This window comes from Camellia sinensis, chromosome 2 (assembly GCF_055761805.1).
Source record: "Camellia sinensis isolate YWXY chromosome 2, ASM5576180v1, whole genome shotgun sequence".
NCBI lineage: Eukaryota > Viridiplantae > Streptophyta > Magnoliopsida > Ericales > Theaceae > Camellia > Camellia sinensis.
The window spans coordinates 149,474,267-149,546,355 of NC_138962.1; the positions used below are offsets into that span (position 1 = coordinate 149,474,267).

A 72,089-nucleotide genomic window follows, 5' to 3' on the forward strand; every position below is an offset into this window, starting at 1 on the left:
ACCGAGTACCTCACCGTGGGGCGCACCTGTTTTGTTTGTAAAGAAGAAAGACGGCTCACTGAGACTGTGCATTGACTATCGTGAACTGAATAAGGTAACTGTAAAGAATAAATACCCATTACCGCGTATTGATGACCTGTTTGATCAGTTACAGGGTGCTAAAGTATTTTCGAAGATTGATCTCAGATCCGGATACCATCAGTTGAAAGTTAAATCAGATGACATTGATAAAACTGCTTTTAGAACAAGGTATGGACATTATGAATTTTTAATTATGCCTTTCGGAGTCACGAATGCACCAGCTGCATTTATGGACCTCATGAACAGAATCTTTAAACCGTACCTTGACGACTTTATTGTTGTATTTATTGATGACATACTGATTTACTCCAGAAGTATAGAAGAACATGAACATCATCTGAAACTTGCCCTACAAACCTTAAGAGAACAGAAACTGTATGCTAAACTGTCTAAATGTGAATTTTGGCTTGACTATGTTATGTTTTTGGGGCATGTTGTTAGCAAAGATGGGATTTCTGTTGATCCGCAGAAAATCGAAGCTGTAGTGAACTGGCCTAGACCAACCAACGTGACTGAAGTCCAAAGCTTTTTGGGTTTGGCTGGATATTACAGAAGATTTGTCAGAGATTTCTCCAAAATTGCTTTACCGTTGACTCAACTGACTCAGAAGAGGATATCATTTGACTGGACTGACCAAAGGGAATCTGCCCTCCAGGAGTTGAAAACTCGATTAGTGACTGCACCGGTTCTTACCTTACCTTCAGGTACGGATGGTTATATTGTATTTAGTGATGCTTCTCATAAGGGTTTGGGATGTGTTTTAATGCAGAATGGGAGAGTAATTGCCTATGCTTCCCGACAACTGAGACCGCATGAAAAGAACTACCCGACCCATGATCTGGAACTTGCTGCAGTAGTATTTGCACTGAAAATTTGGCGTCACTACCTGTACGGGGTGACATGTGAAGTATACACCGACCACAAGAGTTTGAAGTATTTCTTCACACAGAAAGAACTGAACATGAGACAGCGGAGATAGCTAGAACTGATAAAGGACTATGACCTACAGATTTTGTACCATCCGGGAAAAGCCAACACCGTTGCCGATGCACTGAGCCGGAAATCGATTGGAAACTTGGCATGTTTGCTTACCGGACAGAAAGAGTTGCTTTGTGACCTTGAAAAATCTGAAATTGAAATTGTTTTACGAGAACAAGGTGGAACCTTAGCGGCTATTTCTGCTCAACCGGCACTGATAGAAGAAATTAAAGAGAAACAGCAACTGGATGACTTCTTGAAAAAGATCATCGAAGAAAGGGAATCTAAACCGAGATCGGGATTCAAATTTGAGAATAATGTACTGAAATTTCAAGAAAGACTGTGTGTACCGAATAACACTGAACTGAAAAGAAGAGTTCTGCAAGGGGGCCACAACTCAAGATTTTCTATCCATCCGGGGAATACGAAAATGTATCAAGATCTGAAACTAAATTTCTGGTGGTCGGGAATGAAGAAAGACATTGCTGATTTTGTATCGAAATGTCTTCATTGCCAACAAGTTAAAGCCGAACATCAACGACCCGCAGGCTTATTGCAGCCCTTACCGATACCGGAGTGGAAATGGGAGCATATCACCATGGATTTTATAGTGGGATTGCCTTGCTCCAGTAAAGGTATGGACTCGATTTGGGTTATTGTTGATAGACTGACTAAATCTGCTCACTTCTTACCTGTTAAGACAATTTATAATGCAGACAAATTGGCTATACTCTATATTGACGAAATTGTTAGACTGCATGGAGTACCTGTGTCCATTGTTTCTGACAGGGATTCGAAGTTTACATCAAGGTTTTGGCAAAGCCTACAGACTGCACTGGGTACCGAATTGAGACTGAGTAGTGCCTATCATCCTCAGACAGATGGCCAGTCATAAAGGACCATCCAGACTCTGGAGGACTTACTGAGAATGTGTGTCCTTGATTTTCAAGGAAACAGGGAAAGTCATTTGCCCTTGGCTGAATTTGCTTACAACAACAGCTATCACTCGAGTATTGGCATGGCGCCTTTCAAGGCATTGTATGGCAGGAAATGTAGATCTCCAATTTGCTGGGCAGAAGTTGGAAATGGGCCTTTGCTTGGGCCCGAGATTGTACATGAAACAACCGAGAAAGTGAAACTGATACAACAGAGACTGAAAACTGCACAGAGCAGACAGAAAAGCTATGCAGATGTTAGGAGACGAGACAGAGAGTATGAGGTAGGTGATCACGTGTTTGTAAAAGTGACACCGATGAAAGGCCAGACTCGCTTTGGAGTCAAAGGCAAGTTAGCGCCGAGATATGTCGGACCGTATGAGATTATTGAGAAAATCAATCCGGTGGCGTATCAAGTTGCGCTTCCTCCTGAAATGGAGCATATGCATAACGTCTTCCACATCTCTATGTTGAGAGACTACCTCCGGGATCCTTTCCATGTGATAGAGCCTACTCGTGTAGTGCTGAGTGATGACTACACTTACGAGGAACGGCCCATACAGATTGTGAACAGACGGATCAAGGAATTGAGAAACAAAGAGATCCCATTGGTGAAAGTTGACTGGCAGAACCATGGTGGTGTGTATGCCACTTGGGAAAGGGAAGAGGACATGGCTAAAAGATATCCTGAACTGTTTCCACTGAATCCTGTTTTCTTCCAGAATGAAGGTAACTCGAGTTTAGAGGACTAAACTCTTTATAAGGAGGGGAGACTGTAATAACCCTCACCACTGCTTACCGATAAACATTGATTACCATTGAACTGAACTGATTAAAGTACTGAACTGACTGATAATTGAACTGATTAAAGTACTGAACTGACTGACTGAAAACTGGAACTGAATTGACTGAGTATGTATGTTAATTTGTATTCTATCTGTTTGATTGTTTATTTGATCTGTTCATGTTTTATGTTTAAACTGCTAATTGAAGGCCTTATCGGCGGCCGAACCGGGAATTAATTGATGTTTTGTGATCCTCATAATTAATGTGATTTTATGGTATATTTATCTGAAAACTGATTAGGTATGATTAAATTAGATTAAATATTGTTGGATTGCAAGTTTTGGACTTAATTACCAAACTAGCCTTAGTGGCCACTACTTGGATCATCTTTGAGCCTCATTACACTCACACATACACATTTCATCAGCTCATTCCTTAGACCCTTAGCCGACCAAGAGAGAAGAGAGGGAGAGAGTGAGAGAAATTGGATTCCATCTTGAGTTTTGCTTGCTAATTGAAGGTTGATTGCTAAATTGAGCTCCTAGTCTTGCATTGGAGACCTAAGTGTAACAAGCCCTCGGGGGACCTCGCTACAGCTCGGACTCGATTTGTGTCACGGTTCTAAGTCTGAACCAAAGAGTCCAAATCCGGCAAATCGTTTTGAGAAAAACGGATTTTGAAAGAAGTGCCAAACATGGACTGCTTTGCCAGATACAGAGTCGCCACCTAAATATTTTATTTTGGGAAATTTAGGAAACCCTGACTCGTTGCCTAAGGCCACGTGTCCGTCATCACCAAAGTTGCCTCGGCTCGGGAACTTGGGTACGATTGGGGAAGGTCACTTCGTGAGCACCCCCGCTCGCCCGATCAAAGATCGGCCTCTACTAACCATGATATCAATTTTTGAAAACATTGTGTGTTCTTATTCCGGTTATTAGTCTAGGTTACTATGTGATGCGCACAACACACAAGTATAGACTGGATCGCCTGAATTGGAACAAAACATTGCATGTTTGTTTTGAAAATGGTTTGCTACTCGCAAGTAGGCTAAAGTGTGGATTTGCCACCCTCAGGTGGGCTTAGAAAACATGATGATTTGCCACTATCTAGTGGGCTTAAAATTCACAGTTGATGATTTGTCCCAATCCAAATAACCCAACCTTCACCCACAGGCATTCAGGCAGTTATATCACATAAGCACATAGCCTCATGGCAAGCATGCTATCATGGCAATCACTCACACGCATGCAAGGATGCTAAAGCATAAACTTACCGAGTACTCCAAGCCAAAACAGAAACTACATTAGAAATCATGCATGATCCTAAGTATACAGAAATGCTTAATGCAACACATGCAAAAATGCAAACTATAGCAGGCTCGGCTATTCTAAACATGGCATATGGAATGCTACAGCTAACATGTATTCGATTTAGAATTGAAAATACAATGCAGTTAGTATGATGCGCCGAGCCCGGTGCATGCAAAACAGATGAATGAATGCAAACATGCTATCATACTGTATGCTAATTGAAATATGCCCTAATCTAACCATCATAAGCAGGTAAATAAAAGGGAGAAAGACGTGGGGTTGGAAGACATACAACACACACACGCACACTTATTACAGTTGTGCCCTCGCGTAGAGGGTCCGAATAAATATACAGTCCCGAATAAAACAATATTACAGTCCAAATAATACAGATTCCTAATTAGTTAACAAATTAACTAAGAAAATAAATAAAACTGGCATGCGAGCCAGGGACTGCCTTGATTCGGATGAATGATGCATGCTTGTGCTGCTTTGCGCGAAAATCCACCGGGATGCCCCAATTAGCCTCTGTTTAGCAGTTATTCTTGGAAAGCGTGCCAAGCTCCGAAAAGTTGCTGATTCTTTATTTTGCTGCAACAGAGAGCAGGAAAGGGGCATAGCAATGTATTTTCACAGATATATGCATGCCTCGATCCTCGTGCCACCAATCACGCATATCGAGGCATGATGGCCGAGGAGTCGAATTGCACAGTTCGATATAGGATGAATGCACATGAAAACACAACAAGACCTAACTCCATCATGGGTAATCCGGAGTGTCGGTGACTGGGGAATTGAGACACATTCCGTCACTCGGAGTACGAAACGCGCCTCGTTTTCCGTGCCCGGACTAACTCCTATCCCGAGCACGATGCAATATGCATGATATGCGTGAATGCAGCTAATATACAACCTAGCATGCACAATGCTATGAAATGGCATACATGATGCACGAGGTAACATGGCATACACAATGCGCTAACATACAACCTAGTATACGCAATGCTATGGAATGAAATGGCATACACAATGGCATATGGACTTACACCAACACAAGTGGACCTCAGCCACACTCACATAGGAGGCCATAAGATGAAAATGAGACAACTCGAAGTACGTACACGCGTGCACGCAAACCGAAGAAATGGCATATGCAATGCAATATGGCTAAAAATGGCATATAGAATGCGACATGGACTTATACTAACATGAGAGAGCCTCAGCCACACTCACATAAGAGGCCAGTGGATGAAAATGAAGTGCCTCGAAATGCGTGCATACGGGCACGCAAACCGAGGCAATGGCATATGCAATGCAATATGGCTAAAAATGGCATATAGAATGCGACATGGACTTATACTAACATGAGAGAGCCTCAACCACACTCACATAAGAGGCCAATGGATGAAAATAAAGTGCCTCGAAATGCGTGCATACGGGCACGCAAACCGAGGTAATGGCATATGCAATGCAATATGGCTAAAAATGGCATATAGAATGCGACATGGACTTATACTAACATGAGAGAGCCTCAGCCACACTCACATAAGAGGCCAGTGGATGAAAATGAAGTGCCTCGAAATGCGTGCATACGGGCACGCAAACCGAGGCAATGGCATATGCAATGCAATATGGCTAAAAATGGCATATAGAATGCGACATGGACTTATACTAACATGAGAGAGCCTCAACCACACTCACATAAGAGGCCAATGGATGAAAATCAAGTGCCTCGAAATGCGTGCATACGGGCACGCAAATCGAGGCAATGGCATATGCAATGCAATAGCATGGAAAATGATATGCAAACATGCTAATTGGAATTTCAGCACTGAAATGTGGGGGAAAACAGCCTCGAAATGAGGCGAAAGTACACCCGATGCATGGAATAGTCCCGAAACATGAATTTTGGCACCCGAAATGGCCTATAGCTATACCAAACATGCATAATTGGTACATGGAATGTAAAGACAGAAGCAAGGCAGCCCCAAAATAAGAATTTTTACAGTTCAAAGCATGGCCAAACAGTAAACAAAAATAGGGCAGAACAAGCATACAAAAATGGCCCTAAATGTGAGGCAAAGAAGCAACTCACAGCTGCTGACCCCAAACAGGTTATGGGCCTTCTACAATATTGAAGAGGGGCCAAAAATATGATGTTTTACAGAACTGTAAAAACCCCAAAAACAAACACAGGTATGGCTGCACTCTTATGCAAGAAAAGGGCCAAAAGGATGGCCAAAGAAGGAAGTGGTAGATGCAAAGTCCAAACAGAAAAAGACTCTTCTACAATACTGAAGAGGGACCAAAAATAATGCATTTTACAGTTGATGGCCGGACCCAAAACAGTATGCATATAACCCAAAGATATCATGCAAAATATGGCCAAAAGGAGAGATATAACACAAAGTATGTAAAACATTCATCCAACAGCCAAAGACCCTTAATGAAACATGACAAGGGGGTCAAAATAAGACTGTATTCAGTTCTGAAAAACACCCAAAAACAGAAGCATCTGAGGCTAACAACTCATGCAAAAATGGGGATTAAAAGGGAGATATAACACAAAGTATATGAAGGGTGCCTCAAACAGTGAAATACCCTTAATTAAACATGAATAATGGGCCAAAATAAGACTGTTTCTAGTTCTGTAAAATGACCAAAAACAGAAGCACAAGGGGCTGCCAAGTCATGCAAAAATGGGGACCAAAGATGGATATAATGACAAGTGGCACATGGAGGTCCCAAACAGTGATGAGCCCTTCTTCAATGTTGAAGAGGGGCTCAAAATAAGCCTACTTACAGTTTATATCATACTCCAAAACAGATCACATATAGGCTAAAAATGTCATGCAAGAAAATGGCATTCAAGGAGGATATTGAAGCAAGTGCAATATGGGGGGCTCAAACAGTGTTGAGCCCTTAAGAAAAAGTGAAAAGGAGCTTAAAAGAAGGCCACTTTCAGTTAGGGCCGGAGCTCAAAACAGTAAGCATGTATGGCTAAGAAATGATACCAAAATAAGCTCAAAAAAGGAGAAATACTACTCACCCTTGAAGACTTGACTTTGGTTGCCTCTTGGCTTGAGTTTGTGGCTCCTTAGGCCTTGGAGAACACCTTCAAACTTCTGGAATGGAGGATGGAAGGGTGGGGGTTGGTGGTGTAGAAGAAATGGTGGTAGAACTTAGGAAGTTTTTCAAGGAAATGAGAGAGATGGAGGGGGAATTGTCTATCAAGGCTTGAAGACCAATTTTTCTAACCCTTATGTGCAATGTTGCCTGCTGGTTATATGGACCAAAAGGGGGAGCAAAGGAGGGGCAAAGGTGGGGGGAAAAGGAGGCAAGTTTTTCCCTTAAAAATATCCCCCGGATTGAGATATTTTCTGGGGGAAACAACTATACAGCTGTAAAGTGCAAATTGAGAGGATCATGGCCGGCCTATTTTTGGAGCTCCAGGTGGCCGGCCGGCTACCTCCCATGGCCGGCCGGCCAAGGGTCAAAAGAGTCAAGTTGATTTTCTGGCCGGCCACCAACTTTTGGTGTCCTCCCATGTGTCCTCAACACAACCTTGTGGTTCAAAATTGACAACTGTAAAACAAGAGAGACAACAAGCCATTTTTAAGAGGGGGTCAAAAGGGTCAGGTTGAATTACTGGCCGGCCACCAACTTTTGGTGTCCTCCCAAGTGTGTACATCACAAATATGTGGTTAAAAGTTCGAGAAAATGGCCCAAGGGTGTTCAACATTGGCCCGGAAGTTAGAAAAACGGGCGTCGGAGGGCGCCGGAGGAACATAACTGGTTTGCTGAAACAATTGTTGGCCTCCCACCCTTCCATGGCCTTCCTGGTGATGAAACAGAGGTATCTTCCAAAAATGAACGAAAACCGATGCAAAACGAATGCTCGGGGACCAAAACACACAGTTCAGGGTCCCGAAAATGGGCTGTTAAGCACCGAAAGTGGCATACGGCCGCGAAGTGGGTTTCTGAGACCCCAGTGTCCCTCAAAAGGGAGCAAACAAGATGTATGCCAAAAATCAGAGCAAACGGAGATGGTTAAGCGGTCCCGAACCGAGGCACACGGCCAACGGTCCCGAAAAATCGGGAACCGGGCTCCGAAATGGGCAAAATGGCCTACAGTCACAAAAAGTAGCCCACGGCCATTGAGAGATGGTCTACGGGACCTCTCCCTCCCCTCAGGAAAAGAAATAGAGAAAACCGAGTCTGGTTCGCAAACCGAGGCAAGGCACAAAAGATTGTTCGGAAGTCCGGAGGCAGGGCTCGCAGCCGCGACTCTGAGACTTCTGGACAAGCAAAACATGCAATATCACCGAGTGCTCAACTGGTGACGTCTGAGTCTCAAAGTTGGTCAAAAATGGGGTGTCTACACTAAGGTAGAGTAATTACCCTCTTGTTTATCTTGTTCTTGCATGATTCATGTCAAAATTGAGAATTGAGCCATGGATTAGTTCTACCATGTTGAAATAGAGCATAATTCATGCATGCATGTTAGTATTGTTGGATTTTGAGTTGAGTTCATGGCAATTTGTTACATGCATGTCCATGTTTTGAGTATAGGCCATGTTTTCATCTTGTTTGTGAATCAATTGGCTCACTAGAGCATGTTTTGAAGCTTTGAATTGATTTGAATTCATGCATGTTTGCATGTTCTCCATGTTCATGAAAATGGTTTGAAACTGGATTTGAATTAAACACCCTTGGGCTTTGATTTCATGAAAATGACTGGCCTCTACCCTGACTCTGGCTCTGAGATCGAGCCGAAGATGATGCTGCTCTCTGCAACTCCTCCCCTCTGAGGACAAACTGGAGACTTGTGGCCCAGCTGGCCACACTTGAAACAGGTAATGTCTCCCTGACTGCCTTTCCCCGAACTAGCACTCGGCACAGGAAAAGTCGATCTAGAAAAGCTACCCTGAGACTGCTGAGGATTAAAACCCTTCTGTCTCCTACCATCACTCTGACCATCCTGACTCCTCTTGGAGCCCTTCTGTCCTTCCTCCTCCTCCTGCATCATGATTTCCATGTGGGCTGCAGCATCAACCATACGCCCATAATCCCGAATCATAGTTCCCCCAACTCTCAGCTTGAGGCCACGCCTCAACTTCTTCTCAAACTCAATACAACGGCGTTCCTCAGACGCCACCAACTCAGGTGCAAACCTGGACAAACTAGTAAATGCAGCCTCAAACTCGGCCACTGAAGAACTCGACTGCTTAAGCTGGCAGAACTGGTCTCTCAGCTTCTCCCTAACCGCTGGAGACAAGAACTTCTCCTGGAAAGCATTCACAAAAGCCTCCCATGTACCTCCTATACGACCCTTAGTGAACTTCCACCACTGACCCGCATCCCCCTTCAACTGGAAAGATGCCAAGGTCACTTTCAACCCCTCGTCTTCGATGCCAAGCATCTCAAACGTCTTCGTTGTCTGTTCGAGCCATTCATCTGCCTTAAGCGGCTCTTTAGGATCACCCACAAATTCATCCGGATTAGACCGGAAGAACTCCCTCTTCAAAAAGGAAGGTCCTGCATCTGCAACAACATCCCGAGCTTGATTCTCAGCTCTGAGAATGCCTACTGACTCCCTGAATGCCCCTGCTATCTCTCGGGCTAGAGCGCCCATAGCCTGCTGGCCCACTGGTTCGGCCACATTGGCCTGGCCAATTCCCTCCTGAACTGCCGGAATCTCCTCTGGCACAGGCACCTCCTGCCTACCCGGCCTACCACGCCTACCGCGTCCTCGTCCTCGTCCTGACATCCTAATAAAGGAAACAAAGACATTAGCACATTAATAAATGTGCCAAAGCTAAACACTCGCATCCTAATGCATTGGACAACAATAATTCATTCCACGTAAGCACATAATCACATAAGCACCTACGAATTTCATTCCCGGATAATGATAGTCCCAATGCGTTACTATAGTTCCGGTTGGAAGCAGCAGTGATCAAGTGCCTTTCCAACAAGACTACTAGAAACTCAAGGGTCCAATCAACATCCTAGAAACTACATTCCATACCCAAATAATCACATAAACATGTTATCACATAAACATATAACATTACACTAAGTCTCTATCAAACGAGACGAACCCAATGTGATACTAATCACTTCCCACGTACCCAAAGTATTCAAACCCGGTACGCTCTGATACCAAGTTGTAACGCCCTCAAAATAAACCCATTATATGTATATCATCAACATGCATTACTTAAAGAAAACAGTTTATTAATTCATTCATCAGAGTATTACTAAATAAAGACATTACATGTAACATCAAATTAAATGCCCTATGGGCTTACATCTTTCCAAGCCAACACTTGGACACAAAACATGAGTTCTAACTCAAATACAAATAAAGCCCTAGGCTTGATTATTTATCAAATAAAAACAAACAACTAAAGATAGTCTTCAAAATCCAAATCCTTCCAAGCTAAGTCCTGGGAGGTAGCTTATCACCTGGACCTGAAAATAATGTTCCCATAAAGGGTGAGCCACAACCCAGTAGAAATATACTAAACCAAAAATAAGCATTGAATAAAGCATTAGTATTTAATAGATGGTTAACCAAGATAATCAATTACCTCATTATACAGTCTCATGACACTAATGTCTAAAACACGTTTTACTTTCCAACATTATCAATATGGCTCAGAACTTGGCCAAATTTACAACAGTGAACTATATATATATATATCATATTCACATTCTTCCGATGTCAACAAACAATTGAGACTCAGGCTCAAATCAAAACACTTCATACTTCCAGTTTGATACACATTTTAGTGCTGTATCAATAAAACACTTCAATATAAATAAGCACACATAAAAGTGATGCTAATGGAGTCCATCCCCTATCTCCTCCCAAACAAAATCCGGTTTAGAGGTCCATCCCCTATCTTCCCCTAAACCGTGGAGTACATCCCCTATCTCCTCCCACACAAAACAATGTATGCATACACATAACATAAACAACACACAATCAATACACATAATGTCTGTATTAATTCAGCAATCAAAATTGATGACTTAATCAATGATTAGTTTCAGTTATCCCTAATCCACATGCAGTGTCTACAACAAGCACGACTATCCTCCACCGATAGCCCAAAACAGTTATTTCTAGATTTGGAAATAAATATACCAACAATTCAATAGGCGAGTGATTTACATTATCCAACTACACCATTTAATCAATAAATTTCCCAATTTCATGAATTTAACCAAATTCCCAATTCCCTTAGATTAATTATACAAATTAATTAATTAATACAACCAGGGTTTTTCCCAAAATTATCAAAGTAACCCCAACATATTAATATACCAAAACTTAGAACAAAACTTATAAAATGGAGTAGGAAATCCCTACCTTGAAGCAAAGAACTCGAATGGAGAAGATGACGAAAACCAAAGTGCTCCAAACCCAAGATTGTTCAGATTAAATGGAAGCCCTCGACTCACTCTATCTTTTTAACAAAGGACTTAGGGTAGAAATACACTCTAAGTAGATCAAACCTAAGAGAGAAGGTGTGTAGGGAGAGAAAGAAGACGGTTCTAGGGTTTTAGAATCAAAAAGGAGATGAAAAAATGATCCAGAAAGTCGTTTTCTCGGATTTTTATACCAGTCGCCCCGCTCGAGCGTGGAAACCCCCGCTCGAGCGCCACTCACAGACTCCCGCTCGAGCGGCCAAACTCCCGCTCGAGCGGTGAATGCACACTCCCAGAAGTTTTTGCAGACAGGTCCCCGCTCGAGCTCCCAACTCCACGCTCGAGCGTCACTCACGACTTCCCGCTCGAGCGTCCAATCCTCTGCTCGAGCGGCCAACACTACACAGGATATACTGGATGGGTGCATTCCCCGCTCGAGCGTCCAAGCCCCCGCTCGAGCGGACAAGTCAAAATCTGGGTAACTAGACTTGGTTCCTAAGCTCAACCAACCTGCTCCAAATCTTCCCAACACAACCCAAGACTCAAAATACAAAGAGATTAAAGGACAACAACAACCAATAAATAATGACAGGATCCACGGAACCTAAGTCCGGATACAATAATCTAAAGAGAAAAGACCGGGGTCGCTATATTTTTTAACAAGTGTTTTTTTTTTTAATTAGACATAATATTAACATGGTGGTCAAAGATAATACTAGTTTAATAAATCTCACTGTTCAAGATAAACGAGCAGAGTTTCACTACAGGAAAATGCACCTTCTGCTACTAAAAAATTAGTTGCCAAAGCCTTCTTTTTAGTTGCCAAAAGTCAATGGTGACTGAAATTTTTAGTCGCCTAGTTAGTCGTCGAAGGCTTGTCGGCAATAATATTGGCGACTAAAATGTAGTCGCTAAAAGTAAAATAAATACCAATTAAATTATTTTTAGTAGCTAAAGATTGTACATTTAGAGACCAAATTTTTATTAGTCACCCAACATCCTATTTTCAACTACTAAAATTCAAGTAGTCGCCAAAAGTAAAATGAATACCGACAAAATTATTTTTTAGTAGCCAAAACTTTGTACATTTAGGGACCAATTTTTTTTTAGTCGCCCAAAACCCTATTTTCAACGACTAAAACTCAATTAGTCACCAAAGGTAAATTAAATACGCACTAAATTATTTTTAGTAGCTAAAGATTGTACCTTTGCCGACCAAATTTTTTTTGATAGCTAAAGTGTGTACCTTTGCTGATCAAATTTTTTTTAGTAGCTAAAGATTGTACCTTTATCGACCAAATTTTTTGTAGTAGGCATTTTTAGTCACCGAAGGTGTATTTTTCTGTAGTATTTATCTTGCGATGTCAACCAACATATTTGAATAATATGAGATCCAAGGATAAATTACTTATTCTTACATTTTCTAACACAAAGTTTATTTTTTAATAATTTTATAGGATAATGGAGTTAGGATGATTAAAGATTATATTGCGTCATGCCAAGATTGTGCATATGCATTTATCATACCTATACCAACAATGTTACGTCAAGTAGATTGTGCACCGTTGGTGACTTTTGTCTTAAATATATATTGGTCTAAAAAATGTCGATATATTTTAAAAGGTAATAAAAAAAATATATATGTATATAATATAATACGTAACTATAACTTTTTTACTTTATAACATTTTATAAATGCATAATATAAATATAGTACTAAAACTATCATGTTTCTATTGCAGGAATGTTGACAGAAGATCCACAACAATTGAGATTATAGTTATAATATATTTTATTTATTCAATGAATTTTGAACAAATTTGATTAATTTTCATTTTTATTATACTTCAATTATGAAATGTCAACATTTTCTTTTATAATTACATAGATTTTATAATAACAATTTAAAAATTTATTTGACATAGCCATAAGTAACTGGTTTACATCTTATCCCGTGATATGCTAGTTATCCTTTAAATTTGAATTTCAAAATTCAAATATGATAGACGTATCCCATATATTTGCCTCGGTCTCAACTTTTCCAAGTAATGCCAATAAAAAAACATGAAGGTACAAACCTTTACATTTAAATGAATGTTGGAATAATAATCTTTATCTATATTTATATCTATATTATACTCTATATTAAGTAAAATAGTAATGTTAGGGATTTCAAATGTTTTACCAAATATTTTATCAAATGTCTCACATGGGTATGAGACTCACATGGTGTGAGTCCCACACCCCCATACCAATGTGAGGCATTTGGTAGAATATTTGGTAAAATATTTGAAACCTCTAACATTACTCTAAGTAAAATGAACTTTTCATCCCAAAGATCGACACATTCCAAAGTATTAATTTAAATTTCTTAAAAATTGTATAGGTAAAGAAATGCACATAGCATAGACATATTGATCCCCAAATGGTATTTAATAATTATATTTACCCATTAATCTTTAAATAAATAAGTTGGCCAAGTAACTCATGGATTGAACATAAATCAATTTTTAAATAAATAAGCTGGCCAAGTAACCCATGGATTGAACATAAATCAAGACAATTTTCCAATGACTAGCCTTGAGCTAAGAATTGTTGGCATAAAAATTGATGAACTCGATCCCTACTCTAATTTTAGTTTTTAATCCAATTACTGAAACCTCCAAACTAATTCATGCCGGTCACAACTTGAGAAACTATGACAAAATCTAAATATTAGAGCAATGCCAGGGACCCCAAACTAGAATATTTGATAATTCATTTAGGGTCTCTAACATTTTTGTAAATATAAAGTTTAAATATATTATAATCAAATATTATCAATCAATTTTTAGATTAGGTGTAAAACTGGGTCTAACATATGGCCCATGATTTAGATAACTCGATCTTAGATAATTTTTCATACATAAATATATCTAATTATTTTAAACATAAATATATTAAAAAAAAATTACCCAAATTCAGTATTTTTAATAAATATGCATAAGCATATACATATTTTTTATTTTTATTATAAAAATACTTGTAGATATCTATTTACCAATTTAATAAATATTTATTAATAAATAGATCAAGTGAATCTAAGTTGGCATAGATCCAAAAAAAGAAATTAATGATTAAAGTTAGGGGACTTACGCATAGGTTCTAATAAATGGATTTATTATCTAATATGTCTTATGATAATTAATGACATTTTTCATTAAATATTATTAAAAACGTCACTAGTTATTAATCTTTAGCAACAGTTTGAAAGCTTTGTCACAAAAAATGTCACTAATTATAAGTTTTAGCGATAATTTAAAATAATTGTCACAAAAAAGTTTACTAATTTACAACTTGCAGCGATAGTTTAAAAAATTTGTCACGAAAAACGTCACTAATTGTAAGTTTTAGCAATAATTTATACAAATCATAACAAAAGTCACTAATTGTCAATTTTTAGCGATATACGTAAAAAATTATTATAATTTTTTTTTTTTAACAACGATTTTAACAATACTTATTTTCAATAAGACTTAATAGAAATTAAGTCTAACTATTAAGATATACTGATAGTTTACCTTAAAAAGTTAAATCACTTAACTTATAAGTCATTTTTAATGTTTAACCCAACACGAACTCCACAAGCAACCTCCATGCATTTTTACCCTAGAGTTATATGATATAAGGAAAATTTTTATGTATGAGTATACAAATTTTAAAGTTTTACAAAGTAGACAATGGATAAATAGTATATTTACAAATGTGATTTATTATATTGGGTGAACTCTATGATAGGATAAATTAAAATTATAAAACTCAAAGCATGAGGTGCATTTATATTTTATGATAAATGTAATTTTTGTAATTTATTCTTTAATTTCTACCCATTAAACTATGATATGTACTTCTTATCAAGAACTTAGAACACACATTTAATAACATAAAAATAAAATAAAAAATTCTCTTAAGTGTAACTTTAATAAAAATGGTTAATATTGTATTGTGTAAATTATTTTTTCAAATATGTTTTAAACAAATTTATGTTATTATTTAATTTTTGTGTATTTTTATATCCGTGCATAGCACGGATATTATGCTAATAAGTCATTAACGACAATAGTGGTTCTATTGGGGACATAAGGACATTTCTTGGTCAGTTAAAATTTTTATTTTAACCTACCTGTTCAAATCATTTTTTTATCTGTTCAATTTTTGAACCTATGTGTTTAAATTTGTATCTATCTGTCAAAATTATTTAAATTTTTTTAAAATATCTATTGAAATTCACAAAGCCTATTTTTTCTATCTGTTAAAATTCACCAACCATATTTCCTCTCTCTGTTGAAATTCAAAAATCATACACACAAACAAGTTTAAAAAAATTAAATAGATAAAAAAAAAAGATTTTAACATATAGGTTAAAATAAAGGGTAAAATTGAAAATAAAACATCCTTCAAAATAACAAAACATACTTTTCGGGAGTTTCTATTTACACACCACTAATTATTTCATCCCATACCATTTTTCAACTTTTTTTAATTACTATTTTTCCCCTCAACAAAATTACCAAAGAGATATACAACCATTCAAACCCTTCAGTCTCTGCAAACCCTAGCTGGCGACAGCAATGCCATTTCCAACCTCGCAACACCTCTCAACCACCAGCCACCTCTGGTGAACCCTCTTAACCCTCATTTCGTTTCGGTAAATCCTCCTCAACAAATCATCGCCTTCTTCTCTCACCACTACAACCCTCCTCCACGGCCACCATCATAGCCCAACCTCTATCATCGCTGTCGCGATCAACACCGTCGCCCAGATCCACCATCACAAAGATTGAAAGAGAGAGAGAGAGAGAGAGATCACGAAAAAAGAGAAAAGACACGAAAAGAGAAAAGAGACGATCTCTATGGGAGGTGGCACTGGGGCGACTGCTTAGGGAGGAGGCGGCTTCGTTGCCAGTGTCGGCATCGATGGTAGAAGTGGTGGCATTTAAGTGTTAGGGTTAGAGCATCTCCAAGGGAATAGTTAAACAAGGCTTGTTAAGCATTTTAGCCAATGTAAGTCTAATTTTGAATTCCAATGGGCTAGCTATTTTACCATCCTATTTTTTTTGTGGTTACAATTGAAGAGCCCCAGAGGCTCTCCAAACAATTATGTATGTATATATTTTAGATTTTTGTATATTTATGTCTTGGATTTGAGATTTTATATATATATATATGTGTGTGTGTGTGTGTGTAGTAATTTTATATGTTCTTTCAATTATGTTTGATGAATTACAGAATAATTTATTTTGTATTTTGTATTTTTTTTTCTCCTCATTCTACAAGTTTTGTATGTTTGTATGGGCAAATTTATTATTATTGCAAATTTATATTACTAACATATCAACAATTAGTATTTTTTTATTTTAAAAATTAATTAAGTTAGTTTAAATAATTAGCTAAAATAAAGAGTGTGGTTGGAGAATAGAATAGCTAAAGTAATTAGGTAAAATAAAGAGTACTTTTTTTATATTTTAGCTAGTGAAAAATAGAAAGTATGGTTGGAGTTGCTCTTAGGGTTAATGGAAAAGATAGGGGTATTTGAGAAATTTGATGGCGTGAATTGAGAAAAAGATAAAAAAGTAAAACTTATGTGTGGTGTGTATTACGTAATGGTGTGAGATGAGATAATTAGTGGTGTGTAAATAGAGGGTCTCATACCTCACACGGGAAAAAAAAATTACTTATAGAACCTAACGCCACAATCAATTCTCAGATTAGATTTGTAACCAATTTTTTTTTATTGTTTAATATACTTATGTACAATGATTTAGCTATTAATAAAAGAATCAGAATTTTATTGTGAATTTTGAATGCGACCCTCTAACATATAATTTCCACTATATTTCCATGTCCGTCATTGGAGAATTGTTTAATAATGTATGTATTAGTTTTTGCGATCATACGATGTAGCTAATTATATTATTCTCAGTGTTTTGAAACGAAACTTTTAATTAAAAACAAATTCAATAATTAATATTTTTTATGAACTTCAATTTTTTAGCTTAATTAAATAAAATATAGTGATAGTAAGTATTTTCCTAAAGAATGCTTTCAACTTGTATTTTGATTTAAGCTAAGGCCCCGTTTGGGAACTTACCTTTTTAGTCAAAAAGTCAAAAAGTTACTAAAATTAACCAAAAAGCCAACAACCTATACCAAAAAGTCAAAGATTCTATTTTCTCTCTACTTTTTGCACATCTTTTCGTAATTAGCCAAAAAGTCATCCCAAACATACAAGTTTTTTTTGAGTCCGGATCCTCTGCCGTGTTTCTCTGCGGCCGTCCCTGCGGCGCCCCAAAACGACGTCGTTTTGAGGCAAAAATTCAAAAAAAAAATGACGCAAAAACACAGAATCAGAAGAGGGAGAGGGGGAAGAAGAAAGTAGGGGGAGAGAGAGAGGGGAAAGCAGCCTCAACCTCAAGCAAGCACCTGGGCTACAACGGCACCACCATCGGATTCAATCCCTACGGCGATCTCTGGCGCAACCTCTGCCGCATCACCGCCATCCAGATCTTCTCCTCCGCCAGCCTCCACCACTTGTAATGTTGAACTAGATCTGAGAGATTCAGATCAAAAGAAGGCCTCAATCAATATATATATATATATATATGTATATTCTTCGATATATATATATATATATATATATATGTCTATTCTTCGCTTGTGTTCCCTCCTTAAAACAGAGGTTGGCAGATTGTCAATACATCCATGATCTAAGCTGAGTTGATTTGTTTGCTCCTAGTACAGGAAGACCCAAAAATTATCACATGAAAAGTTAGGATGGACTTGTATGAAATGCAATTTGAAAAATCTGACAACAGGCATAATGGAGCATGAAGTAGCAAAACAACCCAAACTACAACCCACTTTGTGTGTTTAGAAAAAAAACACAGATGATGAAGTGTAAGAGAGGCTGTGTTTCAAACCCACTTTGTGGTCTTCTCCTCTCTCTCCCTCTCCCCCTGCTTCCTTCTTCCCCCTCTCCCTCTTCTGATTCTGTGTTTTTTGTGTCATTTGTTTTTTTGAATTTTTGCCCCAAAACGACGTCGTTTTGGGGCGCCGCAGGGACGGCCGCAGAGAAACACGGCAGAAGATCCGGACTCGTTTTTTTTACCTACCTTTTTAGCCAAATAGCTAAAAAGTTACTAAATTAGCATGTTCCCAAACGAGGCCTTAATATAAGGGTTAGCATTTATGAAATACAGATTAAGTCATTAAATTTTTTTTATAATAATAATAAAAATACATGATGTGGCAATATTCAATAATCTATCATGCTAAAATTTAGGGGGTTGTTTGAGATGACCTAAATAAATGCATTTTTTGTCTTTTTACGAAAAAATGTGCAAAAAAATAGAGAGGTAATGTAATGAAAAAAAATGAAAAGATAAAAAGATAAATTATTTTTGTGTTGCCAAACTTGACCTTAGTAACATACTTATATTGTGTCACCATTGTTATTCAAAGAGCTACCAGTCCGCTTATATAAACAAGCCCCCTGCTGCATTTATTTGGAATCAAATTCGTCTCATGTTGTCTTCTTTCTTTCGGCACTTTGTCAGTCTTTTATGAAAAAGAGTTCTAAACACTAAGATTTGCTAAACTTGCAAGCGTTTCGACCTAAATCTTCAAAATTTGGTAAGTCAAGTATTTTGATAAATTATCAATAGGTCATAATAGTTAGATTTAATTCTCATTAAATCCTATTAAAAATAAGTTCTTGTAAAATCATCACTGAAAAAAATTGTGATAATTTTTTTATGTCATTAAAAATTGACAATTAATGACTTTTTTTTGTCATAATTTTTATAAATTCTCTCTAAAACGTACAATTAGTGACATTTTTCTACAACAAATTTTTCAAACTATCGCTGAAAGTTGAAGATTAGTGACTTTTTTTTGTGATGATTTTTTTAAATTATTACTAAAATTTATAATTAGTGACTTTTTGTGACAATTTTCAAACTATCAATGAAAATTAATAATTAGTGACATTTTTTAATAGTATTTGATGAAAAACGTCATTAATTATCATAAAACCTATTGAATAATAAGTTCACCTATTAGGACCTACTCTTAAGTCCCCTCAATTTTTTTTTAAGTCTTGGGTGGCAATAGAAGCTCTCCACCGGATATATCAAATTTATTATTATATTATTTTTTAAATCTAAACTCTTTTATTTTACTAATTAAAATAAATTTATTTTTAAAAGAGGTTTGATGCCATTTAAATAGCATTTTATATTTATAAAAATGCAATATTTATAAATAATGTATAGATAATAAAATAAATTGAATTTTCTTTTTTGTTTACAACAGTAATCAAGACATACATGTTGCTGATTTTGAATTAAAATAAAAAAATATTACCGTTTTCAAAGAATACTCCATTGGTAAAGAAAAAGAAAAAGAAAAGTCATGACATATCATGGACTGATTGACAACCACAATCTATCACAAATTGTGCTATTGGATGCTTTAATTGAAAAAAAAAAAAAAAAAAAAAAAGAGTATCAAGGGATCTTCGTGTCAAAATTGACTGAAAGGGATGATGCCAAAAGCCACATCAATTTTTAACATACTAGGTAGAGTTGATACTTGATGTCAAAATATGACTGTTGAAGTGCTACATTAGATTTGAAGTATCGGGTAGAGGTGCTTTAAAAGGCTGCTTTATACGGTTTGATCGTTGTATATTGTAGGTGAATGTCCAATAATCTCATGAGCATTGTACCGAGACAAAATTTGTTTTAAGGAAATTGCATCGAACACAATTCTAAATTAAAAGTATAGAATTTTTACTATATAGTCTATAAGTATTTCCTTTTTCTTTTTTCTTTTTTTGTTTCAATTTTCATTATTTTTCCAATACTGTTTCTAAATTCAGATTTTCACACGCAGTACACGTAAGATTGTCGAACAATTTATTTACAAAGTGATGCTTTAATGTTCACAATTATATTAGATGTTTCATGGAAGAAGTTTGTGCGATATTGCTCAAGAAATTAGTTTCAAGTTGAAGCCGTTTCATTCTTCCTATATTTCTCTAATTAATTTTTGCAACACAAAAATTGGGGATTCAGTTGTCCAGAAGCTTGATTTGGTTGAGGCTCTGTCCAAGAGTGTTGTTGCGGCTTCAAGACTAACACAATGGATGCAAGTACAAACATATCAAACATATCAAACATTATTTATTACATTATTTCCATTGATAATTTCAATTTTTACATGTTATCAGAACATATTTTCATTTGACAATTTAGTCTGACTTGTGCAAATTATGAAGGATGTACAAGGAAGCAGAAGATAAGAAAATACATACGGAGTAGCTTAATAAATCCAGACCAGTGGCTATAGTCACCATCTTGCTCCTCTCAAACATCTTCACAAGAAGAATCATGACAATGACATGTCCAACTTTCGTCTTTAATTCATCAAGCGAGCTGATTTTCATCCATTTAGGCCTCTCCTACAACCAGTAAGAAACATCAGCGAGTGTTTTTTAGCATTCCATTTTGCAACAAAAGAGACAAGAAAACAAAGAACCTTGTTGTCTAAATGAAGACTCGTGTACATATGTGCACAAAAGAGTTGTTAGGTCTAAACCAATGTTCACAAATGGTGAAGCAACATACCATGCGAATAGTTGGGACTGAAAGTATATCATGTATTAAGAACTTGAATGCTGAATGTTAAACTTTAGTTGCCAATCAAAAGATAAAATTAAATAAAAAAAACACTTCAGTAAACAAAAAATGAGTACTGCGGCATTGGTTTGGCCAATCCAGGGAGCTTGAATTTTATGAAGTCACAGAATTTAACAGAGGTAAGACCAGAAGCAGCACAACAAAGGCCATTACCCGCCACTGATCCAACCCAAGGAGCTGGGAGTGCATAAAGAAGTTCATGCAAATGGACGGAAGACCATCACCACAATGGAACCAAAAGGAATGGATAGTCAAATTGTTTAATCACTTTTCAGTGAGGCACTTTATAGGGTTTTTTCTTTTTTTTTTCTTTTTTTTTTTCCTGATAAATAATGAGGCACTTTATAGTTAACTACAAGACGAACTTGGTTGAATGTATAGAGAATTCATAGTTCCGGAGCTTTAAATGTTCATCGAGTCTAAATAACATGCAGTGCCCATTTATGAGGTCAATAGCTTGCTAAATGGAAGAATGAATTGAGGATTGTGGCTACTTGTATCCAGATATCCTACATAGCACAATACATCATCTCCATGAACTTGAAACCCATGTGTTGGCCTGGCAAGGCATCACAGGGACCAATCAGATATCTCAACATAATCCCCTTCGGGCTTGAGTCACACGGACCAAGTCTAAGTTACCCAGTGCCTTGGACTCGAGCCCAGGAGCTGAAAATCTCCAAGGCACCACCAAATTTGATCGAGGCAACCCTTGGCTCGGCCAAGCAAACCTCTGCTTGAGTGCATCACCTCTCCCACTGCCGACACGCTCGGTATGCCTAACTTGGCCAAGCAATTGTCCATCCAAGTGTGTCCCTCCTATGCTTGAGTTTCATCTCTCCGAAGTTGTCTTCAGAAGGCACCTTAATGCACTTATGCCAGCCTAAGTTGGAGTAGGGTCCCCCCTCCAGGTTGGAGCCATCGTCATGGGTGCATGAGAGACCACATGACTCTTGTGCGGGACCTCCAAGGTTATGTGGTTCATCGGATAGAAATGAGTTTAGTCAAGGCAGTCTTCCCTCTCGTTCAAAGGATTTAAACCTTGACCAATTTTAGAGAGAGAGACCTTCACTAGACAACGTTCTCCAATTTAAGACAAAGACGTGTGCATTGTTACACGGTCTTGTGTAGAACTCACCTCAAAAGCTAGCTATTAAAGTAAGGGTGCCCTCACGCTTATATGCTTAATATTACTTTAGTACTCAGGCGATGTGAGACTTCGCTTCACATCCTCCCTCACACCCAGCAGCAGCACTTGCGATGTGCAAGCCAAGGACACGAACCCTACCCATCCTTGAATACTCCGGCTCTGATACCATGTTACATGGTCTTCAATAGAACTCACCCCAAAAGTTAACTACTAAGGTGAGGGTACCCTCACGCTTATATGCTTAATATTACTTTGAAAATGATTGGTAGCTCGAATTTGAGTTTGCCTGAACGCCCGAATTTGTGCATGCCAGTCAACCGGCCGGATAACCGATAAAACACTTGTCTACCGCAGTTGTCAACCTTGTCTACCGCGGCCGTCACCTTGTTGCCAGATGACCGGCCAGACGACCGACAAGTCAAAATTCGGGCAATGTAGCATTGTCATATTACTTTAGTACTCAAGCAATGTGGGACTTCGCTCATCTCCACACACCTGAAAAGCACACCCACATTGCAGCCACTATGGCCTCTGAGGGTTTTGGTCCACTACCAGTAAGAGATCAAAACAAATTCTGGAGTGCTCAGCTAAAATCCCAACCTTAAACAGTTTGATTCAATTTTCCAATTCCTTTTTGACTTTCCTTGATAAATAGATTGCAAGTGTAAATGGAAGTTAATAAACAAGAGATGATGCATACAACCGATGGTGTCTAAATAAAAACAAATTTAACTGGATCAAACAGTTACTACCTTTAAGGAAAACATCCCAAACAAGGAAGAGCCCTTGAGAGCACGATCAACAGTTGGAGGTGAATCAGGAGGTACATTACTGATAAATAGTCCATACAAGCCCATGCCAAATATTAACATGACAGTCCCAGCAAGATATACATCTGCACTCAGAGAGAAATTCAACATCACATCAGAAAGAGCCTGATATACATGTTATCACAGCTTTGCTTCAAATAGGTTACAAGTTCAAAACTCCCATGAGATACTACTGTTGGCTGTTAAGTATGACAATGTGAACTCTTTCCACGTGTGTGTATTCACCAAGTTCAGTTCATTTTGCGTGCTACTGTGTCTCCCAACATCGAAAAAAAATTCACACTTGAGAAAGAGTGTAAGAGCTTGATATTTATTGTTGAGCCTACCCCCAATAGCTTAAGCTTTTGGTGCAATTTGTTGTCCAAAGAACTTTTTGTAGATTGACTGATGTAAACCATTCCAGCATAGCATATCCTTCATATCATATTCTTCTATTACATAATGCAGGTGATTATAAGACCAAAAGTAGTATAACATCGAATATTGCAAGTCAATCTAGCCCTCAAAGGCGAATCAGTTCACCACTCACATGGTGGGGGAAAAGCGGGGGGGAACTTGGCTATTTTAGTTAGCTTTTTGGCTATTTCAGCCTAGCTAAAAAAGTTGTGTTTGAGATGATAGTTGGCTTTTTTTTTCTTTTTTCTTTTTTTGTAGTTGATTTGATAGTTGTAAGAGAAAAAGTGAAATGATTATAGTCTGAATGTGACATTTTATCTTATTGGCTATTTTAACTTATTTTGTTTTTATTGGTTATTTTAGCCAAAACTCAACTTCCCAAAACACTGCCTGCCAGGCTATCATTCATACTGGACATAGATGAACCTCCAAATAGAGGTCTAAAGAAACCATCAAAATGTATCTACCAAAATTCTAAACTAGAAGAAGCCAGCTAATATTAATTTCATCTAAATAATTTGTTACCCTTTCCTTTTAATAAATTTTTATAATTGACCATTCCTATAAACCAATAAAGCATATTCTCAAATTAGTATAGACAAGGAAACAACAAAAACAAACTATTCCAAAATAAAGAAATAACATGGAGAAATTAGAGTAGGACTATAGGCCGTGAAAGAAAAATTAGAAGGCATTATTATCTATGATAAGAAAAAAGCTATGACGGGGCAACAAACGCTACAAAGAATCTCCACTGGTAAAAAGACAGGTATACTTGTGGTTCGATGAAAAATTTCATCCTGCATGGGCTAATTCTTCTCTTCTTAGAAATTACTAACAAGCAACTGATCAGAGGCATAGTAAGTCTGCACTAAAATTCAAGGTACCTCATTAAACATGTACTTAGTCAACAGGATTACGTATGCTATTGACTAGATAGAAGGTCCCTTAACAGCAATTCAGAATCTCACCAATAGCTTCAACTAATCGCAGTACCATCTGTCCAGTGTGTATTCCTTTGACACAGCTTGACCAGTAAACTTTGTACGCATCAACAATGTAAACACAACCCTACAACAAAAATAGCAGCAATGAGTTTGAAAAAATCCAACGCAGGTAAGAGATACGAGCACAAACACACAGGGAATGGGAATGTCCAATCCAGAACACACCACTGAAAATTTGCACCTTTTCTGCTGATAGTGTAATATACAACATGTCTTTACCAAATAATAGTATGCAGATAATGGCGAAGATATCTTAGCTTATTCTAGTGTTACAGCTTAATGAAAATTGTATACAACATTTAGCAACAGGAGCATTCTGATATTCAGAAATTCATTATATCCTTTGATAGTCAGTCCTAACTAACCAAGCCCAACATTTCTACTAAACAAAATTTTATATTTTCTTCTAGCTTGTTTGAAACAAATGTACATAACAAACAAAGAAGAAACAAATGTACATAACAAACAAATAATTATAGTGAAAGCAATTCCACTACAGGAACATCTCTAACACTGCATTCATCTCTGCATTTTGATAATGGTTTTCCAAGTACAAGGACCAATGATGAAGATCATGGAAAGAAGAAAAAGAGCAAATCTGGAATTTCACATGAAGCACATTTAGGACATCAAGAATTAAAGATTTGGAATAATTTTGAGTCATTATAGTAGATTTTAGTAATTAAGGGTATAATGGTAATTCCAATAATTGTTGGACATGGGTTGTAGGGTCACCCATGGGTTTTATTTTGGGTCAAGTTATTAAATAGGTTATTATACATGTGTTTTATTATGTCTAAAACAATCTTAGTGGTCAAAAGTCTAAATTTCCTATTTTGATATTGAAATAGAATTAGACGTCATTAAAGTTTCCTATTATGATTGAAGTAGAATTGGACGTCACAGTTGGTCTAAAATATTAGTAGTTGTTAAATATTTTTAGGTTTTAAATTTGAGTTATAATCCTTACAGAATTAGGAGAGTCTTTAGCCTGTAAATATATGTGTAATTCAATGATTGAGGGGAAGAGTTAATATTATGAAAAATTAAGATTGTATTTGTGTGATTGGCCTATCCCTTATGAGGGTGAAGCACCTCTCTCTCTCTCTCTCTCTCTCTCTCTCTCTCCAGCAAGATTACTGTTCACGTCACTGTTCACAATGCTTAGAGCAGCCACCCGACAGCCCCTAAACACTGGTGTTTTCATTCCCAAAACCCTACCCTTTTACAAACCCTTAAACTCCTATTTTTTAAATACTGTTAAAATTTTCACTTCACCTACCACCACTACCACCTCACCTACTCCACTAAACCTAACCCACTACACCACTACCACCTCCACTTCACCTACTCCACCTCTCCACCTACTCCCAAACACACTCCTATATAATAGGAATCCTTGTAATTGTAATACACACAATATATACAACATCAACATATCAATCAATAATACATCAGTTTTTCTTACATGGTATCAGAGCAAGGTTAAGCACTTAGTATTTTTCGCTTCACCGGCGGGCGGCAACCTCGCCTTGGCCGCCCGCCGAACCTCAACCTAGTCCGCTAGAATTTTCTACACATACCTTGAAATTTCTTCGAGTCCACCACCTTCACACCCAACTCCTTCTGAAACTGCATAGCAGACGAATTGGGCTCTGTCGAAGCACCCATTGGGAAGAAAGACTTGATGGTGTCGACAATGGCATCGGAGTCCATCGATGGCGGCAAGAAGCTCGAGTTGTTTTCGTTTTCATCGTTACCCATCTACTGATCCTGAATCTCACATCTCGCCACGACAGTGTCTTCAGTACCCATCAAAGCATTTATCTCTCTCCTAGAAGAAGAAGAAGAAGACCCACCAAGTTGTTGTTGTTGTTGCTGCCCCTGTGGCTCTTGATTTTGCCCAAAACTTGCATTTGTTGAAGCCACAGATCCACATGCCTACATAGGTACTCATTCACCTCACACCATTATAATATATTATAATATATTATACAACGCAATACCACCTCAAACAAATCACCGTGGGAACACCATAGTTTACTCTCACGTGGGAACTTTTCAAAAACAAAACCAGCACACAAGTTTTCATATACCACCAAGGATGTTTGCATTTAAAAAAAAAAAAAAAAAAAAAAAAAAACAGCTGGCTCTGATTTGCACCTCAATACTCTTACTTTTCCTTGTGGCTTGTTCCCACCACACTATTATACTATATTCTATTATTATTATTATTATTATTTATTATAAAAAAAAAAAAAAAAAAAAACCATTGCAGGTTTTCACAAAACCGTGGGTCACGAAACCTTGTTTTCATTATCTTTCTTTGCACACAAAAAAAAAAAAAAAAAAAAAAAAAAAAAAAAACAGAAGAAGAAGACGAACTGCACACCAAACCATATTTTATTCATCTCAGGGATCCACCCCGATCACCATTTTACACCACACACACAAAAAAAAAAAAAAAAAAACAACAACAACAACAACAACAACACAAATCGAAACAGTGGGATTTTTCTTCTCTACTCTGCCGCCGGTCTCTTCTTCTTGCCTCCGTCCTGGGTGGCCCTTGACGGTGTTGCCTCCGTGTTTCCTTGTCCACCGAGCACGTTCACTCCCCCATACTCCTCCACTGCAGCATATGGAGGACCTCCAAATCGGAACATCACGGTGGCCTTCCGCTTCAGCTCCTTATTTTCTGTCTTTAGCACACTTATCTCTGCTCGCGCATCCTTATACATGCATTGGAGCAGAGCCAGCTGGGAGTTTAACTGTTGCACCTCATTTGTCCTGCTCTGCAGCCGGTGCGACAAGTTTGTGACCGCCGTCATGATTTCCACACATGACTTCAGAGTATACTGATTGGCCTCAATATCAGTTTGCACCGCCATTTTTTGCTCCACCGACCGCATCGGAAAGTTCAATGGAGCAAAACCAGAGGTGTTTGGTTGAGGTTCACTGGCCATCGCACCAGTTATTTCTCTTGTGGACTCGTTCAGTTCTGGAAAGAGCGTGAGCAGACCACGGGAAGAGGAGGCCATGTTCTGGGTAGCTGGACGGGAAGAAGAGGCCATGTTGCTGAGTGTTTCAGAGACGGGTTGGTTACAGAGTATTACAGAGTTTCTCAGCAAAGGAAGAGTTTGTTTCAGAGGATTTTCAGAAGTTTTTTGTCTGCCTCAGCCTCAGCCTCCGTCTTGGTTAAATAGCCGAGGCAGCCACGCGCATCGCGCGCCTCTTGCCACCAGACGACAAAACGGGCGCGCAAGCCAAGGCGCCCACGTGCCTCGCCATCATGTCCGGCACACTTTTTGATGAATTGGGCACGCCTTTTGATGGCACGCCTTTTTTATGGATTGGGCACGCCTTTTGATAGATTGGGCACACCTTTTGAGGGTGCGACTTTTTATGGGTCCGACAAGACTCTGTAAACTGTCCCGACATAGATTTCGGTTAGTTTCTACAAGGGTCCGACAAGACTCTGTAAACTGTCCCGACATTGATTCCGGTTAGTTTCTACAAGGGTCCGACAAGACTCTGTAAACTGTCCCGACATTGATTCCGGTTAGCTCCTTCATGGGTCCGGCAAGACTCTGTAAACTGTCCCGACATTGATTCCGGTTAGTTTCTACAAGGGTCCGACAAGACTCTGTAAACTGTCCCGACATTGATTCCGGTTCGTTTCTACAAGGGTCCAGCAAGACTCCGTAAACTGTCACCACAACTGTCACAACATTGTCTGCTACAACGGTCCGACATGACCCCATAAACTGTCTTCTACATCGGTCTGACACCGCCATCCAGTGTCCTCTACACCGTTATGACACCCCCATACAGTGTCCTCTACAACGTTATGACACCCCCATACAGTGTCCTCTACAACGGTCTGACACCACCATCCAGTGTCTTCACCAACGGTCTGACACGACCATACAGTATCTCCTATCCTCTTTTATTTTTATGTATTTTCTTGTTTTGTTACTCTCTCCAAACTCAAGTTGGTTAGTTCCTATCCCCCTTGAGTTTGCGAGGGGCTGTTAAAATTTTCACTTCACCTACCACCACTACCACCTCACCTACTCCACTAAACCTAACCCACTACACCACTACCACCTCCACTTCACCTACTCCACCTCTCCACCTACTCCCAAACACACTCCTATATAATAGGAATCCTTGTAATTGTAATACACACAATATATACAACATCAACATATCAATCAATAATACATCAGTTTTTCTTACACTTTTGCAGCCACAAAATCCCACCAAATCCAGCCATATATGTCTATTGTTGCTGCTGCCAATATACTTGTAGGAAAGTAATCCCTACTCGTCCTACATTAGTTTAGTATCAGAACTTCAAGATCCTACCTTGTTCCTTACCAATCTTTTGATGAAATTTCTTTCTTTATTACAATGTTGACAAGCATTGAATTAAATTGGAAGTTTGAAACCTTATCAGCAAATTATAGAGTTATTAACAAAGATGTTGCGATGTTAAAGGAGGATTTTGCGATAATTAAGGAGGATGTTGCAACAACAAGAGTGATGTGCATACTATCAAAACAACTTTGAATGGATTGAAAACTTCCGTAGAAGGATTGTTGGCTGTTGTTTTACAGAAGACTAATATCCAGGAGTAAAAGGTTGATAGTGTAGAAGATTTTGAAGAAACTATGAAAGAGCAAGATGAACATGTTGCTAATATTGAGGATATTGAAGAAACAAAGGCAAAAATTAATTTGCTTACTAAAGAAAGCATGAAAGATTGTCGTGATCAAGATTCTAAAGCCAAGGAAGCCAAAGAAAATGATGTGAATGCAACTGACCTTTTTTTTACTATTCGCAAGAAAAATGAAGTTCACAGTAAGTTTATTATTCCTAATAAATTCGATGTGATCAATGGAGTGATGACAACATTGAACTTTTGATTTTCTTTTGAATGGTTGCAAGTGCAAGATTCCATAATTCTTATACTTCAACATTATAGAACTCGAGGTGGAGTTTTTTCAAATGCAGGGGAGAATGATGAAGATCGTGGAAAGAAGAAAAAGAGCAAATCTGGAATTTCACGTGAAGCACATTTAGGGCATCAAGATTAAAGATTTAGAATAAGTTTGAGTCTTCATGTCATTATAGTAGGTTTTAGTAATTAAGGGTATAATGATAATTCCAATAATTATTGGACATGGGTTGTAGGGGTCACCCATGGGTTTTATTTTGGGTCAAGTTATTAAATAGGTTATTATATATGGGTTTTATTGAGTCTAAAATAATCTTAGTGGTCAAAAGTTCAAGTTTCCTATTTTAATATTCAAGTAGAATTAGAAGTCATTAAAATTTTCTATTATGATTGAAGTAGAATTAGAAGTCACAAATGGTCTAAAATATTAATAGTTGCTAAATATTTTTAATTTCTAAATTTGAGTTATAGTCCTTATAGAATTAGGAGAGTCTTTAGCCTATAAATATGTGTAACTCAGTGATTGAGGGGAAGAGTTGATATTATGAAAATATGAGATTGTATTTGTGTGATTGTGAGGGTGAAGCACCTCTTTCTCTCTCGCTCGCTCTCTCTCTCTCTCTCTCCCCCCACTTCTTCTATCCAGCATGTGGCACCTGAGTTTCTCGCCCCGCTCGAGCATAGATCTTCAGCTCCCAGTATTTTGGCATTTTTGCAGGTGGGACGCTCAAGCGGGGAAGTTGCCGCTCAAGCATGATTTGCATGCTCCCAGTATTTTTCTCTGTACCTCTGTAAAAGTTCTGCGACGTGTTCTTTTCCACTTGAGCAGGGGAATCCACGCTCGAGCGGGACCACTTATTCGTGCCTTACGCTTGAGCATCAGAACTCACGCTCGAGCGGGCTATCAAGGACAGCAGATTTTAAAATAACGATTCAAGTCCTTTTTTTTTCTTGCCATTTTTTCCCCATCCTCTCTCTCTCTCTCTCTCTCTCTAACTCTACCTTTCCTCAAACCCCAACTCTCAAGGCCATAGATTTCCCTTGATTTCTCTAGTTTTAGCTCAATATCTACCTAAGATCTTGCAAGGTTGGTTGTAAGAGGAGATAGATCAACACTCTCATCGGTTGTTTCGCTAAATCTAGAAAGTGTGAGTGCGTGTAGCCACTCTAACATCCCAACTCGACGTAGGGGTGTCTGTTAACTCTTTATATCTTCAATTTGAGTAGCTTTTGTGGTATTTTCTCAACCTATTCATGTAGATAGATGTGTGTATGTATGTGTGTATATATATATTGGTTGAGCTTGATGACTACAAATTGAGAAGGACGGTGGTGAAACGTTATGATTATTGATAGATTTGCACTTGTTATGAATTAAAATCATTGTTCATGATGGATAATTATCCCAATTTCATAAAAAGAGTGAAAAGCCCCAATTTTACTCAAACCCTAGTTTTCAAATCTAATTGACACAAAGGGGTTTTACTCAATTGATTTTTAAAACATGAAATTGAGTGCAAATACTTGATTTTGAGATTGAAATATAAGATTGGAGATTCCTCCTTAACGTAAACCTTGAAAAGTGGATGAGGATTGTTTGATGGTTGATCCTTGGAATATGAACTGTGAGGTGGAATTATTGTGAATTAACATCACATTTGGAAAGTAATGCATCATATATCAATCCATGCATCATATTGTGTTATTTATTTCTTCTTGGCTCCACCTTGTATGATTGGTTGAAAGTTAGAAGTGGGTAGATAGTCTACGAGTCTGGTTAGCGAGTTGGGTCGGAGTTGAGTTCAGTATTGTATTTGGTACCCGTGCGGGGAGTCAAGGTGCCCAATTGCCCTATCTACGCTTATCGCCGGATGAATGTGGAAAAGCATTTTTGGGTGTCCACAAGCCCGCCGTTTCTGGAGTCGGCAAATGTGGAAACACGGATTATTTTGGGTGTCCACGTCCCTGCCGTTTATGAAGCCGGCAAATGTGGAAGGTTGTGATGTTTTGGGTGCCCATCGCCCCGCCGTTCCTGGAGCCGGCAAATGTGGGGTTAATATCCATATTTATGTTTACAATTACTTATGTACGTAGGATTATGACATGACATGAGTTATGTTCAACGCATTTACATCTGATAATTGGCATACTCTAATGTTATTTTATAACTTTGTTATGTACGCTCATGCATTGCATTGCATAAGCATAAGCTTTTCAAATGATTATATAATTTGTTAAATGCATCACCTACTAAGCTTATGCTCACCCCAAAACTAAAAAAATTTCAAGGAATGAGGACGAGATACCTCCCAAGCGATGATGTCTATTTAGCTGTGCATCATTTTGTTGGAGTTTTGTCGGGGGCATTGTAATAACAATAGTAATTGTTTCGAGGATTAATAATTATGACTTAGTGAACTGCAGGCCCTTGTGATAAGCAAGTTGTCCTTATGAATCCCCTGTGTTGACTTCTTTTTCTTTTCTTTTGAACCGTTTTCTTTCTTTTGTATTCCTGTTTTGAGGTGTAACAGAACATACTTGTAAAACTCCATTTTGGGAAAAGTTCAAGAGGAAAGATAGATATGTATATTTGGTTCTATTTTTTTCTATTTATTTGGTTTGTGTGTGTTGGTAATATTGGTAGTATGGTTGCTTGAGTAGAACTTTTCGGGGCGTGACACAGCAAGATTACTGTACTGTTCACAGTGCTTAGAACAGCCACATGACAGCCCCCTAAACACTCGTGTTTTCATTCCCAAAACCATACCTTTTTACAAACCCTTAAACTCCTATATTTTAAGTACTTTTGCAGCCACAAAATCCCACCAAATTCAGTCCTATAAGTTTATTGTTGCTGTTGCCAATATACTTAAACCAGGGCTCACTACTTGTAAGAAAGTAATCCCTACTTGTCCTACATCAACCAACCATAAGAATTTGCATTCAGTGAATAAGCCATAAGAGATACTTTCCATGTATTCAAATGAAAAAAAATTCACAAAAGACTACAAAGAAGAACCAAATAAAAAAAGTACAAAACTGATCAGACATCTGATCTCACCTTCAACCACAAAATACAAAAGTACAATTGAAAAAATTATACAGGTTTAAGAGACATTACATTTAGAAAGCACAGCAAAGAACCAGCCAATGAACCCCCAACAGCCAAAAGTGCCAGAAAGCGGAAGTCAAATATTATCTGCTCATAAAGTGCAAAAAATACATATTTATTAGAGAAAACAACTCAAGATTACAGAAAAAAATCCAGAACAGCATTACTATAATAATCAGTAATTTGAATAAATATTTATTATATATATATATATATCAGTGGTGGTGTATGATAAGATAAGACACATTGTATGCAACCAAAAGATGCTCCTAGTTTACTTATTGATGAAACTTGGCTTTCTGATCCATTGTTTTGCAAGGAGTCAAAGGGGTGTGTACATAAGCTACTTTCTGAGTTTCTGATTATCATTTCTTTGCAATTGCTTATTAAAATAATGCTTCTACTTCTTGTATTTCAATGTTATAATGTGAAACACTTCAGAAGATCACCTGGTCAGTTCGGTGTACTTGTGAGCTCAAGCCAGGATCTGATCATGTGTATAGCAGGATTCTTCAATTTTTTTTGTTTTTTTTTTGGTTTTCCTTACTGTTACTTTAGGATCAGAGGCAACTGTTTACAATATGGCCATTCTCTTTCTTGTTCACATTTTGAAATACTGGCTGACATGATCTCACTTGGTAGTATGAAATAACCAAAAGTAAAGATCATTTTTCTGATGCTTCATAATTCATATGCTATAGAATGTGGCTACTTGGGCATGACAATCTTTGCATTGAAATTACTAGTAGTAAAAATGTAGCAACAATGATGTTACATATTATAGTCAAGTTTGCAGCGATCATTGTTGTCAAATTGCGAATCAAATCGTGAATCGTTTTGCTAAAATAGTGAATCGTGAATAATATATAATTTTATATACTTATATACATATAAAAATTCAAACAGTGTTTAGAATTAAGTAAATTATCAATATGACTAAATTATATATATATATATATACATATAAAATCACGTATATCAATATAACTAATTAATGTCTTCTACATATCTTCATAGTTTGGTCAAAACAACATTATTTCATGCATTATGTAAACAAAAACAAAAGTAGTACTGAATCGCAGTGAATTGTAATGAATCGTAGTGAATCGCAATGAATCGTACGATTCACTCAATTTCGGATTCAACAGCACGATTCAAATCGTTTTTGTTAAAACTCATATCAAATCGTATGAATCGAATTGTGAATCATACAATTTAAACTATGTTAGCGATGCACATACTCTATCGTATTTATGTAGCTTTAGCACGTCTCTACTAATAACTAAGGTATGTATACATATTTTAGATTCGTGGATGCACTTGCATTATACTACCCATGAAGTGATGATGCAGGACAAGTAGGAATACAGAGCTTTGGGGCTGATTTTAAGCAGGTTTTATGGTTGAAATTGCAATAAGAGTATAGAGGAAAAGTAGGGTTTGTTTTGAGCATGAAAAGATAAGATTTTGGCACTGTTTAGAGATTGTGAACAGTACCCATGAACAGTATTTGGGCTGTTAAAGTCCAGAAAATAAATGAGGGAAAGACTGTAAATAAGAAGATAGTAGTTTCTAGTAATCACTCCTAGAGAGCCTTAGGCATCACACTATCCGTAAAAATGCTTCAAAACTCCTAAACTCTAAAATATTTACTCTATTTAAATAGAAGTATTACATGACTTTATATAGAACTAGGAGACCTCCAAAACCAACTAGAACCAAAAAAGGAAACTACTAAAACCAAAAAAAGAAACTCCTAAAACCAGTGTTTTAAAAGGCGCACTGAGGCGCCTCAAACAGCTTGAGGTGAGGCGCAGTAGGAAAGGCGCATTTGAGGCGCTTGAGGTGCGCCTTAGGCACAAGGCGCACTTCATTTAAATTTTTTCTCCATCCTTATTCTTTGTGTGTGTAACCATATGGATTTACAACCCTTTTAATATAAAATTTAAACACATGCTTTGAGCCCCAATTTTCATATCAAAAAAGCTATAGACATTAAGTAAAAGTTCTAGGATTGCAAGATGGATATATGGCTTTGGGAATCCTTTCAATGTAGTAAATTACAATAGTTTTGGGCCAATGATTGAAGCTATCAGGCAATTTGGTCCCGATTTAAAATTAAAACCACTAAGGTATTATATGGCGTGAGTTACTTATTTAAAAAAAGAAATGAATCACGTTAATAAATTAATAAAGAAAAATAAATAGTACAGGACAAAGTAAGATTAAATGTTATTTTTGAGAAAATTTTGAAACGTTGAATGTTATTTTTCATGATTTTTGAAATATTGAATGTCGTTCTTTTTTCTTTTTTTCTTTTTTTGAAATTCTAAGAATATTTGTTTTATGTTAACAACTCCGCCTATATTAATATTTTAGTTATCTTCAACAACTTGCACCTTGCTTCGGTGAGGCGCGCGCCTCACGCTTAAGCTATAGAAGACTTTAGCACCTCAATGTGCCTAAAACTTTTTAAAACACTAACTAAAACTATATTTTAAAAATAAAAAATAAAAAAACCAATTAAATAACGTGACCCACAAGACGATCCATAGAGCGGCCCCTACAGCCCATAACAACAATAATGAAAATTACCAAAATACTCTTGACCTAAAAACTTTAGCAAAGCATAAAATAATCATAAAATAAGACTCTAATAACACCGGTAGCTTGAAACCTTGACAATTTCCAAATATTGCCACTTCTTTAACTTTACTTTTCCTTGCCCTTCTTGTGGATTGCACCAAATGCCTTTGACATTTTAAAACTTGTGTGACTTCTCAAAATAAACCAAACCAAATCAAGCCTTAAATCCCATCAAATGGGGTCGGCTTTATGCGACTTCTCAAAATACACTTGCAAAATCTTACATATTACCATATTGACCAAGTTTTCTTCTGGACATTGGAACTATAAACTAATAGCAGGGCCCAATACGAAAGCGATGCTCGTTTTGAGTTGATCTAAATTTTGAGTTATTTGCATGTTAGAGTCAATTATCACTTGGTTAAGATCTGATTAACTTGCATTCAAAACAGACACCTTTTCATTTGACATTATTCAAACTATTGCTTTCATCAGATTGGATATCATCTTTTCATTTTCGATTAAATGCTAGGTCGTTCCCCTTGCGCCTGCCTCTGGGTATTTCAAACAGTGAGCAAGGGGTGCCGCATCGACGCATGGGTGTGATGAAAAATGGGCAAAGATTTTTGCATTTTCTGGACAAGCGCGAATAAAGAAGCTAGTCCAAGATTATAGGTTTAGGATAGCCATATGAAATATAAGAACTTTAACTGGTAAGACTATGGAATTAGTAAATGTCATGATTAGGAGGAGAGTTAATATAGCTTGTGTACAAGAAACTAAGTGGATGGGTGAGAAAGCTCGAGAAATAGAGGATACTAGTTTTCAGTTATATTATAGTGGCAAGGATAGACACAGAAATGGAGTAGAAATAATAGTTGCCAAGGGTCTTGTAGAAAATGTAGTTGTGGTCATTAACAAAGGTGATAGGATTATGTTCGTTAAACTAATTATTGGAGAAAATATAGTGAACGTTATTAGTGCATACGCCCCCCAAGTAGGATTAGGTGATCAAACTAAGAGAGTTTTTTGGGGACCAAATGGATGAGGTATTACAGGAGATACCCGTAGGAGACAACCTAGTTATAGGTGGTCATTTCAATGGCCATGTAAGAGTAGATAAACTAGGTTATGAGAGGGTGCATGGTGGATATGATTTTGGTGATAGAAATGAGGTTGGAGAGAGTATTTTAGATTTTGCGTTGGCTTCTGACCTGGGGGTAGCCAATACTATGTATAAGAAGAGAGAAGAGCATTTGATAACCATCAAGAGTGGGCCTCTTAAGAGCCAAATAGATTACTTTCTAGTAAGAAAAGGGGACCGTCTAAAATGCAATGATTATAAGGTAATTCCTGGAGAGAGGCTGACGTCTCAACATCGAATTTTGGTACTACATTTATGCTCTAAAGGGCAACACCAAACTCGGAAAGATATTGGGCGTCACAGGACTAGATTGTGGGACCTAAAAGGGGATAAACTAGACACATTTAAAAATAGAATGGATAAAGAAGGTACTTGGGATATGGAAGATAATGCCAACACTATGTGGAACTCGATGACCAATTGTATAAGGAGAATCTCAAGGGAAGTTCTTGGAGAGTCAAAAGGAAAAGGACCCAACTTTAGGGAAACTGGGTGATGGAGAGAGGAGGTCCAAGTAGGAATAAAAACGAAAAAAAAAAAAAAAAAAAAAAAAAAAAAGAGCTTTAAAAAGTGACAAAATGATAGAACTGAGAAAAACCTTAAGCGTTATAGATTGGCTAATAAGGAGCTCAAAAAAATAGTGAAGGAGACTAAGTTGAAAGCCTATGATAACTTATACACTAAACTAGATAGTAAGGAGGGAGAGAAAAAGATACACAAACTTACTAAGATAAAAGAGAGAAAAACAAGAGATTTTAATCAGGTTAAGTGCATCAAGGGTGAGGACTCTAAAATGTTAGTGAATGATGAAGAGATTAAGGAGAGGTGGAAGAATTATTTTAAGAAGTTAAATGAGGAATATGGAGGTAGGTCAAAAGGGGAAGAAGTAGGCAGTAATAAGGAAAACCAGGACTATAGGCTCTATGAAGATGAAATCGAATAAGACTTTAGGACCCGATGATATACCTATTGAAGCGTGGAAATCTTTGAGTAAGAAGGAGGTTGTTTGATTAACTAGGTTATTTGGCAAGATTTTGTTGACTAGGAAAATGCCAGAAGAGTGAAAAAAGAGTATTTTAGTACTAATATATAAGAATAAAGGAGATATCCAGAATAGAGAAATCAAGTCAATGTGTCACACAATGAAAGTGTGGGAAAATGAAAGTGTGGGAAAAAGTGACGGAATGTTGATTACGAGATATAACAGAAGTGTCAGAGAATCAATTTGGGTTTATGCCTAGTAAGTCAACAATGGAAACAATCTATCTTTTGAGAAAAGTAATAGAAAAGTATAGAGAAAAGAAAAAAAAAAAAAGAGAGACATTTATATAATTTTTATCGATCTTGAGAAAGCATATGATAGAATGCCTCGGGATATAATCTAGTGGGTGTTAGAGAAAAAATGAGTGACAAAAGGTTACATTGATGTGATTAGGGATATGTATAAAGGTGTAGTGACCAATATTAGATCGCCTGCTGGAGAGACAGGTGAATTTTCAATTACTGTAGAGTTACACCAAGGATCAACCTTAAGTCTTCATCTTTTCGCTTTAGTTATGGAGGAGTTGACGCGCAATATTCAGAATGATGTGTCATAGTGTATGCTTTTTGCAGATGAATCTAAAGGAGTTAAGATAAACAGAACTAACACAAAGTATATGGAGTGTAATTTTAGTAACAGACACAATAAAAGCAGAGGAGAAGTGAAAATTAAGAACCAAGCACTACCTAAGAATGCACATTTTTGTTATTTAGGATCGATTATCACAACGACTGAGGAGATTAGAGCGGATGTGATCCGCAGAATTAAGAGAGGGTGGCTTAAGTGGCGGAGTGCGTTTGGAGTACTGTGTGATAAACAAGTACCTATTAGACTAAAAGAAAAGTTCTATAAGACGGCTATTAGACCAACAATGTTGTATGGGATGTAATTTTAGGCAACTAAAAAACAACATGTAGATAAGATAAGTGTTGCTGAAATGAGGATGCTAAGTGGATGTGTGGCAAGACTAGAAAAGACTGAGTTAAAAATGAATATATTCAAGAATGGGAAAGAATAGTACCAATAGAAGACAAGTTGAAAGAGAATAGATTGAAATGGTTTGGTCATATACAACGGAGATCAACAAAGGCAGTAGTGAAGAGATGCGATATAGTGACGGTAGATGGTAGTGTTAGAAAAAGGGGTAGACCTAGATTGACATAGACTAGTGTAGTGAATAGAGATATAAATCTCCTTAATTTGACTAATGAAATGACCTTGGATAGAATAGAGTTGAGAAGAAGGATTCATGTAGTTGACCCCATTGATGGGACTTAAGGCTTGGCTTGGTTTAATTTGGTTTGGTTCCAAACGAAGCCTAAGTTTCTCCTTGCTTAGGTCGAAGGGAGAAAGAGTATGGAGGTCTGGTTATAGCAGACAGAAAGTGAGAGAAAATGCTTTGATTAGATTGACAAATTTTATTACGAATTGTAAATGTTTCTATTAATTCTATTATTTTTGGAGTTATAGCTCCCCCAAATAATGTCTTCCCTGTAACTCAATCTGAATTTCATCTTTGAAAATTGAGTGGGAGAGTACCACCTAACCATGTTAGCCACAAGTTGTAATAGATTTCTTGTTTCTTATTTCCTCTTTCCTGCTCTCTTTTTTCTTTTTCTTTTTCTTTTTCTTTTTGTGAAAGACGGTAACCAGCACTATCATAACCAAGGTTCTGAAAAGCGGTTGCGGTCGCCGTAACGGTGGCGGTGGCGCGGTTGCAGTTGCGGGGTGTAAAGGCCGTAGCGTAACGGTTGCGGTAACCGGAACCGTGAATTTTTTTATTTTTCGTACAATTTGAAAAAAACTTACCGATACGCACATTTTTTTTCCATGATCATATTTATTGGGTTTTAAAATAAATATTGATATATTTTTATAAATTTTTAAGTTTGATCTAATATATTTCATATTTTTAAATCACTATAAATTGAGTTTTTTACATTTTATTTTAATAATTAAGGACTTTATATTTTACAAAAAATAATCACTAACTATTATATATAAGATAAACAATGATAAAAGTAAGAGAATAAATAAAAGTCTAAATATATATATATTAATCAAGCCAAATAGATAATGACCACACTTATTATTATTATTATTATTATTATTATTATTATTTTCAAACAATGTATAAATAGACACACACAAACAAAATGGTTGAGTCATAATAGCTGGATAGAATAACATAGGTCTTACAACTTCAACAAATCAATAACATGTTCTTCATCTTCTCTATTCTCTCTCTATCTCTTGTTCCTCCATCTTCCCTCTTCTCTCTTCCCCCCATTTTAAACTTTTTTTTGGTGTTTTTTTTCTGTTTTTTTGAAAGAAGTAATTCAGAACCGTTACGTAACGGTGTGTAACAGGCCGTTACGGCACCGTTACGACCGCTATAGCAGCCGCTACGGTCGATACACCTGTGAATCTCAATCACATTGCAAAAGCGGCCGTAACGGGTGGCGGTAACTACCACAACCGTTACGTAACGGTTGCGGCCGCTTTTTAAAACCTTGATCATAACCTTCTTTCCTTCATGACCTCATAACCACACCCTCGAGTCTCACTTTGGAAATAACATCTTGTTGACCTTCAACCAACATGATTCTACCTTTGGAACTTTGTTGAATCCCCTTTAGTCCTAGCTTTCTACACACTACTAGCTTCTTCTTTGCTGTTAGAATCTTAGACTACCATGTCTTAATGGAAATGAATTCTAGAATCAAAAAATTGATATTATCTTCGTCAACTCAACTTAATGCTACAAACCTTAAACCAAACTATTTGGAATTTACTAGATGGATTTGTCTTCTCCAATCTGTAGAGTCATATTCTCAGTTCCACATTCTTTGTCATCTTCCTGTTGTCCTTTTGTCAACTTCAGCTTGGATCAAATTACTCTCTGTGCTTGTGCATTAGCCTGTCCACAATGCATATGGCCAAACCATCTCCCATGAGTATTTCTCATTCCAATTTCAATTGATGCCATAGACACCACTTCCAACATCTTTTAATTATTGTGTCTTCTCTTGAATTGCTTCTCTTTAGTCTCAACATCCTCATTTCAGCTAGCCTCATTTCCTGAACATGTTAATCCTTACTTTCCCAACATTCTATAGAATAAGCATTATCTGTTCTTATACAAGTTTTGTGAAGCATTCCCTTGGCAGGAATAGTATAATCACTCAACTCTCCGTAAGCACTTTCATTTACATTACATTCATTCTACACCAACCAACACCCTCGATTGGTCCAAAATACACCTTTTTGGTTCGATAGTTCAATCAATAGTTTAAATTTAATTTAAATTAGCCAAAACCTGGGCCCTATTCTAATAATGCAAATTCGAGCCTCACTAGCACAATGTTCATTTATAAAGTCTATATAAAGAAGAATATGCTTAATTGTAAAGAGACTTTATTTAAGGGGACTTATGCATCAAGTTTAGTAATCACATGATGTATCAGATGAAGTTTGCTCCCTACAAGGTATGTTGTAGATTGGGACAGCTGGTGGAGGTTTATCGATGAATGCAGTTTTGCATCCTGATATACCTACCAGACAAAAAAAAAAAAAAGATGAATGTAGTTTGGAGTTCTTATGGTGTTAGGTTGTGGAATGGCATTAAGAAAGGATGGGTGGTGTTCTTGAAGTACGTCTACTTCTGAGAAAGAAATGACAAGCAAATAAGCTTTTATCTTGTGTGTGCATGCAGCTACCAAGCTGTTCCCAGATCTATATGGCATTCATGTTAATAAAGATGCATCTATAGTAAATTACATAACCTACAGTAGGTGCATTGGCATGGGATTTGTGGTCCTCTAAAGCAATTTACAATTGGGAGCTAGAGTTGGTGCTCGCCCGATTGTACTGTTCTTTGGCATTCCTGTATACAGTGATAGGGAGGATAAATCGAAATAGAAGATTTAGATGCATGGGAAATTTGGACTGATGCTGTTTCATAATTTTTTTGTATTAATGATTTGTCAGATTTTCCTCAGGCATAGGCATGCCAAAGTTTTTCAAAGATGTCTTTCTCTGCATGGACAGAACACCATTATATGCAAGCTTAACAGTTCACAATTTGATGAGGGGAAATGTTCTTCCTAATCCATTAATGTGCAAGCATGGTGCAAAAGAAACTGTGAAGCACCATTTGTTGCATTTTAGAATGGCTAGAGAGTTCTGGAGTTTTTGTTTCCCTTATAGGAGTTCAACAGTTGTGATTGACCTGTTAGCGTGATGGTTTTGGTGAATTTCTCGCTTCCACTTTGTTGAAAGAAGGGATTATATTTTTGCAGTGAACTTCAGTGAGATTAAGGGCCAAGGACATAAAAAGTTTTTATTCCACACTTGATTCCATTTGCCCAAGATACCTTTCATACTAGTTACATGATATTTTCACAGGTAGACCCTTTAATTACATAGATGGAGAAATGTCTAGAATGAGTTGATAACAACACTTAATTAGGTTTGCTTTCCTACCCACCTTAAAGTTTTACATTGTGGACTTGTGGCAAGAAGTGGAGGAAAAGAGTAAAACTTCACTCCGTTATTACATACTCAAGTCAACTGCATAAGAGGATTGCATACATATTACAACATCTGAACAACATTCATTAACTCTTCACAAGATCACTCTTCGACTACGAGATTAAATATGTTTATAGACTACCCTATCGACACAAGCCTAGGACTTGCTAGAACTAAAATATAGTTTTCATAAATCCAAATTTAAGTGCTGCAGAAGTGGGAGGTGAGTTTGCATGGCAGTGATATTGGGTGTTTGGAGGATTGGAATACACAATCTTTCAAAGGTGCAGAGATTCTTGCATGTAAGTTGAAGCTGTTGATGCTAAGTAAGTACCCAATTCCTATAGTCTTATTGAAGTCTATCTTTTTTGTCAGATGATGACAGGGTTTCCTCATTTTGGCACATCTTAGGTGCTCTCTAATGGTCAATGGAAGGTATTCTTCTTTCCAAATACATCATTACATGATAGGGTTCTTACAATACTATTGTGAAACATTTTAAAGAAATTCCATACCAAATTTTTAAATCTGGTTGCAATTTTTGGGTGAACTTATTCCATCGCATCTGAACAAAGATCAATGAATGCACACAAAGATCATCAAGAGCTTACATAAGCACTATGAAGATCCTTGACCAGATTTTTTTTTTTTTTTTTTAATTTTCCTACAAAAATAAGAAAAATGAAATCCTAACAGTTGACTATTATGTCAAGCATCTAAGCTCTAACTCCTAGCAAACCACAAGGCATAAAAACATATATATATATATATATATACAATTGAGTAGAGTAAGGGTCGGTTTGGGAAGATGATTTGGGGCTAAAATATGCACAAAATAAATTATTTTAATCGCAACAAATAAAATAACACATCCAGCCCATAACAAATAAAATATCACATCATACTGTCCATACTGTTATAATATTCCTCACAAAAAAAAGTAAAAAAAAAAAAACTAAAAAATCAAAAAATCATTCCTAAATCAAGCTTTTTAACTCACGCTAAAATAGCCGCACAAAAAAAAAAAAAAAAAAAAAAAAAAAAACAACCCCCTAAAACCAACCCTGATAGAACTTACTCTTTCAATGGAGGACTCAGTGGAGCGAACAAAGCGAACAACTGGGTTGCTACTGGGGCTGGCTAGGGCGTAGTTGAGGCCCTTGTCAGGGACTTTAGAGGATTGAGAAAAGGTCTTTGATGAAGGATTGGAGGATACAATGGTTTCAGGTGAGGACGATGATGATGATTCAGGGGATGCTGCTGATGAGCTCTCAGAAGCAAGCGGAGGGAATGACAAGTAGCGTCTGTGAGTTCTTCTTGGAGGGTGAAGGGTAGATATGGAGAGAGAGGGAGGGATAGACGAGATTGAAGCACACAGAGCCATGGTCGATCGATTCAGGAGATTGTGTGTGTCAGTGTGTGTGTGAGAGAGAGAGAGAGAGTGCAAAGGGGGGCATTTCGGACATTTCCCTAAATAAGTCAAAACACTAAATCAATTCTCAAACTAAGCCTAATTTTGAAAGAATTTTGAAAATAGACTAAATCGCGGTTGTGAACCACGATTTTAACATATATGCGCCTGTCTCGCGTAAATAGGAAATTTTAAAATCGCGATTACAAAACACGTTTTTGATTAAGAAATCGTGGTTACAAAACGCGTTTTTAATTAATTTTTTTTCTTCTGAAATCGCTGTTATGAACCACGATTTTATCCAAAAAAAATTTTCTTCTGAACTCGTTGTTCTAAACCACGTTTTTATCCAAAAAAAATTTCTTCTGAACTCGCTGTTCTAAACCACGTTTTTATCCAAAAAAAATTTCTTCTAAACTCGCGGTTCTGAATCACGATTTTGGCCAAAATATTTTCAAACACAAACTCATTCTGACACTATGACACACATATATATTTATTCCGACACTATGACACTATGACAAATGTTTTTAACACGATTTCTGTCTCTCTCACACTATGCCACACATATATATTTTGTAATAAAATTGAAACTAATATTATTTTAATATATAATTTATAATATAAATAAATTTTATTTTATAAAATTGAGACTAATATTAAATATATATAATAATAATTTATAATAGCAAATAATAATCAATTATATAATTTTTGTAAATATAAATCTTTTTTATATAATTTTAGAAATAATTTTTTACAAATTAAATTGAAACAACCATACATATGTATGTATATAACCTGTCCAAAAGTTAAAATGATAATTATTTTTTACTCTTAAATAATATTTTTTATTTTTTATTTCTTAACCAAATTAATTTTTAATTTTAAAAAAAAAATTCTAAAAATCAAACCATACATAACCTAAAAATCTTTTGATAAGTCATTTTTTACATTGGTAACTTATTTAATTATTTATTAATTTTACGACATTTTTACCCTCTGAAACATGTTTGGTAACGATTTCGTTTTCAGTTTTCAATTTATATTTACAAAAATTTTAAAAAATTATCATAAAAACTTGTTTGATATTTTTTTAGTTTATAAATGGTTGTCTCAATTTGTAAATTTGAGGAAAAAACGTAAATTCAAAAAATTAGTTTTTTTTATTAAAAAAATTATTGAGACAACCAACGTAATTATTTACAAACCAATGTAAACTCATTTTTTGAATGTAAATTCAAAAAATTAATTGAAAAAAAAATTAATTGAAGAAAAAATTTGTTAGTAAAATTTACTAATTTTTTGAATTTACGTTTTTTCCTCAAATTTACAAATTGAGACAACCATTTATAAACTAAAAAAATTATCAAACAAGTTTTTATGATAATTTTTTATATTTATTAAAATTATCAAACAAAAATTATTAAAATTTATTTATACTTATTTTGATGTGAGTGTGAGTTGTGTGTGAGTGATGTGTCAGAGAGAGGGCGAGAGAGTATGTGGTGTGGCTGTGAGTGAGTGCGTGGGTTGTGAGTCTTGAAAGCGTGGTTTCTAACCACGCTTTGTTTACAACACAGTTTTGTTTAAAAGCGTGGTTAGAAATTATGTTTTTTGGAAAAAAAAAAATCTTTAAAGTGTGGTTTAGAACAGCGAGTTCAAAAGAAATCTTTTTTTCGATAAAAGCGTGGTTTAGAACAGCGAGTTCAGAAGAAAAAAAAATTAATTAAAAGCGTCTTTTGTAACCGCGATTTCTTAATCAAAAGCGTGTTTTGTAACAACGATTTTAAGATTTCCTATCTATGCGAGACACACGATTTCAACACATATGCGCCTGTCTCACGTGGAATTTGGGATGTCTTAAAATCGTGGTTACAAAATGCGCTTTTGATTAAGAAATCGCGGTTACAAAATGCGCTTTTAATTAATTTTTTTTCTTCTGAACTCGCTGTTCTAAACCACGCTTTTATCGAAAAAAAAATTTCTTCTGAACTCGCTATTCTAAACCACACTTTAAAGAAATTTTTTTTTTCAAAAAACATAATTTCTAACCACGCTTTTAAACAAAACTGTGTTGTAAAGAAAGCGTAGTTAGAAACCACGCTTTCAAGACTCACAACTCACGCACTCACTCACAGCCACACCACACACTCTCTCTCCCTCTCTCTGACACATCACTCACACACAACTCACACTCACACACAACTCACATCAAAATAAATATAAATAAATTTTAAAAATTAAATGAATATAAATAAATAAATAATGTTTAAAAATAAATAAATTTTAAGAATTAAACCCTAAATCTTAAAATAAAAAAAATATATATATTTTATCCCTAAACAGTAAAGTAACGTTTGATAACGTTTACGTTTTTAGTTTATGTTTACAAAAATTTTATAAACTGATTTTTGTTTATTTTTAGGAAAACATAAATTACAAATGCGTTTAGTTTGAACAAAATATTTTTAAAAATTTTAAAAAATAAACTAAAAAGTATGTTTGTTCAAACTTAAAATATTTATATTTATATTTATTATTTATGACAATAATATCACACATATTATAATTGAAAAAAAAATTAATTAAAAAAAATAATTGAAAAATTTTAATTGGAAAAAAATACTATTTGAAAAAATATATATTTCAAATAAATTTTTTTTTCAAGCTTAAAATATTTATATTTATATTTATTATTTATGACAATGGGATCACACATATTATAATTGAAAAAAAAATTAATTAAAAAAAATAATTTAAAAAAATTTAATTGGAAAAAATAATATTTGAAAAAATATATATTTCAAATTTTTTTTTTCAATTATTTGAAATATATATTTTTTCCAATTAAATTATTTGAAAAAAAATTATTATTTGAAAATTAGGCCAAATTTTAATTGAAAAAAAAATTGGAAAAAATATATATTTGAAAAAAAATTAATTGAAAACAAAATTAATTAAAAAAATAGTTGAAAAAAAAAATTTTTTGAAAAAAAAATTTTTTGAACAAAAAATAATATTTGAAAAAATATATATTTCAAATAATTTATTTTCAAATAATAATTTTTTTTTCAAATAATGTAATTGGAAAAAATATATTTCAAATAATTGAAAAAAAATTATTTGATAAAAAATTATTTGAAATATATTTTTTTCCAAATATTATTATTTTTTTCAATTCAATTGTTTTCCAATTACATTTTTTTCAATTATTTTTGTAAACATAAACTAAAAACGTAAACGTTATCAAATGTTACTTTACTGTTTAGGGATAAATTTATTTTTTTATTTTAAAATTTAGGGTTTAATTCTTAAAATTTATTTATTTTTAAACATTATTTATTTATTTCTATTTATTTAAGGGGGATGCACCAATAAATCCCAAATTAATAACTTATGCACTGTTTAGTCCTAAAAGTTTTCTCATAGACTGAAAGGTCCCATTACAATGTTAATAACATCAGATACAATGTTAATAACATCAGAGTCATGTTACAAACATTGGATTTCAAACATCTAATGTTCATCAAATTTCAATAATGTTTGAAAATATAGGATGAAAAACATCTAATGTTCATCAAATTTCAAGAAATTTTGAAATTATAGAATGAAACATCAGATCATTTACATCATTCACATCATGTTGATGTAAAAATGGGACTAAATGGAGCATAAGAAAACTTTTAGGATTAAATGGTTCAACGTTTCAAAAACTAGGACTTATGGGTAAATTTTCCTTTATTTAATTCTTAAAATTTATTTATATTTATTTTGATGTGAGTTGTGTGTGAGTGTGAGTTGTGTGTGAGTGATGTGTCAGAGAGAGGGAGACAGAGTGTGTGGTGTGGCTGTGAGGGAGTGCGTGGGTTGTGAGTCTTGAAAGCGTGGTTTCTAACCACGCTTTCTTTACAATACAGTTTTGTTTAAAAGCGTAGTTAGAAATCATGTTTTTTGAAAAAAAAAATTTCTTTAAAGCGTGGTTTAGAATAGCGAGTTCAGAAAAAAAAAAACGATAAAAGCGTGGTTTAGAATAACGAATTCAGAAGAAAAAAAAATTAATTAAAAGCGCCTTTTGTAGCCGCGATTTCTTAATCAAAAGCGTATTTTGTAACCACGATTTTAAAACTTCTCAAATTCCACACAAGGCAGGCACATATATGTTAAAATCGTGATTATGAACCACAATTTAACCTATTTTAAAAATTCTTTCAAAATTAAACTTAGTTTAAAAATTAATTTACTATTTTAGCTTCTTTAGGAAATGCCCCTTCAAAGGGAGTTGTGTTCTGACCATTGAAAAGGTTCATGTCTTGTGTGGGACCCGCCATTCTTGATGAGTTTACGGCAGGTAGCACTGCAGTTCATGCCACGGTATATTTTTGCAGAATTACTGCCGAGTGGGAAAAAATTAGAAAAAGAAAAATGATTCAAACCTTTAAATTGTGAGTTTTAAAAGAGCTCTAATGTAGAAATTTTATTGTTTGATTTGATATTTTGGTCCTTTTTTTTTTCTTTTTATTTAAGGTTGTCATGTCACTAGTACTCTTATTAGAGCTATATTATTAGAGCTCTTAATCATTACTGTTAAAAAAAATAAAAATAAATAAAAAAAGTAGCTTATCAACAAATCTTTTTTAAAAGAGGTGTAACTTATTTTAATTTCATAATCTTTTGTTTATATTTATAAGTCTTGTAGCATTTTTTTCTACTTTCGTTTTTCTTTGTTTCTTTCCCTCTCTCTTTCTCTTTTTTGTTTCTGGCAATTGGCAATCGGCCACCAGCAACTACATCTTTTTTTATTTTATTTTTTTCTAATATATAGTCAATAGCAGCCGACAATCACCATCAATTGGAGTTCACCAGCAACCATCAATTACTAACTTCTTACTTCATTCTCACTAATGACGAAGGAGATGAAATTTCGACAAAGAAGATGAGTAGATCTATATCAAATTCAGTTAGATCTAAACCAAAAATAATTGTCAGAGTACAATCATCTCTATACATTTGTCTCTCTACTTCGATCTCTCAATTTTTCTGGCTTTTTTTTTGCTATACACTTCTCTTTTTCTGTTTTAATGGAGAAAATTTTCAAATTTTGAACAAGTTGTTTTCGAGTTTTAGTTACAGGCGATGAAAATTATAAAATTTTACAGTTTCAATTTTTTGGGTGCTGAAAATGAATTTTGATTTAAAACTGTAAAATTTTGTAATTTCATAGCATTCATTAGAACTGTAAAATTTTACAGTTTTATAACATGTTTTTTAGTTTGATTAATAAAGATAAATCACTTTTTTTAAAATCACTCTCTCTCTCTCATACACATCAAATCAATCACTTTTTTTAAAAACTCTCTCCCCAAAACAATTTTCCAAAACCATTTATAAAAAAAGACAAACCAAACAAGTTTTCGTACTTTTTATCTCAAAAACTACTCTACAAACACAAACCAAACACACCCATAACATTTTACAGTTTTAAAGTTTACTTTTTAGTTTGATCAATATTGAAGATTTTTTGCTTAAACCCTACTAAAATTGAAAAATAACATATATTTTGTTTTCATTGTTGTTTGTTGTTGTTATATTTTTTTTTATTTTCAGTTTATCAATATTTAACATATTTTGCTATATTTTTTTGCTTTAAGTTTTTCATTTATTTCTTTTTTTGGCAACGTTCTGGACATCCAATGAGTTTTCGACGATATTCTTGACATCCAGCAAACATTCTGGACATTCCGACGACTTCTAGTGATATTCAGAATACTCCAGCAATACTTCAATGATACTTTGACGACTTCCTAATGATGTTGAACATTTTAGTAAATCTCCGGTGACTGTCTGACGGAAGTCCAATGGTGGTGCGATGTAGCAGCGTCTATAATTTTTTTAAAAAAAAAAATTGGTAATAATTAAAAATGTGTAAAACTAATTGGTACAAATGTTTTATTTTGTGATTAAATGAATTTTAAATTTTGTGTATGAGATTTACCGGTAAATTCCCTAAAAACCTTACATTTTATTAATAGATATGGCAAATGGATAAGTTTAAATGAATAACGGGTCAAAATAGAATTAGCGCAAAATCATCCATTTAAGTAACAGACTATATATGGGCGGATCAAATACGAGTAACAGCATAATCGACCCGACCTGACTTTTTTTTTTTTTCTCTTTTTTTTTATTGAAAGGCATGCATTTCCTTATTTATTTATTTATTTATTTATTTTATTGGTTTTGCTTGAAACACAACTATCTACTATAAATAAATGATTATTATTTTTTAGAATAAGTTTCAATGATTTTGCTTCAAAACACATCAACCATCTACTGTAATATATATATATATATATATATATTTGTCAATAATTCAGTCCCCAATGCTAAAAGCGGACTCTAAAGCAACAGTTGTAATTGGAATGCTGAAGATACCACGTGCCATTAAAGAGAGTTCTGGGTATCAGGCACTATTTGTCCTGCAATAATCCAAGATTTCCAAATCACAATTTTGCTTCCTATCAAGTCTAAGGCTCTTCCATGTATGAGTCCACTTGTGACTTGATTCTACTCAACCCATAATTTTGGCTCTCAAATAAATCAAATTCCTACATAAAATTTAAATTTAGAATATCTGAATTATAAATATATATATATATATATATAAAATATTATAAGTGTATAAAATTAAGAGTAAACTATCAATAGGTCATAATAGTTGGACTTAATTCTTATTAAGTCCTATTAAAAATAAGTCATAATAAAATCGTCGCTAAAAATTATTTTTTGTGACGATTTTTTGCATATATCGCTAAAATTGACAATTAGTGACCTTTTTTTGTTACGATTTTTATAAATTGTCGCTAAAACTTACAATTAGTGAAGTTTTCATGTGATGAATTTTTCAAACTATTACTGAAAGTTGAAAATTAGTGACGTTTTTTGTAACAATTTCTTTAAACTATCACTAAACCTTATAATTAGTGACTTTTTTGTGATAAAATTTTCAAATTGTCGCTGAAAATTAACAATTAGTATTGTTTTTTAATAGTTTTTGATGAAAAACGCTATTAATTATCATAGGACCTATTAGATAATAAGTCCACTTATTATAGCACATGCCAACGAAAATGAATTAAATGTAAAAGTCCAAGCACAATGCATATACTCTTCAAAAAGCAAATATAACCTCTCACGAATAATCTATACTCTTTCCACACATGTCTCAGGATTCAACTTTTTGAAACAAAATTCCACAAATTGTAGCTTGTAACAAGGATCCAATATTACGGCAAAAGATAAGACCACACTGTAACACTCCCAATACTTATCAAATTTCACTTTCATCATTCTCACCATCGAACTTATAACATCATCTAGAATTTCAATGTCCTCCATAATAAATAGCTGTATCTTCCACACCCAACGAAAGTACAAATTTGCCGTAGGGTACCTAGATGCAGAGAAAATAGTGGTAATCTCATAAAATTGTGAAAACTCATATTTAAATTATTCTTGAAAGAAAATAAATAAATAAATTAATTAATTAGTTTTAAATTAACCAAATCCTATCACTAACAAAGACCCTATTAAGAATAATAATTTTGTGGGTGTTCAAAATTTGTTGTTTATAAATTAGTTTAATTAGGATTCAATATAATAATTATTCTTACTAAATACCTTAGATAAAAATCTTAAGGTATCAATTTTCAGAACCCCTACAAATACATACAAAAAAATAATAATAAAAAAAAAATACAAACAAACAAACCGTAGGCAAACAACCCACAGCTCCTACCAAACTCACCATCTTTTAGAATTTAGGATAGCCATTAAACTTAGGGAAAGCTTGCTCTTAGAAATTGGAGAAAGGAAATGGAATTTTTTTTTGAAAAAAAAAATGTGTGAGAGAGTGGGAGAGAGAGAGCTAACCTCGGAAGGAGTCTTTAAATTGCATCTAGTAGAGTTCATATTTCTGCACAGAGAGTTCATATTTCTAGACTAAGCATAAACCATTACATCCAAATAGAGGGAATTCTGGTGGAAGAAGAGGAGGAGATTGAGGTTGCATATTTTCCTTCCATTTCATTATTCCATTTCAACCCTACCACTAAGTAAGAAAACCCTCTCAACCCTCTCATTTTTTTTATATAATTGAAATTTTTCAGATTATGTACATTTGATACATTGTCTAAAACTGTGTTGAATCTGCCAGCATGTTTGCCCGAATTTTTAGACAATTTTATACTCACAATTTTGATATTAATTCCTCTACAAAGTTGTTGATAATTATCTCTAGTTCATCCAGGAATTTTTGCAACAATTTTTGAGCTCTCTACGAATTTATACAAATTTTTAATTAAAACTGAAGCTGTGTTGAGAATAATCTGTTTGAATCTGCCAACCTGTTACCCGAATTTTTAGAAAATTTTACACTCAAAATTTTGAGATGATTTCTTCTACAAAGTTATTGATAATGATATCTAGTTTGTCCAGAAATTTTTGGAAACAATTTTTGAGCTCTCTACGAATTTATACAAATTTTTAATATGAAACTGTGTTGAGAATAATCTGTTTGAATCTGCCAGCATGTTTACCCAAATTTTTAGATACTTTTATACTCAACATTTCAAGATAATTCCTTCTACAAAGTTGTTGATAATGATATCTAGTTTATCTAGAAAGTTTTGGAAACAATTTTTGAGCTTTCTACGAATTTATACAAAATTTTAACTAAATCTGAAACTGTGTGACAGATTTCACCTTGTATTTGAAAATTTATTTAAAATTCTATACTAAGCCAAATATGGTAATTTCTAACTAAAAGATGAAATTTGAGAAGTCTAGTTTCATGATAAATTTTTAGATTATGGGTTTGCTCTATAAATTTAAGCATGGAATTAATATAAGGAAATGTGACAAATCTGTGTCATAAACACCCTTGGAATTTTTAAGAATTATTTATAACTTATTTTTGGAAAATGCTTTCTGAAAAATGACCATAACATGTTTATGGATTATTCTGTAGATTGATATGAATTTTAGAGTTGTATAAGTAATGTATTTAAAATTTTACTTGCAAGACATATATTCTGAAAAAAAAAAATTGGACAGGATAAAATCACCACTTTCATATTATACTAGTCTAATTCAGTAAATCAAAAATTTGTGCAGGTGTGCATTTATGGTTTATTTCTTGTATTTAAGTTATTATGTTCATATCATGGTTTTAAGTAATTGTTTACTAAATTTTGTACATTGAACTATCATTGGGTGACATGCATAATATTTTATGTTGGGAGTTTTTCTTTAGTTAGTATAACGTTATTGGTGATTGAGATTTGAATAATTTGTGTTTAGTATATAAATTAACCAAAAGGATTAACGGTATATAATGAGTTACTGATGAAGGGTTAATACCGGGTATTCAGGGTGAGCCCTGGTTTTGAGAATTCTCACGTAAATTATGTTGCGAAACTCTAAGATGGCACGGGACTTATTTGAACCCTTTTCGGTATTCGGTTTTGGAATAAGGGTGGATGTGCAGGTGGCACACAGGGAGGTTACTTACCCCTGGCAGACCGTTTCCTTGGGGCAAACCACGGATGCCACTACTTGGGTATATAACTCCGGACGTGGGCATCCCTGGTAGTTACGGTTGGTAACACTTAAATATTTGACCAAGGGAGGGTTTCAAATTAGCCGTTGCCATGCTTAGTGGTTGGTAAGTTAAATCTCTTTGGTGAGATTTCGAGTGTCACCTAATTTATTAAAATTACTGAAATTATTCTAAGGGTTGTAATTTATGTGTACAATTATATTGTTATCTCATGTTTAGAATCTTATTATCTTTCTCTTAAAAAGAATGGTAGGTTGGTTACGTTTTCTTACTGTGTTGCAAAACTCATGGCATATATTTTGTTGCCCTGGCGTTTCATGCCAGATTATGTCGAAGAAGGGACTGGGGCTGAAACTGGAGCTGCTGCCAATATTGAACCTTGGCTGACTTAGAGTCAAGATTTTATCAGAATAAAATCCTGTTATCCCTTGTATTAGGATTAAACTATGTTGTGACGTTGGGTGTGAATTTGTAGTTTTATTTTGTTGTTGGACTTTGACTATGTAAGAACTTAAAAGTTCCTAATTAGTAGTTAAAACTTCATCTAGCAAGTTTTCGTTATTTAAATCTTATGATGTTTCAAAAAAAATTTTGGGGCGTCACAAAAATGGTTTCAAAAACCTAGATATTGTTTGAACTCCAAGCCATTCCTCATTTGATGGGCATGTCTTGAAATTTATATCAATCAATTGCAATTGATAAAATGCACGACGGTACATTAGCTCACATGCAAGCATCAAATATGTTGAGTTCCATCTTGTCGACACATCTTGCCGTATTTTTTTTACTACAATTCAAAGAGAATTAAGAAATGCATTCTGCAAATTTAATCTTCCTTGCTTCTGAACCTCTAACATACTTAATACTGTCTCGAATGCTATGTATAAATTGATCGATCACTTTCAATCCAACATGTACAATTATATTCAAGATATGTGCACCACAACGTATATGAAAAAAATCACCTTCATACGATAATATAGGCGCCAAAGAAAGATGACGCTTCAACACATCCACAAGGCGATCATTATGTGATACATTATCCAATGTGATGGTGATTTTATTTTATTTTTTTTATCAATTCCCCACTCCTTTAACAGATGAACAACTCTTTCAACTAAAATTAGACCATTGTGTGGTGGAGGCACATGACAAAAATTTAAAATTTTCTTTTGTAACACCCAATCGCTATTAACATAATGAGTTGTCAAAGCTAAATATCCATCCGTTGTCAAAGGGGACCATGAATCTACAGTAAGGCATATTCTACTTGGGAGTGATTCCAATTTTTGTTTTAATTTCTCCTTCTCTCTTTCATACAACTTTAACACATCAGATTTTGTTATGTTTCTTGAGATGGATTTTACATCCAGATTTTAAAAAACAATGCATATCCCTGATTCCTTCATGTTCCACAAACATAAAAGGGTAGTTATGCCTAACTATTGTCGTGGCTACCTTGTCATGATATATATCTTGATCAAACTCAATAGATTGGCGAGAATTCTAGAGCCCTAGTTTAGGGCAATTACTAATATGCCGTAACATGTTTGTGGTGCCTGATCTTGATTCAACCACAGACTCTTGCTCACAATTCCTATACCTTGCCTTTTGTCTCCTATCAATGGTAATAGACAATTTTTCAAAAGGATCCCATATTGCAAAAGTGGACCTCCTAGGGCATTTTGAAATATTAGAAGAGCTTTGTTCCACATGCTCTTCGCTATTTTCCTCCATCCTAGGGTCCAAATAAAGCATTTTAAGCTCAATAAACACCAAACAATTATTAATCTAACATCCAACTAATTGATCAAACTAATGAATAATAAAATTCAATCCATCCTTGGATGCATACAAAAATTGGAAAGCATGACTATTTATGGCTGACTTTAAGATCACTGTAACTATCGCGACCCAAACCCGCCCCTATAGGGTTGGCATCATAACCGGTTATTAATCCATGATTATCAAAGGTCTGCTCACAGTAACACAATAAAAGGGGCCGGCGAAAGCCAATAAATATTAAAATATATCGTCCAATGAGCTGTGAGATTTACATGGAAAAAAACAAACTTTCATATACCCATCTACATGCATAGTCATACAAATCCATGACAAGCTTTTGTACAAAAACATATACATAACTTAGGGAATAAAATCCCATCAACAAAAACAAACAAAAGTCTTAAGACGACACTTTGTATTACTGGATCACAATTGTAAAAAGGTGAATTTGGAACCAACCAAAAGCCTTGACACATGGCAGGTTGGGACCTCGTAGTGAGGCACAACAGTTGGCTTCACAAAATAGGATTCAGGTCGACGCTACTAAGTCCGGTCCTGTGTTAGATCACCTACATACATATACTAAACAATGAGCTAAAACCCAGTGAATAATCTCAATGTAAAGAGGTTAAATGAACGAGATCCATAACTTATAAAATAACACTATATTCTTAACATGATTATAGTATTTCTCGGATACGTGTAATAATCAATAAGTCCCTCAAACCTTTCAGTGTTTAACACATAGCGCGGTACAGTTCCAAAAGCATTTGTAAACCTTGACAAAATACCATACGAAACGTTCACGACGAAACAAAGCATTTATCATTTATGGTCATCAAATCGTTCAAAGTTACTTACATTTCATGGTATAACCAATAGTACTAAACACGGTATTAGGAAAACGACCACAAAGGACCAAGGACATAGGCATAACGATCACTACGAATTGACTTATACATAACGATCGCAACGGATCGACATATACATAATGATCACAATGGATCGACATATACATAACGATCACAATGGATCGACAAAGAAATAATAACCACAATTGATCGACTCAGACAAAATAACCACAATTGGTCGACGTAGACATAACGACCACTATGGATCGACATAATCATAACGGAGATTTCCAAACATTCAAGCATGTGTTCATGGGTGTCACATTCAATAATCAAAAAGTGAATCTCATTTTCGGAAACATATTGTATCGTACATAATTCAGAGTTCCAAAGCATATCTTAACGGTTACAAAGTACTTAATCAAAAACTTATCGTATCAAACATTTCATGACAAAACATAGGTTTCACAAATTATTGGATAACATAGTCATTTTCAAAGTAATTCATATACGGAAATATCTTTACAAAGACATTTCTCATTGTGCTTGGGAGAATGATACTCCGCGTGCAAGCGACCTACACAACGCCTTCACAATTACTTTCCAATCATTCCGTCGGTTTTAAGCCTATTCATTCTTTATTTTCTTCCGTGATCATGAAATGCATATGACTTTGAAATGCACATGAAAATCATACAAACAGAGGCCCGGAAGTCAGAAAAATGGAAAGAAAACAAAACCGAGCCTGCTCTGTTGGCCATACGTGTAGTGGACTGGCCGCTCGGACGGTGAAGCTGGCCGCTTGTGCGAGCAGAATGCATGTTGGTGCAAAGAAGGGCTGGCCACTCAAGCAGTGGCCCAGGACACTCGAGCGGTCTGGGTGCAAAACCAGTCCGAAATTCTATTGTATTTTGGCACTCTTCCCTTTACAAAACCAACTTCAATGTCATGAAAATCAAGGCCCAAAACACTTCACAAACATAGTGATTTAAACCTTACCAACTCCAAACAACAAATCAAAGCTCAATTCTCACGTAAGAACTCAAACCCTTGAACTTAGAGTATAAAATCATAATCTATGCAAATCTTTGAGTGCCAAATGTAAAATTCATGAAATTTCTCCTCAAAGTTGAGGAACTATGCAAAATCTCATATGTAAACACAAGAATGAAGCCATGTATGTCAAAATTACGAAGTAATTCCTTCAAATCTTCCAGATCAAGTCATGCAAGTCGTATAGCTCCTAATCAACCATGAATTCATTCACTTTAAGCTTCAATCTTAGCAGATGATGAATGAGAATGACTCAAATTCAAGAAATGCGGAAGAAATTCATACCTACAGTTAATGATTTGTGATGATCAATCTACCTTCTATGTTTTCTCCAACTTTCCCCTTTCCTCTTCTTTGAAACCCTCTCTAGAACTCGTCTCTACACCCTCCACTAAGCCTATAATTTCTCTTATTATTTGTTGACTAGCGTAAAAAAAAAAAAAAAAAAAAAAAAAAGAGTAATGCATTCAGTAATGCTCTCTAATCCTAGTTTTATATAAGTTTTGTCTAATAAACTGATTTAAATCAACTTCATTTATTTAACTCCATTCTCATCACAAACCACCTCAAATTACACTAAATTATTCATACCAGTGTGAATAATGCTCTAATTTCCTATTCCAAATATTTAATTTTAATCTTATGGTTTACTGATTTAGATGGGTTCAATTCTCATTCTCTATATATTTATTCACAGTATCACATGGCACATAATTAACACATAACCACATAATCATTGCAAATCACATGATTAACTTAATTAATTACGGAGGTGGTTGTTACAGTAACCCCATCAATAGATCATCCAAAACCATGATGCAAACATTATCCATTACAGGTCCAAATGGGAAAACAAAGAAGGGTTCATATTTTATTTTTAAATGCCTATAATATTAGCCCAAACCAAAATTCTAAGCCCTACACACACAATAAAAAAAAAAGAAAAAGAGTTAATGTAAAAGTCTAAGCCCAAAAACAAATTCAAATGAAACAAATTTATTAGCAAAACTTAAATACATGAACTTAATTATTTTTTTGCATCTCAAAAAAAAAAAAAAACGAAAAAAAGACAAGGGAGCTCATTTAAGGTCATAAATTTAGGCATCAAATTGTCTCACGAAACTAAAAACACCAACAAGAAAGATCTAGAAAAATTAAGATTAGAAAATAAGAGACAAACGGGCAAACAACTAATACGTAATTTTTACTTGGAAAAGAAATGACACCCAGTTGCAAAAACAAGATTTAGTGAGAGAATATCTTAGGTAGCCATTAATGGAGCATAGAAGGAGATGCAGAGCACATACATACCACTAGAAAGAAAGCTTCCAATTCATTTGCACTAACACCAATCAACTAATAATGCTAAAAAATTGATGGGTATGTTTACAATTAGCCAGATTGTCACAATATGCAAATTGTCATACCAATTCTTAAATGGGTTTACTTTTAATAAGAAATTTCAAGTATATTTGAAGTCCCTCAACCGGGTTTTCCACATCAAACTGATCTGAACCTAAAAACAACAAAAACTGAGTTATCAATACCTAATAGAAACAAACAACATAAGTAAAAATACCAAACAAATCAAACTTACAAAACCAAAACTTTCAAAAAACATATATGGAAATACAAGCCTGAGAGTGAATCATGTAAAACCTTCAAAACTCTAGAAATTAAGAGTGGAGGAAGAACTTCTACAAATTGACCATGAAGAGTTCAAACACCACATGAAATCGCAGAACTCAATCACCATTGTTGCCTCAAAAATAGTGTGAGAGAAAGCTCTAATACACTTCAATTCATCGATTCTCCATGATAATCAATATCACGTAGAGAGAGAGAGAGAGAGAACCCTAGCCTCAGTCGATCAATCTATTTGGTGAATGTTCTGAACTTCTAAATATGAACGAGTTATATTGTTGGATATCCGATTGTCACGACCCAAACGCGCCCTTCTAAGTTTAGCATCATAATCTGTCAGTAATCCTAAGATTACTGAAGGCCTCTAAAACAGATTAACAAATTAAGTGGCTAGTGGAAGCAAATAGCAAAATACACCTTGCCCATAGAACTGTGCAGACTTAAATGAGATAGAAAATTTTAGACTTAAATTTACATATATATGACATCATCTCACGTCACCACATGTACAGATAAACAAAAAGAGACTTAGCCCTATATACAGAGTAACAAAAAGACTTGTCCAGATAATAAAAGAAAATAAATTTTAAGATTGGTTCACAAAAACTTATTCCAGGAATCTCCTCACGAGTCACAGTGGTTGGCTAACACAAATGGATCCAGACTAGAAGTCTCAAGCCTGGTCACGCGCCTGATCACTTACATACATAATATAAATAATAAGTTGGAGCCTAGTGAATAACAACAGAGTAAAGGTTTTATGAATGATGTCCATAGTAGATTCAGAAATCAGATTTCAGATCAGAAATGGATTTATATACATATTCAGGCTTGTAAACAGTTATACGTGGTACATCCATTAGCGCTAACAGATCAAATTGGTCATAAAGACCCATACACATAAGATGGTCATGAAAACCCATATACACATGAGATGGTCATGAAGACCCATATACACATGAGATGGTCATAAAGACCCACTTGCAGATCACATAGTTGATTATGCATAATCAGTTCCGTGAATAGAACCCACTTGAAACCCTGGTACCAGGTAACATGCAACATATAACATATCACATAATACTAAGGATGCCACGATACATTTCAGAAATAGGACAATCATTCATCTATACAAAAAATATCATTTTAGAAAACAGAACTTATCATATCATTTCATTCAGAAAATACTTATGGTCAAACATAGCTTTACAGAGTTGTTACTCATAGATAGCTCCAGAAGCAAAGCAAACAGAGCAGACTGATTAGGCAGACAATGGCGCGTGGTCTACACAAACGAGTGACAGATACACACTGAAGCACACACACTCTGAAGATATTTAACTTATTGCATTTCTTTCTTAGTGTGTTTCTAATTCATATCCTCATTAATATGGCCAAAACCATGGCTTAAAAATGTCTCAAATGGAATGAGGATGTAATTATGCACTTTGAAACACTTTGAAAAATTTCTAAAAACAGGGCAGTTCGCTTGAGCGACAAAAGCGAAGCTTTTGTCGCTCAAGCGGTCTGCAAAGTCTGCAAAAGTACTAGATCCTCTCATTTCATGCTTGAGCCAACTTTTGGTCGCTCGAGCCATGTACCTTGCAAAGGTGAGTTTGCTCAAGTGAATCTTTGGTCACTTGAGCCAACTGCCTCGACTGTAAAAGTACTAAGAGCATGCAAAGTACGCTCAAGTGAAGGCTCTACCGCTTAAGTGAACCCTGCAACTTCTGGAATTTCCAGATTTGTGTTCTAAGTTCAAAATCCAATTCCGAATTGCCAAAACGCATTATTTTCGGCTAAAACTTGGAGAGACACTTAGAAACTTGTAGAAAAACATGAAATCAAGTTCAATTCTCAAAATCGTAGCCCAAAAGCAAGTCAGTTCTTCAAAACTATGCTCTTCTTTACATGTTATGCACATGCATGTAATCATCTAAGTTCTTTACCTTGAAAACATGATCAATTGAGACAAAATAACATAGAACATGATGAATTTCCAAAACCAAGTTGAAATAATGACATGCATGAGAGAATTATTGGAAATCAATTTCAAAACATGGCGAATTATGCATGCATACATAAATCATGCTCAATTCTACTTTCTAACATGCAATTCTAGCTTCTTTTCCTCAATGACATGTAATTTCATGCAAATTAGACTTTAACTTAGATAATCTCAAGTCTTACATAATTTATGATCAAAAATTTGGTTGAATTCTTACCTAAAGCTTGAGTTTTCAAGTGTAGAAGCTTAATTCTCCCAAGTCCTCTTCAATTTCCTCCAGATTCTCACCAATTCTCCTATTTCTTCTATGTTTCTCTCTTCTCTCTCATGTTTTTAGCCTCAAGAGTGTAAATATTGAAGTGTCTAGAATGTTATTGCGACAACCACACCTTTTCATGCATTATGTAAATTAAATTGTTCATGCATTCATGTCATGTGTCATATGTTTGTATGATTTAGGACTTGTAGTATTGGAAAGGAAGAAGAAAGAGTATGAAAAATTAGGTTAGGAACTTGTTTGTTATGTGTTAGAATTATTTGTTATGTGTTTTGAGTTAGGGGGTAGTTTAGAGCTTGATTTGAAAACCATAGGATGTGCCTAAACATTAAGTGAGGAACTTAAAGACCTCAGTCTAATAAATCTAACCTTTTCATGCTATGTGTTATATTACTAAGTAGAATTAGTATTAATTAAATATGATTAGGGAGTCTTGATAAGAATTAAGAATTAACTTAGTTACTTAAATATAACTTAAATTAAGTAAGCCTAAGTGAGCAATATGATTGGTTTAGAGATGTTTTAACATTTTCCCTAGCAACACATAATAAAACCTCTAGTTCCTAATTCAAACAAATAGAAATTTCTGTAGACGATGAGAAGAATAGGGAGAAAGAAAGAAAAGAATTAAAGGGGAAAAGAGAGGAAATTCAAGAATTTCAACGAAAATTTGACCTAGAAGCGTTCTAAGGTAAGAATTTAACTCTAAATCTTGTAATAAACTCATCAAACATCTAAGAATAGTAAGAAATTAGAATCAAAATAGGTTAGAAGTGGAGAACTTGGAAGAACTAGAACAATAGTTAAACTATGTAGACACCCCATTTTTGACCGCCCATAAGACTTAGGCGCCATTGATTGATCACTCGATGATGAAAGTTATGCTATGTAAACTTTCGATTTCTTCAGCAAGAAGAGCTTCTAAATCCCAACCTTACACCCCATTTTGGACCAAAACTATTTTGACCAAAATTATTTTAGACCTTAAAGCTCTCTCTTTCAAATTTTTTTTGAAATGTTTCTTTGATGTTCCGAGGCTCGCATTTCGTTAAAAATTGCACTTTTCGATAAATCAAGTAAGGATAAAGTGGAAATAAATGAAAGGAAGGTGAACTCATTGAAAAATATTTTAAAAACATTTTTATTTAGAGGTTTGGAGTTGAAGAAAATTGGAGGAGAGGGAGGAAAACTAGTTGGGGAAGAAGTTGAGCTTCAAATCGTTAAGAGAGAACTGAGCAGCCTTCACTAAATCAGGCCTATCTCTTTGTGCACCTAGCCTTTAGTTGTGAGGCCATCACCATTAGAAATTAGACTTCCTGGGCTTCATTTTAGACTCAAGAATCTCCTAAAGCCGAGTCTGGATGAGGGAGATATGGCCGTTTGAAGTTGGGCACAATCTGGTTAAGATAGAAATGAGCAACCTTCACTAAAATAGGAATATCTCTTTACACACTTAGAATTTAGATGTGATGTTACCTCCATTGGAAAGTAGACTTTTGGGGCTTCAATTTAGACTGAAGAATAACCTAAAACCGGGTCCGGATGAGGGAGATATGCCCATTTGAAATCGAGCATGGAAGCAGATTTTTTGTGGCCGACAGGTGGCCGGCAGCCACCATTTATGGACGGCCAGCCACTGGTGTAAAGCCCAAATATTTTTGCTAGCTGTCCTCCAAATGCTCCAGCTGTCCCTATATAGATACTTTCAACTGAGGGATTGTTTTTCTATATATAGAGGACCTCTCTTTTTGCTTTCAAGGTTAGAAACATTTAGGAGTAAGGAAATAATTTTGGAAAATGCTCTCTGTCAACAATTCTCTCTCTCTTTATACTTGCATAGCCTTTGCCTAAATAGTCTAAACCAAACTTAGAGAGCTTCTTGCTGAAGTGATTTGAGCTTGATTTTGATTTTGAGCTCTTAAAACACTTGAGAGTGTGAAATTAGTGGTTTATAACTCAAAGAAGCATTCCTCTTCAAGAGGTATACCTTCTCTTGCTTTTGTACCATCTCTACACCACTTGTCTTCCATCTTTTCTTGCTATTTTTAAGCTCTTTAAAACCTATATTTTTAGGCTGAAACTTGTGGTTTAAGGCCATTAAAAGCAGAGGGGTTGATATCCCTTCTTTACACCTTGCTTCTAAGGCCTTTATCCTTGTGTTTCCCACTTTGTTGTCAACTCTTTTTGAGCTTTTTAATACTGAATTTCAGAGTTATTTAAGAGGCTAAAATCATGTTTTGAAATCCAAAAATAGAGGGGGTAGCCTCCCCTCCTTATGCTTTATTTACTAGCTTAACATGCTCCGTGTTTTAGCTTATTTTTCTAGCTATTGTTAGCTTAATTCCAGCATATTTTAGGACTATTTTAGACCCATTTTAGGACTGTTCTTAGCTGTTTGTTACATTTGAGCTTTGTATTGCATGCTTGTAGTGTAATTGTCCTCATAGGTTTGGTGGTTTAGGCCTTAGCCACCGTCCTATTTGAGTTGATAGCATTTATTTCATACTTTCCTTACTTGTGATCACCCTTAATCACCTCTACAACCTCCCTTATTTCTTAGCTTTTGCTTTGCTTTAAGAGTTGTTTCAAACCTATTATTCTCTTAAGCATGAGATTGAGGTTGTCCTGTTTAATGGTTTAATCCCTTTTAGGGATTCATTATCAATGGCATGACATCTCTTTCATACCTTAAGCCAACTCTTGGTTTGACATTTCTCTCCATTAAAGGACTTAAATTCACCTTTGGACTCAATTTATTAAAGAATGGATGGTAATCTAAAATAGAGTAATAAAATTAAGGCTAAAAAAGGTGCAAGATAATAAAAATGTTGTGTTCAATCGGACGTTAATTGAACACATGGAAACTTGGGCCATTTCATACTTCTAGTGATGAAATGATTCAAGTCTCCAAGGTCGTCACTTCCTTTGATCTTTCATGACAGGGAGGTGGTTTTTGTGTCTTGTTTGTTGCATTTATTGAACTTGCACACTTTGATTTATGAGCCATCATGCAATGAAATTGCATCCATTGATGGTTTGTGAACCAAGCTTACAACTCCTTTGATTTGTTCATGATAAGGAGGGGTAAATTGTGCAAACAAACCCTTGAAAATACACTGTCTCTGCACTATTTGCTCTCTGTTGCAGCAGGGAAGTTCTGTTAGCAGTGGCCGGCAGGCCATCACCAGTGGACGGCCAACCTTTTGCTGGCCACCAATGAAAAATTCAGCAGTGTACTCCCCTAGCAGAACAGAGTTGGTCTGGAGGTGGAAATCAGTGTAAGTGATCTACTGTGCAACAAAGACATTCAGCAGCAGAAATAATGCCTCTTTCGGGTGAAAACTACATTCATGAATAAGTCCTCTATTGATCCTCAGGATCCGCGTTGTAACAATATTGGTGTTTTGCTTGAAGTAGTAGCTTTGTAAATTAATTAGTTAGAATAGTTAATTCGTCTCATGTTGTAATTATTTTAATTAGCTAGATTAGTTAATTAATTCATTTGTTTTGTAATAATTAGTTAAGGAGTTTAGCTAATTTAATTTGATTTATAATAATTAGCTTACTTTTAATTAGTTACCTGGTTAGTTTATTCATTCAAACCCTCTTGGGTGAGGGCGCAATGTTGTAATAATGTGTATATCTTCCAATCCTACGTCTTTCTCCCTTTTATTTACTAGCTTATGATGGTTAGTTTAGGGCATCATGTTTCATTTAGCATACTTCATGCTCGCATCCACTTGTATTGCATGCACCGAGACTCTATTCATCATTTTAACTTGCACAGTCAGTTTAAATACTTCTTTGAATACGTGCTTAAACCGCACGCTATCAAATTACTTCAAATGCCATATTAGTAGTCGAGCCTAGTAATTGCATGTCGCGCGTGTTGCATTAGTCATATTACATAGTTAGGAATCATGCATTTTTCTAACTAGTTTCTCTTTTGGCTTGGAGTACTAGGTGAGCCTTTACTCGCTTTAGCATATTGCATTGTATGTTGATGTTGCCATATCTAGCATGCTTGCCATGAGGCTAAATGCTTAAATGATAAATTGTTTGAATGCTTGTGGATGAAGGCTAATTGCTTGAATTGGAATAATTTGAGTAATGTACATATGCGATCACTTTTTCAAGTGGTACATATTTCAAAACAAACATGAAATCAAGTATTCCAATTCTTGCAAATTTAGTCTATACTTGTGTATGTGTGCGCATCATATAGTAAGCCTAATAAATCGGAACAGGAGCATATAATGTAGATAAGATTCATATCATGATTAGTAGAGGTCGATCTTTGATCGGGTGAGTGGGGGTGCTCAATTCATGACCTTCCCCTCTCGTACCTAAGTTCCCGAGCCTAGACAATCTTGGTGATGATGGACACGTGCCCTGTGGCACGAGTCATGGGTTTTCTAAATTTTCCCAAAAAATATTTAGGTGGCGACTCTGTATCTGGCAAAGCAGTCCATTTTTAGCAATTTAATTCAAAATCAATTTTCCAAAAGATTTGTCGGATTAGGACTCTTTGGTGATTATCTATTTCACTTTGCACTTATTAAATCAGATTCAAAACCACGAGAGTCTGATACTGTAGGGCTTATTCACCTTCCGAAAGGGGGCGCAAAAAAGTTGAGTTACAAACTAGGAAAGACAAATGCTAGAAAACTTGAAAAATGTACTCTTTTGATTGAAGTCTTGATGTTCTTGGTGCATATGAATCTCTATTGTCATATATTCTCCTGATTTTCAAGAGTTTTCATAATTTAAATCATGTTTTGAAGTGAAAGAAAAGAGAAGTTTTGAAAAAGTTTGAAAAAGAGTTAAATCAAGAGTTTTGATCTTTCTAGTTTGGAATTCTATCATGATTTTAATGTTTTGATATAGAAAACAATTATAGGTTCATGTTTTCTATTGATTCTGAGTGTTTTTGAGTGATTTGGCTTGGACCCTAGGCTTGGAAATGGAAAAAACTAGAATAGAGCAAACAGATATTTTCAGCAGCAGGTTTTTACCCAGCATCGCATGTGCAGTGAGGCTTCCCGCACTTGCGGCAGTTCTTCCCTAACCCACTTTCAGCTACTGAGATAATTGCACCTTCCCTGCACATGTGGCCAGGGTTCCGCACGTGTGTCCCTATACCACCGCTTATGCGATTTGCAGGACATCGAACTGTTTTGTTTTCTCTTCATTTCCTTCTTCCTTCGGATATCCTTATACGTGTTTTGAACCTTAATAAAGATTGAATGCATTTAGAAACGAACCTAAAATAAGTTAGAACAATAATGAAAAGATAAGTAGAAACCGATTAAACTTGGTTGTGTTTAGAGGTTCAATGTCTCGTTCTTGTTTGGTATAGGTCAAGCTTTGGAAGGGAAGAACACCCGAGCCATTTGTGAGTAATAGTGTAGTAAAGTTATGTTTTTAAAGTTATATTTTGAAATGAAAATATATTATATGTTTAGAAAGTTATATTATTATTTTGTTATGAATGAACATCATATACTTTTGTATCATCTAGTACGATGACATCTTGGACTTATTTATTATTGGGAATCATGTCAATAACCTCTTGCTAATTGAGCTCTACCACCTGTTGTGGCCTCTTGTCTTGCGAATTGAAATGCCTTGATAATAGTCATCGTTATGTAAATGTGACAGTCTTGTTTTGCTTCAAGACCTATATTATGTTTAATTGCTTACATGTTTGGTTTTGCTAAAACTTGCAAGTGTTCATTCATTAACCACTTTACTAAATTACTATTCACTGAGTTTTGGCTCACCCCTTTTCCCTATATGTATATAGATGATACCGTGGATCCTGTTATGGATAAGAGAGCAAGCTAGGAGTCTTTTTGTTTTTTTTTTTACTTTTGAGAGTAAAGCTTTTGGATGAGAACTTATGTTTTTGGTTTTTTGTAACAACCATGATCCGTGATTAACGATTAATCCATGATTAAATGTGCCTAACACGTAATCAAAAGGAAATCATGTGTTCAATGCATGAATTATATATTATTTGGATTTATATCTGTTTATTGTAGAAGTATATGTTTGTCTTTCTATTTTGTTCTGTGAATTGAAGGCCTTATCTGTATCCGATTATGAAATTGACTTGATTTACGTGTTATTCAAAATTTTTAAAATTTGATGGTAAGTTCAATGAAAATTCGATTCGGAACCGAAATAATTCGAATTAATGATGTCACTTGGTTAGGCTTAAATCAATTTGTTTTAATTAAGCTCCACTAGTGGCCTATACAACTTTAGGACTCTCTCATACACCCATCTCACCATTTTCTTGAGCACATACACATAGAGAGAAGGAGAGGGAGAGGGAGAAACTTGATCAACTAAGAAGAGAGGAAGAAGGAGAATTTGTGGGATTTGAAGATAATTTTGAAGATTGAGCTAAGCTTGTACTACAATCAAGTCTTAGGTAAGATTTCTACCCATAGCTCTTGTAATTACCCTATGTAGGAGTAGATCATATTAATTATGTGAGATCATTTGTATGAATATGTAGAGAAATACATGAATTAGAAGAGAAATGAGTGAACTAAGCTCAGGCATGTATATTTCAACACATTTTGAAGATATTTCCAAAAACCCCCTCTTGCATGTCATTATTTTGACTTAGTTTTGGAAATTCATCAAGTTTCAGACTATTATAGATCATTTGATCGTGTATGGAAAGGTTTGAAGTTAAGAAATTGCATGCAAGACATGTTTTCAACATTTCAAGTTAATTTCAAGCAATTGTCACATGCATGTGTCTATCTTGGCTTTGATTTTGCAAAATGGTTTTGAATTCAAAAGTTTGGCAAGGTTACATATGTTTCCTTAAGTTTTTAGCCCAAAAGAACTTGAATTTCAGCGTTGAATTTGAGTTTTGAGCTGGGAAGAGCAATCTGGAAATTCTAGAATTTTGCTCTCCGTTCGAGCGACAGATCCTATACTTGAGCGACCACTCTATGTTTTGAACTTCTGCACGAATGACCCAAAGTTGCCTCGAGCGTAAAATGCATACTCCCAGAAGTTTACCATTTTTGCAGACTGCTCGAACGATAAGAGCTGCGCTCGAGCAAGGACCTAAGTCTTATGTTCGAGCGACAGTCGAGCGTGCGTCGAGCAAAAAAATCGAGCAACCAGTACTTTTGTAGAGTTTACAGACCACTCGAGCGCCCGAAGTTGTGCTCGAGCCACTACTCACATATTTGGCCGTCCGCTCGAGCGAAAGAAGTTGCGCTCGAGCGAGACCCCTGTTTTCAACAAATTTGACTAAGTGTTGAACAACATGTTTTGGCATCCTCATTGCATCCTAGGCATTCCTAGGCCAAGATTAAGACTAATAATGGGGTTAAAGGCTAGAAACATACTAAGAACGAAATGAAATAAGTCATGTACAATCCAAACGTGTGTTTCAGTATATGTATCCGTTATGTTTATGTAGGTCACGCGCCGTAAGCTGTTGATCCATTGGTTGCTATGAAGCTATCTGTGCAACTATCTGTGAGTAATAATGTAGTAAAGCTATGTTCAACTTTATTTATTTTTTGTATATGGAATAGGATATGTTCTATGAAATGTCATGTTTTGTACAATGAATGATTGTCCAATTTCTTATAAGTATTCATCGCAACAATTTTGTGGCTTAAACATGTTATCGGTTCTCGGTCCAGAGGTTCCTTTATGGAACTGACAAGTTATCTGTTCCCAGTCCGAAGGTTCCTTTATGGAACTGACAAGTTATATGTACCCGGCCGGAGGTTTCTTTATGGAACTGACAAGTTATTTGTTCTTGGTCCGGAGGTTCCTATATGGAATTGACAAGTATAACTCCTGATGCTCTGTATGTGATCTGTTAGTGCTAACGGATGTACTATGTAAGATTAAGCATGAATTCTGATTTTTGTTTATGACTCGAACAAGAATGTGCATATGAATCTGTTTTTGTTTACTGAATTAGTTATGGGACATCATTCCTTTAACCCTTTACTTTGTTATTATTCACTGGGCTTTAGCTCACTGTTTTATATATGTATATAGATGACTAGACGCGTGACCAAGCTCAGAGTTGAGAACCTGGAGTCTCTGTCGTGTCAGCCAGCTGTTGTGCCTCTCGAGGAGGTTCCCTTTTGTAGCTCACATGTGTTTGAGACTCTGTTTTCTTTTGGAAGTTAAACAAGTTTTATGTTTATGTGTATATCTATAATGAATGTGGCATGGACTACTGTATGTATGGCATCACGCCTATGTATATAAAGGTTTTGTTTTTTTGAATTACTATCTCATGTATGTCTACACAACTCAATGGACTATATATTTTCTATATTTGCTTCTGCAGCACCTTACATTTTATGATATTCAGGTCAGAGGCTTTTGGTAATCCGAGGACTACTGGCTAGTTACGACACTAAACCTATAGGAGCGGATTTGGGTCGTGACACTTTTGTGGGTTGTATATTTGTAAATATTGTAATTCTCTTTTGGATGTGGGTTGCAACAGTTAAAGATAAAGTAAAGAAATAAAGTTTGCTTGTATGTTCATGTGATCTATGCATAGCTCTAGATGGACTTTTGGTACTTAATGGACTTTAGTGATTTTCCGCTTAAGCCCGAATGTTTTTAGTCCAACCTCGTTTTGTCTTGTCAGGCCTTGGATAGTCAGACACTACTGGCCAGTCATGTCTGCTATCCAGTTTGGGACGGGATGGGGACGTGACAATTATTGAGTCAATATTAGCCTTATATAGGCTTATTGAGCTTAGACCAATTAATTGCCATTAACTCTAATTAATTTATTCTAATTATTTGATTCCGAATCAAATTCTAATTAAATTTACCATATTATTCCAAAAATTCTAAATTACACATTGACCTAGTCAATTTCGTGTTTGGATGCTGATAAGGGCTTCAATTAACAAAACAAAGCAGAAATCTAAACAGACATTCCTACGGCTAACAGATAGGAATTCAAAACACATACAAAATGCACAATTACACGTAATTCCGCTTAACCACTTGATTAACATGGTTAAGTATGGATTAACGGTTAATTACGGAGTGGGGTTGCTATACCAATGGGTTTTAATGGTCAACATTTTCTTGTACTATAGCGGTCCCGATATCTCCTGTTGTTGTTTAACTATAATCCGGACTCGGTTCCGTAGATTCGTTGTTATCTTATCCTCATTTCTATCCCTTACTCTTTTAATTAGAATTTTGGGTTGTGTTGGGCAGGTTGGGAATAAGTGGGTCGTGTTTTAAAACTTAGAAATTTTGCCCAGGTTTTGGTCTCTCCGCTCGAGCGGCAGTTTGGACGCTCGAGCGTGAATTTCCTTCTCTCAGCATTTTGGTCGTCTGCAGAAAATTCTGGGAGAGTGCACCCGGCGCTCGAGCGGATCTTTGGACGCTCGAGCGTGAACCTGTGTCTGTACGCTCGAGCGGGGTGTTGTACGCTCGAGCGGACCTGCTTTTATATCAGTTCGTGAAACCACCTTTTTGATCACTTTTTGATTTCCTTTCTCTCTCTTACTTTTTCAAAACCTCCATTGGAGAGCACCTCACTCTAAAACCGAACTTCTCTCTTAGGATTGATCTACCTAGAGTGTTTTCCTCACCTTGGGCCTTTGTAAGAAGTGTATTGATCGTCGAGGGCTTTGTTGAGATCTGAGAAATTTGGGATTTGGAGCACTTCCGAGTTTTACTCATCTTCTCCCTTGGAGCTCTGAATTTGAGGTAGGGATATCCTACTCCTCTCTATGGATTTTGTCTTTAAATTTTGGTAATTTGAGAGGTTGGGGTTGGTTTGGTAATTTTGTGAAAGTTTGGGCCTTTTGTGTTATTTTACAAAAGTTGGGGTTTTATTTGTAATAAACCTAGATGCATGTTTGGTATAGAGAAATGGAATAAATGTTGAATCATTGATGAAAATGGGACCTAAGGGTGGTAATGGTAATTATGGAAAATGACCTAATGACATTGTTTAATTAATTGAGATAATTAATTGTGGGAAATGAGGAAATGAAATGGAATTGTTGAGATTGGGAGTGCATGGGGTTAAAGGGTGTAGTTGAATTATTTATCACTCACCGAATTGAAATGTCGATTGAATATCCATTGTGCATTTATTTCCTGCTTAGAAATAATTGCTTTGGGCTACCGGTGGAGGGTAGTGTTGATTGTTGTAGACAATGCTTGATGATTAGGCAAACTAAAACTAATCAATTGGATGTGTCATAGAGCATGTTGGTTGATAGAATACATTAATTTTATGTATTGATTGATTGCATATGTGATTCTGTGTTTGTATGCATTACTTGTGTATGGGAGGAGATAGGGGATGTACTCCACGGTTTAGGGGAAGATGGGGGATGTACCTCTAAACCGGTTAATGGTTTAGGGGAAGATGGGGGATGTACCTCTAAACCGGTTGTTGGAATGTTGATATAGCTCATATGCTTATCGGTTGAAGTGTTGATACAGCTCATATGCTTATCTATTGAAGTGTTGATACAGCTCATATGCTTATCTGTTGTAGTGGTGATATAGCTCATATGCTTATCTATTGAAAAGTTTGTTTGATTTGATATAGCACTAAAATGTATATCATCATTGTTTGCGAAGTATATGGGAGTAGTTTATGTGTTATTGATACAACACCATAATGTGTATCCACCTTGGATTTCGAAAGTGTTCTAGTGATGAACTATAATCTCATCAAACGTTCTGGCCAGAGTACTGAGCCTTGTTTTCAAACTCAAAGTTGAACAAAAATGAAAAGTGAATTGTAATATAGACTTGGCTGTCATGGTAACGTAGGGAGATGTAAATGGAAGTGTCAGTGTTGACCATCTATCAGTTGCTAATCTTTTAGTCATTGTTCATGGTTGGTTTAGTGTATTTCTACTGGGCTGTGGCTCACCCTATATGGGAATATCATTTTCAGGTACAGGTAGCATGCTACCTCCAAGGACGTAGCTTGGGAGGCCAGAGGCGGACTTTTGTTGTTATACTTGATGTATTACATGTAAATTCAAGCCAAGGGCTTAACGTGTTTGAGTTAGTACTCTTTTGTTGTAACCAAGTGTTAACTTGGAAAGCTGTAAGCCCATAGGGCATTTGCTCTTGTTGTTAACATGTAATATTTTTTTGTAATGAAACTCTGTTAATTGAAAGAATGTGGAGCCTTTGAATATCAACGCATGTCTTATTTAATGGGTTTAAAGCTATTTTTTTTGAGGGCGTTACAACTTGGTATCAGAGCGTACCTGATTCGAATACTTTGGGTACGTGGGAAGTGATTAGTATCACAATGGGTTTCTCTCGCTTGTTAGAGACTTAGACGTAATGTTATGTACTTTTGTGATAACATGTTTATGTGACTATTTGGGTATGGAATGTAG

At 35.4% G+C, this 72,089-nt stretch overlaps 1 protein-coding gene across 3 annotated transcripts; it reads right to left on the reverse strand.

Annotated features, from left to right (window-relative positions):
• Positions 1 to 20,649: 20,649 nt before the first annotated feature.
• Positions 20,650 to 43,493, reverse strand: LOC114296171 (uncharacterized). Of its 3 annotated transcripts, none has more exons than XM_082915801.1 (6): positions 43,112 to 43,491; positions 32,738 to 32,815; positions 24,618 to 24,717; positions 23,173 to 23,315; positions 20,886 to 21,032; positions 20,650 to 20,705 (listed from the first exon to the last, which is right to left on the reverse strand). In XM_082915801.1, exons 1-6 carry the CDS (start codon positions 43,415 to 43,417, stop codon positions 20,700 to 20,702), a joined length of 780 nt encoding a protein of 259 aa, XP_082771927.1. In that variant the 5' UTR covers positions 43,418 to 43,491; the 3' UTR covers positions 20,650 to 20,699. The 3 variants fall into 3 exon arrangements, with proteins under 3 accessions (XP_082771927.1, XP_028096249.2, XP_028096248.2); XM_028240448.2 differs by lacking the exon at positions 20,650 to 20,705 and adding an exon at positions 21,327 to 21,447 and having other exon boundaries at positions 20,742 to 21,032; positions 43,112 to 43,493; XM_028240447.2 differs by lacking the exon at positions 20,650 to 20,705 and having other exon boundaries at positions 20,742 to 21,032.
• Positions 43,494 to 72,089: the final 28,596 nt, after the last annotated feature.

Coding starts and splice junctions, on each gene's coding strand:
- LOC114296171 (XM_028240447.2), bottom strand. CDS start 43,417: ATGGCTCTGTGTGCTTCAATCTCGTCTATCCCTCCCTCTCTCTCCATA. Junction 24,718..32,737: donor CTTTGCTGTGCTTTCTAAAT/GTAATGTCTCTT, acceptor TTTTTGTTGTAG/GGTTGTGTTTACATTGTTGA. Junction 21,033..23,172: donor TTGGGATGTTTTCCTTAAAG/GTAGTAACTGTT, acceptor TACTGGTTGTAG/GAGAGGCCTAAATGGATGAA.